Source organism: Topomyia yanbarensis, chromosome 3 (assembly GCF_030247195.1).
Source record: "Topomyia yanbarensis strain Yona2022 chromosome 3, ASM3024719v1, whole genome shotgun sequence".
NCBI classification, from domain to species: domain Eukaryota; kingdom Metazoa; phylum Arthropoda; class Insecta; order Diptera; family Culicidae; genus Topomyia; species Topomyia yanbarensis.
The window spans coordinates 64266455-64338543 of NC_080672.1; the positions used below are offsets into that span (position 1 = coordinate 64266455).

General features: G+C 39.3%; 3 protein-coding genes across 4 annotated transcripts; 1 reads left to right on the forward strand and 2 right to left on the reverse strand.

Moving 5' to 3' along the window:
• The first annotated feature begins 2875 nt into the window (after window positions 1-2875).
• LOC131690791 (Bardet-Biedl syndrome 7 protein-like) lies at window positions 2876-9676 on the forward strand. Its single transcript, XM_058976813.1, has 4 exons — window positions 2876-3370; window positions 3435-4289; window positions 8685-9171; window positions 9228-9676. The coding sequence occupies exons 1-4, from the start codon at window positions 2876-2878 to the stop codon at window positions 9611-9613; spliced, it is 2223 nt and encodes a 740-aa protein (XP_058832796.1). The 3' UTR covers window positions 9614-9676.
• A 360-nt stretch (window positions 9677-10036) lies between these two features.
• On the reverse strand, window positions 10037-12067 carry LOC131690792 (alkylated DNA repair protein alkB homolog 8). The gene is made up of 2 exons (XM_058976815.1): window positions 11835-12067; window positions 10037-11773 (listed from the first exon to the last, which is right to left on the reverse strand). Exons 1-2 carry the CDS (start codon window positions 11940-11942, stop codon window positions 10058-10060), a joined length of 1824 nt encoding a protein of 607 aa, XP_058832798.1. The 5' UTR covers window positions 11943-12067; the 3' UTR covers window positions 10037-10057.
• Window positions 12068-18460: 6393 nt separating this feature from the next.
• LOC131690372 (putative helicase MOV-10) lies at window positions 18461-54431 on the reverse strand. Of its 2 annotated transcripts, none has more exons than XM_058976087.1 (11): window positions 54209-54431; window positions 54031-54089; window positions 53931-53967; window positions 32898-33005; window positions 32088-32264; window positions 31959-32027; window positions 31832-31897; window positions 30913-31777; window positions 20461-20746; window positions 20101-20402; window positions 18461-20039 (listed from the first exon to the last, which is right to left on the reverse strand). In XM_058976087.1, the coding sequence occupies exons 2-11, from the start codon at window positions 54058-54060 to the stop codon at window positions 18521-18523; spliced, it is 3459 nt and encodes a 1152-aa protein (XP_058832070.1). In that variant the 5' UTR covers window positions 54061-54089; window positions 54209-54431; the 3' UTR covers window positions 18461-18520. The 2 variants fall into 2 exon arrangements, with proteins under 2 accessions (XP_058832070.1, XP_058832069.1); XM_058976086.1 differs by having other exon boundaries at window positions 54031-54157.
• Between the last annotated feature and the right edge of the window lie 17658 nt (window positions 54432-72089).

The window sequence follows — 72089 nt, forward strand, 5'->3', positions numbered from 1 at the left end:
AGTACTAAAACGTTCACACAATTGCCGCAGTGTTATCAAGTTTACGCGATCGCGGGCATAGGTGTGCGTAGATGATCGCGAAGGGCTTAAGCGTTCGTATGTTGACGTGTTTGTCGCGTGTGCTCGCGTGTATGTGACTTCGCGTGTATAAATTCGATTTTGAAACCCTGCGGCGATTCATATATTCGCGGACCGTCATTCTGATCTTTAGTTTTCGGTGTACGGATCACATTCTGACAGGGAGAGAGTTACCCCATATCACTAGAGTTTCCGGTCATGTCGCCATGGAACGTTTTGTCTAGTGGATATGGTAGTTATTTTTCAATTTTATTATTTTTTTTAATAATTAACAAGGATCTAGATTGTTTGTACCGAGGATAGATACTTCCGGACGATCCCGATTCATGATGGCGCGAGCGCGGGAGTTTGTAGGTTGACACTTGAGATCGTGTTGGTAAGTTTATGAGTGCTGAGATTTTCACCTTATCACCGGGGTGTAATCATGTTTGCGAGTTCGTATGTTGCTTGGAAAATCGCGAGGGGCTCTAACGTTTGTGCGCTGACGTGATTTTGTAACGTGTGTTCTTGAATGGTTGCGCGAACCGTGAGTCTGATATTAAATTTTCAGTGCGCGGTTTGAATTCTGGCAGAGATTGGGATCGTTTATATCGATAGGGTTCCCGGTCATGTCGCCATGAGACGTGTTGTCTAATAGGTATGGGCGTATTTTCTTAATTGGTCCAGCTGAAGGCATGGACCTAGGCTTCTAGGATCAAGGATAGACTTTCGGACGTGACCGATTCGTAATCGCGTGCACGATGGCATTTTTGTAGGTTCCCGCTGAGACCGCGTTTGAGAATGTGTGAGTGTTAAGACGTTCACTATCACCATCTTTGTTGACCCAGCTGAAGGCGGGTGTAGAATGGCAGTATAGGACTCGATAAGAAGAAATAAAAGACAATATATGAGAGACGTAATAGATTAGATAGGTACAAGATACAGCTGAAGTTATGATCATCACATGAGACATACATTAGTACTTCAAACGCTACTAATACTTGAATAGCCAATCACCACACATAGCACATCCTTTCTCAATTATCTATTTGTTACTGGTTGATTGTTGGTTATGAGCTGGTGAATAGAGGAAAGGTATAGAACAGACAAAAGGCTCATATCAGCCCTCCCGGCCTCCTCGACACACCACTATCGAGGCGTATTGTAATCAACATCTTGAAGCGGGCTTCTTATATAAATCAAATCCTCAGTAGTCATAATGATTGGTGGATTATTAACATGAGAACTAATTAACCTCTAGTAGTAGAATTTGGTGCAAATAAAAACTAAAAAGAGCGAAGGTCCTTATATTTAGATAACTCTATTGAATATATTGTGGCTTGATGATGTTTACAATACCGTCAATCCCATCAACCTGCGAGAGGGATATAATGGAGAAAAAATAGTTTTGTACCTAAATTGTACTCCACTAAGGAGAAATATACTACCGTTCTACGCATAATTGTCTCATGTTACTTTTTGATCATTTTCACTTTTTTTCATCAAACAGTCCTTTTTGAAATATATTTTCAGAAAACACATCCAAATCACACAGTTTGTTCGAAGACTTCGTGAAAAAATACCAAGTCTGTTTGTTCCATTGTTGGAATTCTACGCATAATTGTCCCACTAACGAAAATCCCAAAAAAAAGTGTACAATAAAAAATAATTACGCAACGTTTAGTGTATAACGCTAGATGTCGGGCACTGAAAAATTGATTTAAAATTACAGGTTCATTAAAAAGAGATGGCCGCGGTAATACTAATTACAACAGTGACTGAGAACAATCCTGTAAAGCTCTTCATCACTATCGTCGCTTGCATAACATAGTGAATGCATCTAGGATAGTGAGCCTATTTTCGCAATGTTTCTATTATCACCAAGAGGGTGACATGACGTCATATTATGGTAGTCAACATAAGAATTTTATTTGTAACAAAATTACCAAAATTTGTACTAAATAGGGACGGGGAGCACTTTAGTTGGCATCAAATCAGCGAAAGTATTCATTGTTTTCTTTTGTTAACTGCTACTGCTGCTTGCTGATGACATTTCAAGCGATTTTGACGTTGTCAAACTGACCCCCATCGATCGGTGGAAAAACGATGTTGCCTATTGTCAAACTCTGTATGTAGAGATAGGGAAGTCAGATACACTGAAGTTTTTTTTATGCGGGGGATACGTACCGCATAAAAAATCCGCATAACTTTGAAAATCCGCATAAATTAAAAACCGCATAACTTTGAAAATCCACATAAAAAACCGCATAACTTTGAAAATCCGCATAAAAACACATAAGGTGTGAAATATTTTTCAATATTAAGAGCCATAGTACTCAAGGAAGAGCAAGGATTTGAAGTAAGAAAGTTTAGAAAAGCGTGGAGTAAGGTCATATGAGCAAGCTTAGAGTTTTCCGGCTACTTAACTCTGTTTCTTCTGCAACACAGGAGTCAGGATCTTTCGGCATTAAATGCGAATCACCGGAGTCTGTGACATGTCCAGACAAGCGTAAGGTCGCTTAATGATTGATATGAACGTACCCAATTCTAGACAATAAAGCTTAATGTGTTGCATCGTTTCCCTCCAGATTCCCAAAACAATTTTTATCTTCAATAGCGTTTTTCTCAGTTGCCAGTTTTGCAACATGGGACAATTGGGCGTAGAACGGCAGTATAGTATGGTGAATAATTACTGGTTATGCACATGCGTTCACCTGTCGTCAATGATCACCTTAGTAACGGTTGGCGCCAACAAACATGCGTTCCGGTTAAAAATCAATTAAAATAATATTTTTATTTTGTCAACTCCATTCGTAACATGGAACTCGAACTAACCCGTGTCGATTATACGACCGTCGGATTAACGGCACCCAATTGCCTTCAGCTGCTACCACCCTCGTCGGGAACCAATGATCCGCGAGGATCTACCAGGCAGCAGCAGAAAGCGGTCATTGGTGATCAGGATGGAGTGCTTCAATTGTTTTCTATGAAAAAAGATGAACTTCAGATTCACTTTAAAACGTTACCGAGCGATAAGATCGCATCGGTCAAACTCGGCGGTCAGATGGGGTCGATTGCGGATAAAATATTTACTGCCTCGGAGAATAAGGTTCGTGGCTTTAACAAAAAGGGGAAAATGTTTCTGGCATTTGAAACTAACCTGACGGAAACTATCCGCTCGATGTTCGTGAGCGGAAGTGATTTGTTGGTGTGCGGAAATCACGTGTACAATCACTATAAAGACTGCAAGGAGGTTGGGTCGTATCTGTGCGGTGATGCGATCGTAGACGTGGCCGGTCTCTGCCCGAATAATGTGAGTGACTCTAAATGTTTAAGTTGGTAAAGTAACACGCATACTAATTCCATGCAAATTTCAGACAAGTCGCCTTATTACGGTACTGGCATGCTCGGGGCGAGTCTTACGAATTCTGGAACACTCACGGGTGCGCCAAACACTGGAAGTAGACAGTGTACCGACTGTGTTACATGTACCCAAAGGTCTCGGCGATCGCATTCTGTGCGGATTCGGTGACGGAAAAGTGATTCTGTTTCACATTAATCTTCTGGTGAGTGAGGTAAAGCGGGAGATGTTGGTTGAAGATACGGAAAATCTTAGTGCGGTTACCTGCATCACGACGTACGATTTATCAGGAGATGGAAAGGATGAATTGATCGTTGGACGACGAGATGGAACGCTTCAAGTGTTTACAATGAATTCAGATGAATATCAGTTCGAAATGGAATGTACTCAGATATACCGCGAAAACTTCAACGAAAGTATCTCGTGTGTCCAAGGCGGCAGCGTAGGTGCTAACAATTACTCGGAAATTGTCGTGTGTACGTACTCAGGTCGAGTGTTTGGTCTGACAACCCAATGTATCAGCAAAAGCTTGAGCGATAGCAGTAAACGCAGTTCAGCCAATATGGCTCCAGGCAGCTCTACAAAACTACACAAACTACGGGCTGAAATCTACGAGCTTGAACAAGCGATCACTAGGGAACGCGAACGTTATCAGCAATCGACACAAGCTCTGTCTACAGGACTATCAGCGATCCCAATGCTGTCGGTTAACGACTCAATGCTCTTGTGCCAGGAGGATGCGACCTATGCGTTAACTATCGAAATCCCCACTCCGATCGAGCACGTGCTGTTGCAGTGCGACGCACCGATCAATCTGATCGATGTGGAGAAGAATTCTGCCGTTGTGAGCTTCAGCGAGTGCGATAAAATGGTAAGATTTAAAATGTAAAAAATATTCCTATGTTTGTGGTGTCAGATTTTGGCCGGAAAACATAAGACCGAAAAAAAATGATTAGAAAAGGTAGTTCAGTTAATACTGGGTCATTAGATCGAATGATCATTAGGCCGAATCGTCACTAGGCCACAACGCCGAATGGCCATTAGTCCCAAGGTCACACGCATTAACTCTCGATTCTTCTCTTGCTTCTAGTCTGCAAATATTACATCGCCATTTAGTTTTCATCCCAGAGCTGTTTAGTTTTTGATTCTATGAGCCAATGATCTCCTGTTTCCGTGAGTCATTTAGCTCTCAGCCTTATCACGATCTACTCGGATAGTTCACGGTTCCTACTCCAACTGAGAGCCAATAAGCTCTCATTTTGGTCGCGATATAGTCGAATAGTCCACGGCGGTGAATCTACCCTACTGTGAATTCCCTGGCGGTAGATTTGATTCCAATATCGATGTTGGTTTCCGTGAGCCATTTAGCTCCCCGCTTCGTCCCGATCTACTCGATCTAGTCACCAGTGGTGGACCTATCCTACTTAACGGGCCAGCCAGTAGGTGCTGATGTCTATCCAGCGATTCAGGGTGGAGCGTAGCTTCCGGTTCACTTGCGCCCAAACGACCACCCGCTAGCTAGTCGACGCGATCTACTCGCTCTAATCCCCCACCGGTGAAACCTGACGTCCAGTGCACTGGTGACTTGATAACCCGAACCCGGTATTACGTCGCATATTACTCAACGGGTCCCCGGCGGTGGACCTAGTCTCCACCGACGGAGAGTTCCCCGGTGGTGAAATTTCTCCCGAAACCCGGTTTATAGTTTCACAGTGGCTTTCTAGTCGATGGCGCTACTTTATTGATCCCTTCACAACTTTCTCTGCGGCTCGGAGAGTATACTATAGTAACCATTCTGCTGACAGTATCCCAGATATGCATACCTTCGAACTTCTTCAATCTTAGGGCATTCGGAAACCACGTATTCCGGAGCGGCGATGCAGGTATTTCCGCAACCATCCGTACCCGGACAAAAGTTGCGTCAAATGGAAGTTCATCTCGTCATGCTTTCCATGCACCCACATCAAGACATTTAGATCAGTCGGTGGGTTCACCTTACTTTCTCCGCGTTGTCCCACCCTTGTTGCCACTTAGCCAATGAGTCCGCTCTGACCATTCTCCTTACATTTCGTGTATTCTGTACGCGCTCGCGACACGAACAGCCATTAGGCGAAACGTGCTTGTCAACTTCTTCCGGCTCCGCTTTGAGTTCAGTGTAGCGGCCTAGGCCGGTACGCCATAGCTCAGTATTGAGGATGAGATACCCGCCAGGAGACGTCTCGTGCTGCATCTTGTTTCTCCGATGTTCGGCATGACTCTCGCCAATACGTTAGTTGCCTCGCTGCCTTCTCGCATGAGTAGTCGACATGGCTGTTGTAATTTAACCATCACACCTAGGCGCTTCAGCGCACTCATCGATGGTATTGAGTGTCCGCCGATGCTGATCACGACACGCTGAATTTTTTCGGTTACTGGCCAACACTATCTCCGTCTTGTGGTGAGCCAGCTGCAACTTGACGTCAGCCATCCAGGTTTCCACGATGCCTATTGTCTCTGCTGTTAACATCTCCACTTCCTCGAGAATCTCGTCGGTTATCGTCAGGACAACGTCATTTGAACAGCCGACGATCTCTACTCCCCTGGGCAGTTGCAGTGTGAACACTTCGTTGTACATTATATTCCAGACAGGGATGCCACATGGGAATCTGTGTTTCGGTCAAAAAAAAGAAAGAAAGAATTTCTGTTAAAAATCACAATATTTCCAAAAATCTGTGGAAATCTGTGAAATTTTCTTCAAAATGCCAAAAATCTGTCATCTATGAAAAAGAATCTGTGATTAAAAATTGTGCAAAAAATCTGTGACATTACAGTAAAATCTGTGAATTTGGTAACCCTGATTCCAGAGCGTTGGGCCGAGTATAGAGCCCTGAGGTACTCCCGCCGTGACACTAATTGACCGCTGCCCCATGTTCGTCTCGTAGACCAGTACTCGGTTCTGAAAGTAACTTCTCAAAACCTTGCACAAATAGTCCGGGACTCGCATTCTGTGCAGCGCTACTGCGGTAGTCATCCACCAACTGGCGCTGTTGAACGCGTTTTTCACGTAGATCGCGTAACTACTGCGCAATAGTGATTACCTCTTCTCTCTTGCTTCGATGCTTTCTCCGCTTTCGCGATAACTGTGCGTATGGCGTCTACCGTCGATATCCCTTTCCGGAATCCGAATTGCCTCTGCGACGGTCCGTTCTCACCTTCAGCGTAGTTCGTCAATCTGTAGGCTGATAGGATACGGTGGCTTCCCTGGTTTTTGGCAGCAACATCAGCTTGTGGATCCTCCATCTACCCGGGAAGTAGCCTTCGTCCAGGAATTTCTGTATGTCAGTGCCACGTTGGGGGTACTGTCCGTTCCGGGAGCTTTCTTCACTTTCAGCCCTTTCGCTACCATGAGGAGCTCGTCGTTGGAGACCCAATTGCACCAACGCACGGTGTAGGCAGCCATGCGGTTAGGTCGTGCTTCGGTAAAAGACCTTCCACGATACTTTCTAATTTGTCAGTGCAGTCTTCAGCTGGCGTCGTTGGACGCCACAGTAAGCATTGCTCCAGGGTTAGCGTCTACTTCTCTGCACAGCTCATTGTAGTAGGTGTATTTACTAAGCATTACCTCGCGGTAAAAAACGACCCTAGCCGCCCGGAATGTCAACGTACATTCTTCTCTGACTGCCTCAGAACTAGCTCTCTGAACGCATCTACTTGCAGGCAGCACGAAGGAGGCTCAGCCTTTCGTTCCACCAATACACCGGACGCCGGTAGTTCCTCGGCTCCATTTTCCTCGGCATTGGTACGTCATATACTCTCGCTAATGTTTCCGACAGCTCATCGGCATTCGAAATTGGAGCGAAGTTGCCAGCACGAAGCGCTTCCACAAAAAGATCCTTATCGAAAAATTTTTACTTTCCACTTTTCGCGTTACAATGCAATTTCGTCGTCCAATGGTGTAGTGGATCGCCTGGTATTTGCTGTGTGGACTGCCAACTCGCCAATTGATGTTAGCCATCAGCAACGCACTGCAGCATGCTACGTCGATAATGGATTCCCGGTCGTCTTCACAGAATGTGCAAGCGGAACCTTTGTTGCACAGCCTTACTGGACGCCAGGGTTTCCAGAATATAACCTCTTGCGGTGGTTAGTCTGCTGCTCCACTCCACGGCCAGAGCATTAAAATTTCCTCCTATAACAAGCGGCGTTCGTCCGACTAACGAGTCGGATAGTGCATCTAGTATCCGATTGAGCTGCTCTGGTGTCCACCGTTGGGGAGCGAAACAACAAATACGCCGTTGAACCTGGCGATCACGAAGCCTTCGTGGGTACTATCCACCACCTTTTGGACAGAAAACCGTTCACCACTTGGATTGCCGTCATCCCTGCATTATCTACCGCCCAGGTACCGTTGTCGGGAAGCACACGCACTTCGTTTCTGTTGTTGACTGCCACAACAGTTGCTGTGCAATGTCGCAATGATTGAGATTAAGCTGCGTAATCTCCATTATCATTGACCTAATTTCGCCTTTTTGTACTCTGGACATAAGAGCCTTTCCGTCATGTGGTCCTTTCCGCCCTCTTTTGTACAGAGCAAGCACTTCGGTTGCTTTTGCGGTCTCTAGCAATGTGTCCCTTCTCCCCACATTTTCTACACAGATCAGATTTGTCCGGATCTCTACAGTTTCTTGTCTGATGGCCGAAACCCAGGCACCTGAAATACCTCTCCGTTTATTTAGTGGTTCTAGAAATCAATCGTAAAGAGCAATCGTAATACTATACGCCTTCCTCCACCTGATTAACATCTGCTCTTTCTCAAGGTTACATTGCTCTATTGACGTGCTCCTCACTTTGTCTTGCGTTGTGATCGCGTCCAGATTCCTGCACTCGACCACCGATTCTTGAAATAAAGCTCTTAATCAATAGACCTTTCTTCAGCTCGAAGCATCTCACCTTTCTTTATTGCGCTTGGTTCATACTACGTTCTTCTCTCGTTCTTTAAAAAATCGCAGCGTACGTCACGTTTGCTTTGATGACTAGAGTGTCTCCCCTATATCTCTCTTCTGGTGCGACGGTCTTGGTCCTTCTTCACGTTGATATCGTTGGCAGACGCGTACAGGAAATGCATGTCTATGGAGAGGGTTTCGGTACAAGCAGTATACTGCCTATTTCGCAAGTCAGTCCCACGTAGGAAGGGAATCCCATTGAACATGAGACAGATTTATGATTATGGGCAGTATATGAGTAGTAAAATTTGAAAAGATGCTACATCTATTATTACTTATTCCAGAGCGGCAATAGTCTACTGGCTAGTTATCGTTGTCAGTCCAATACCAACCGGGTTGATCTGAAGTTCCGCACAGTCGAAGGACAGTGTGGTACTCTGCAGGTATACGTTACACCGAACCTACAACCGAAGTGTTGTCAGCTCAAACGGTACCCCATCAAACCACTTTCGCTGCACATGATTGTTCACAGCTTATCGGATGATGTGAAAGCTCGACCGATGGCGGTTCTTACACTGAAGGGAGCCTTTAGTCAAGCTGAGATGCACAACTGGCTGATGAACACCATTCCGGAGATACCAGAAAAGACCTACGAGAACGACAAGATACGATTGATATTTCGACACGTGTTTGTCGGCACAGTGCTCATCTGTGAGTACGGTAAGGCGGAGGCCGACTTTAGAAGTGACAACATTTCAACAATCTCGATTCTCAAAGATTTTATTACCAAGGAAGCGACTAAAAAACGGATCAAACTTGAAATCATTACCAGTGGGTGAACATATGTTTCTACATTGTCCGATAATAATTATGGTTTTTTTTTGCAGATGTAAACGAACAAACCATACCAGGATTAATAAAACTTATCGAACCCAAGATTCTGCACTACAACAAACTGACCAAAGACTACCAAATATTGCAAGCTCTCATCGACTTAGACATACGCAATGACGAAGAATTAAGCACACTTTCGGAAGAGTACCAAAATTTGTTGAAGAACCAACGACAAATAGAGATAGAGTTCAAAAAACAACCAACCATATTGAATCGAATCTACGGAATTCTGACCGATCTCTACATCGACAAGTTCAAATTCAAAGGGGTCAACGTGAAAACAAAACTTCCGCAACTGATAGATTTACTCGGGAACTATAACTTTGATGAACTGGTGCAATTTTTCAGTGTTATTAAAGCTGTTGATGATGAATATTAGAATCTGTAGTATTCTGAACCTTCGGGATCAATCCCAGAAGATGAGCGAATGGTAATAAAGAAAATGTTGGATCGAAAAGCAAACAAGGATTCGAAGGAATCAACCTGCGTGTTTATTTCAGGACTCGTGGAAACCATTATGTACCAGAGCTGGGGCGCATGTTGCAATAGTTCTAGACTTGTTTTATGTTGTTTATTCAAATGGCATACTTACTCGTGTAAGTAACCTTAAATCATTCAACAAATTCTATAAACCATTACCTATAACTTTAAAATTATGATCATCGATCCTTAAAATAATTAACGGAACGAAAATTTTTTTAGATCACTACACGTGATCAACCAGACAATTACAAATCAATACAGTTAACAAACTTAGCTTACCTTCGAGGGAAAGTTCGGATACAAAACGGAAACAGAATCCTTTGAACGGATGGGTAGTCGTTCACTCTTTCGTTCTAAACACAACACACCAATTGCCTTGATCGTAATAGCTCTCCTCGATACTTATTCCTTCCACTGCCCGGCACAGGTCGTCTAGCTCATGTTTCTCGAATACGTGATAATATCGCAGGAAAGTCGCCTTCTTTTCTTGCTCCTCGTTTCGCAGCTTCCATGGAACCAGCAGATCCTGATGTTGAAACTGTGTTCTGTTAGTGTGAATTGGAAGCATCGAATCGAGTAAATAATTCACAGCCGGTATCGTTTCTTGCGGCGAATCACCCTCCGATCCGGACGGTTTATTGTTATGCTTATTCTGTCGTAGATAGCTAGACTTTTTTGCGTTCGCTTCCTGATTTTTGGCCCACACATAAACCAAAGCACGTCCACCGGGTCGAAGCACTCGAGCCATTTCGGAGATGGCTTGCCTGCGGCGTTCCTCTGTGGCTAGATGGTGAATAACGGCAATACAGATGCAAGCATCCGCAGAAGCAGAACGAAATGGAAGTGCGAGACAATCACACTGCAATACATTAAGACCTCGGCCGGTGCATACTTTAAGCAGTTCATCGCTGCGGTCGCAACCGAGGGCGGCACTTTGTGGATTCAAAGCGAGATACTTTCCGTTGCCACAACCAATATCAATTAGAACAGAACCTGTAGGTAGGGAACGAAGAAATGTCTCAACCCTTGGCCATGGTGAGTGTCTAGTTTCGCTGAAATGTTTAGCGATTTCGTTGTACACTTTGTGAACATTTTCCAGCTCTAACTTGGCAGCATTCTCCCGCAAGTGCTTAGATCGAATCTCACATCGTTTTTTGTAAGAGTCGCATAAAGAGTGAAACTGACACTGGCACGGTTCATCTCGCAATTTCCGGAAGGTAAAAGACGTACGCAACCCCCGTTTCCTGACTGTTAAACTATTGTTCATTTGAACGACATCCATCTTCCTAGGGGTTATACCGTGAGTCCAACCATACCGGCTTTCACCGGACATAATCAGTAGTGATCTGGGAGGTAAATCAACGGTCAAATGGTTTCCTTTTGTATCACGAAAGTCCATAGAGATGTCAGCCCCTAGCGAAAGAGATATAATCGGATCCTGGAAAGCACTGTGGGTATCAACGTGAGGCGGGATTCCTTGACCTGGTTCATATCGGTTAACTGTCAGCTGATCTGGAACATGCCATCCAAGCTCTGGATGGCTTTTTTGCAATTTGTCCCAAAGTTGATTACAAACCAAAGGAATTGATTGCTCCAAAGGTTTGCTTTTGTCCACATTGTTACTCCCATACAAAAACTCATACCCAAAGTGTTTAACACGTCGATGCTTCAGATTGCCCTCCAGTTCCTTCTCATCATTCGAATCAATTATCTGAATCAACTCCAGTTCCAGTTTTTCATCAATAAAATCCGGCAAAAGTATTAGTCCAGGTGGTAACCCTCTTGTGCACAGTTGCGCATCACGAGATTTTGTGGTCGGCGGTTTCAAGCAATATGCCATTAAAAGAACACAATCATCTTGTCCCAGTGGAGCTTTTCCATTCATAGCTGTTAATGCCGCTTGAGCCATTTGTGATGAGTAGAACCTTAAATAACAGTAGGATTTTCCAGCTGGAAGCTCGACATCCTTCAGTGAAACTCCGTAGCGTAGTACTGCATCAACGAGGACTTCCTGTCGTAAACCTGTAGCAATGCCTGCATTACAGACAATAACGTTCTGGAAAGGTACCATACTATAAATCATGGCAAATAATATTATTTCAAATCCAATGACCAACCTCAGTCGGTGGACCGCTGAACTCAAGGCCCGTTTCACGAAAAATTATCTGTTGACACCGTTTGATTTTTTTAATTATCTTCTTTTCAGCATTTTTCGAGAGCGTCATTCTTGCAATCAGTTTTCAGTAATATTCAAATAGTTATTGTTTCACATATTTAAAATATTTCATCGTGTTCAATAAAATTACAAATTTATAAACAACTCTGACATATTCAGGGTGGCCACTGACGTATTTACATTTACGAATTCTACACCGAGGAAAAAATACTTTTAAAACACACTATAATCCAACCAAAAGTTGTTCAGCAATTTCTTTCAACGACTTGCACAGTAATGTGATATTTTTACGACGGTGTCAGCAAATTGTTTAAAAAATTGCGGTAAAGCTTCCACTTTAGCGATTTTCAGTAATTTTTCGAATAATTGCTGAAACCCGTAATATTTTTCACTGAATTTATCAGCAATTCGACACAGATTTTTCATTAGGGCCTAAATCGCAATGTACTCAAATGGAGAAAAATAAGTTTCAATATTCGGCGATGCTTTTCTAAATGTAGCTTTTATTGTAGGTATGAATTACTTTATGACCATGTTTTTCCTGAAGCATCTTTGGTACCTTATGACAATATAACAAATAATTTAATTCCTATGTGCTTTTAGTGGTTAGAAACTATAAGAATGCTTACGCCCAATTTGCATTCCAGTCATGATTTCGCCCTTCAGCACCCACTATTTGCGAAAGGGTGAACATAATTTTCAGAAGGGCGGTAAATGGGCTAAACTGACTCTGTCTTGCTAGGTAGGGCTGGCTAAATGGGCGAGCTTGACAGTATATTTTTTAATAGGGCTCAGCAAATGGGCGCATAGAAACCCCATGTAAATGCAAGGGCGCGTGCAATTTTTCTTAAAATTTCATGAAAATATCGAAATATTCGAATGTTTATGTGCAACATTATCATAGTAGATACTGTTTATCATTTATATAATAGAACCGGCGTTTACAGAATAATTTTGTGAATAATAACCATTCGCCCCGGTCCTGTCTAAAAATGTAAGTTTAGCCTTTATATTCCATATGAGAAGAAGGGCCTAGTCGAAATCTCGAAGAAAATGCATGTTTCGCCGTTTTGTTTTCTTTAATTATAAATGGAACTAAAAACCATTTTAACTCATTTTTACCTCAATCTTGTAGTATTTTTGTCGCATAATGTCATAATAGCGAAAACGCAGTTTGTTTACCTTTGCGATTTAAGCCCTAATGAAAGATCTATGTCAAATTCTGTTTTTTCCCTACATAAAATTTCACTGTACCCAGCAATTAAAATTAAGTCCCGATAGTTTCAGGAGTACTATGAATCGGCTATGGCTAAGCTTCTATTGGCGATTCTACGTTGAAACCGCTCGCAGATAGCGCTGGAAGGAAAGTGTTACTGATTTGATTCTGTTCTGTCATAGTGCATATATTTTCTGTAAACATTGGTAAAAAATGACTTTTAAACACCAAATTACCGATCAATTTGTTGATAATTGTTTATGAAAATGAAGGAAAACCATCATTTTATAAGATGACGAGTAAACATCTTGCGAAAAGAGTGTAAAACATAGTGGTTTCTAATATTATTCGCAGAGCTATATGCGCGCTGTTTCGAAATGTAATTTGTTGAGGACCGTAGCCGCCGCAACAGCATTTCCCGTTCGTCCTAAGTTAAGCTAAACCTTCATGAGATGGTGTAAATTCATGAAACTTTCCAGATCAGGCGAGGAAAGAATATATCCGGCTAATAGGAAAGTGTCAGCTTTGTATCATGCACAGCCGATCCTTCTCTCCGATAGTCTTCACTGAATCTCCTACGTAGTTCAAAATATGAAGGAGTTTAACATTGGTACTGGTTGGGTCTCGATTTCGAGTTGGAACTTTATTTATGAAACGATTTTTTATAACCACAATAATACCCCGATTACATTTCGAAGAAATGTATGAGTGAAATAGTTGCAAATGGCTGTAATTTCAGAATAATTGCAAATAAAACTAAATTTCTTACTCGTTTCATTCATATTTTGGCAGTGGTAAGCTTTTTCCGAGAAGATAATGAAGATTTTGTTGTAAGCTACGACTCACTTACGGGTGAAAAAACCAAACTGTATCACTTTGCCAGTTCATGAGCTGAATCATAGGTGTCGCATGACTAATTTTGGCTTTGCCGCAAATCGCCAATCACGTTACAAGATTGCCGAGGTGCTGCAAAATATACCCAAAAAAAAACTGTGTTTAATAAGCAAAAAACAAACGCTTACCTTTATTCTCCACTATTAAAATTTTACAACCACAGATGCAAAGTCAAACCAAAGAAGTTTGGTTTGTTTGCCTCACGAAATACCTAACCTCAACCGGTTTTTGCAGCGCAATTTTTTTTGTTTCCTCACGAAACAATTCGGCGCCGTTTCGTTTTCAACGGGAGTAAAAAGGTCAATAAAGCTGTATTGAATTATGGCATTTTCACGATATTATTTCTTATAATAATCTCAACACATTCCTATGAATTTCATAAGGTGAACTACTGTTTATGAAATGCATAAGCGTTTTACGGAATCAAAATTGTGCAGGTTCATAAGTAGCAATTTATGAAAATCTTAAGAATTTTATCTTCAGTGTAATTTTCACGCGGCGAAACAAATCTAGCAAAGCATTTGAAAAGGGTCCAAATGCCAATTGTAAACATTGAAAAAATTGCAAAGGAAGCTTTAGCAAAGAAAGAGAAGACACGTGGCCAATTTGATCCAGCCCTAACCTCAATATTGAACCAGCTTCTGATTGGTCGTTTTGCCAGTCAAGAGCGTGACAATATAACTACGTGTATTATTAAGAGAGACACGAATAAACATAAAATTCAATTGTTAAATGCAGCTAGTATTGTGAATTCTAGACAGAGGGTCGATATTTGAGGTACAATTATTTTCATCAATTGTGAAAAATATGCAAATGGAATCTGGCAACGATGGATACTTGTCTTTGGAATTACGACAGGGCCTGGTAGAGAAAATTAAGAAAAGCAAGAAGCTAGGGGAAGATCATTCTAGGAATGTTTAAAAAAATTGCATCAAATTAGAAAAAATGCATTTATTTCCATTTTTGCAACAACTTTGCACTCCCTCGCAGAAAGGTTTGTTCAAAAAACGTCCTGCGCTGATCCATTTTGTTCGACGTTTTGTGGAATGTAGGGCTAGTTTTTTCGTAGGGTTTTGACGTCTTACACGCAACTCAAAAGACATTGCACGCAACGCAAAATGCATTATGAATTTCTATTTTGATGGAAATAAATGCATTTAATTTCGCTGATTTTTAAAAATGCATCACAAGTGTTCTGCCCCTAGGCAAGAAGCCTGTTGTCCTCTCTTCTCTTAGGCAAAGATAAACTATTTAATAGGGATCTTTAGAGGTGTGCGGGTTAAGACATTTTCTGATGCAGATTAGTACTGAGTTAATATCTCAATCCTTTTTCTGTTTTTAAGCCCGAAACTATTGAAAAAAAACATTTTTTAGTTTGTTTCCTTTTAGGACACATCCAAACCCATGCTTTCACGATTCTATAGGTTGTCTCATCAGATCTACCATAATTTGGAGATGAAACTTGGGATTGCAAAGTACCAGATCATGCTGTGTGGGGTGCTGTCCCAGTTACCCAGTCAAAAATGGCAAGTTGCTGGCAATTAGGGGGCTATTTAAAAATGCAATATTTGGACGATTTGCCGCCCTACCCGCTCTTAAATCGTCCAGAAAACGCGCCCTCAATCGGCCTTAATTGCCTAATTGCAACAAGAGAATAAGAAAAGCAAAAAAAATCCATTTTATTCGAAAACATAATTGATGAAAAAGAGCATAAGTAAAACGCTTTTTATGCAGTTAGGTAGAACACAATAAATATCTTTCTAAATAACATTGTAAAATACTAATATGGACATGAAAGGTGAAGCCAACTGTGAATAACAAAATATTTTTTAAATAAAATCGCAATACTTGTTCTGCTTGTTTGCATTGTATGACGTTATGCTCGTTTGGCTTCGGTTTATGACTGTTTGGCTTGATAAAAGTATCTGCGCTGGTTTATTACTATGAGTGCCTATACATTGTACCTATGGCGTTGCAAGAAATATATCTGCCTGATTTGGCGTACAACGTTCGACCAGTTAGTGCCCGCTCTACTTGCTTCCGAAAAACTAGTTAGTAAAGATCAGATACAACACACAACTTATGATTATTGCTATTTATCAGTGTGAGATCGGGCTGTCTCAATAACCTATTTCTGCAACCTATGTGCATTAACTGTACACCTACCGACTCACCGTTGCACTTGACAGTGTGTGCAGTGCTTTATGGTCACACCTACACGTTCAATATTTTTGTCAATACCAGTATTGACGATATTGTTGCAATATTTCACTCCCGTTTGAAATCCACATCGTCAATACAACTTTTTTCCATTACACGTACAATACTTTCGACAATACTCTCTAGTATTGGCAAAAATATTGAACGTGTAAGGGCCGCTTATGACCGCGCACCCGGCTTTCCTTGAGCGTTTTGGTGGCTCAGAGGCTGTCTTTCAATAACGACCCTTACACGTTCAATATTTTTGTCAATACTAGAGAGTATTGACAAAAGTATTGTACGTGTGATGGAAAAACGTTGTATTGACGATGTGAATTTCAAATGGGATTGAAATATTGTAACAATATCGTTAATACTTGTATTGTCAAAAATATTGAACGTGTAAAGCGGCCCAATGTTGCTCAGGTATACATTGCTCCTACATACATACATACAGGCATACATACGGGCTTACATTCATACATACATACATACTATTTGGCACAAGTTTAGAGCGTGTAACGTCGACATATTGGCAAATTTCGCATTGAATCCGCTTGTCTCATCCTATAATCTCCTTTTAGTCTCCTAGGTCCGAAGCGGATCAATCAACCATTAATTGACACAGTAACAATACTAACAGTATTAGTCCTTACTTTGCGAATACTTTTTCCAACAACTGTGCTGTTTCATCTCTAACTTATTACGGAATTCGATTATTCCTGTTCTAGTCAATATTGAATACGTATATACAGTATGGATCAGGCAAATGCTCATTTTTTCTATTATCATTATGCTGAATAGTTAGACGAGTGAAGGCATTTTAGGGTTTCACAAAAAGAATCTGCCCATAAAGGACATAAGAAAATATTTTGTTTGCTCGAACCGAATGTCCGCTTGGTTCGATTTGATCAGACCACACCGACCCGAAAGGGCTGCTTATCATTTCCGAGAGCCGGTGTGCTTGGTCGAGTTGAATAATCATAAGAACAAGTCCTGAATAATGAGAATGCGTCATGCTAGTCGAAGGCCACATGCCCAGCGACATCTCATACAGTTCCTGAAATTAGATGTGTATTAGTGCTACTTACAGATTTCATTTCATAGGTAGTAAGTGTCTCATTCCCTCTTGTAAAACTCGCTTACCGCTTTCGTCCGGCATTTCGACGCCGTCGGTCGACCGTCTCATAGAAGACATCTCTTTCATCATCTTTACTCAATTTCCGCCGGAACTCGAATATAAGACGCTCAAGGAGTTCTACTGGCTCGAATATCAACTATCTGAAGCGAAAAAGATATAAAATATCATTTTGTACATATTCCCTAATCCTATAATTAACTAAGGCTGTCTGTCGATTCTAATCCAGAAAGGATAATTATGTGACCATCAAGAATAGGTCAGACAACCTTAATTGACCTCCTTCGACACCAGATTGGCCTTACCAAGCCGTAACGTGGGTGGCGGTGTGAAAACTGCCGAGTAGAGGTTGAAGCAACATCTGATCTGCCCATAATCGCATGTCAGTCCCATGTTCTATGGCATTCCATATCCACATGGGACTGACTTCCGATTATAGGCAGTGATGTTGCTCCAAATGTATGTGATATGCAAGACTGACTTGAATAGTTCACACAACTAGACTCACTGTTCTTTATTTACCCACCATGATAGTTTTTCTCTATAGTTTTTGAAATAATTTTGAAACGCTGTGCCGGAAATAGGTACACGACAATATGTTTCCGTATCATTTAGATAAATGTGTCATTTGAATCTCATTATAGATTTTTGTCGTTAAAACTTTCGCAATTATTGTTAATTATCGTTAATCGGACATGCCGGTAAACGAAAAAATAAGCGATGCTTCATTCCTGTGAAGCGGCAACAGAATGTACACGGCAGTGATCAAAATGCAAAATGGAAGGAAATTTTGTCCAATTTGTACCTCCCACATCCAGGGATTTTTACAAAACCATTTTCAGCCTGCTATACTGCCCATGGTCGCAAATCAGTCATACAAAGATAGGAAATCCCCCGAAAATGCGAAATATACGATCATAGGTAGTATAGCGATTTAAATTACGATTTGTTTCGATTTGCTTCCTTGACCTGAGTTGAAGTGTATGCTGATAGTTTGTCGTCCAAATTCTAGATTGACGAATGAATAACAATTTAAAGCTACTCACAAATAAATTGAACAAACAAACCACGCCAAAAAAAGAGTGCATTGCCCCTTCTACTCTACAAGTAACACATCACGTATCTTTGGCACATTTTATTTTTACTTTCCGTCATCGAGCGTAAAGCTTGCCCACCTCATTTACAGACCAGTTTGCTGTAATTGCAATCTAAGTGATTCGAACGTCCGAGAATTCCCATCCCAATCCAAGCTTTGATCCTTATCCAGATTTTGCTTATTATCGTTTGGTTTAGTTTCGTTGGCAGAAACTTTCGTCGTTGTACCTTTTTTGTGAAAATTTTTCGGCACTTTCTTGCCAGCAGCCTTCGGGAAATCTTCTGTCGGAACCATTGCACCATTCTTCCGGCAATAATCTACCAGCTGTCTCCACTGTCTGTTCCGCTCGAGCGTAATCGGATCACCAACGATAATTGTAAGGGCGCGGGCTCGGGTAACGGTAACATTCAACCGTTTTACATTATCCAGAAATCCTACGGTCTTGCAGTTGGATCGAACCGTTGATATTATAATAATAAGCTTTTCACGGCCTTGAAACTGTTCAGTGGAACCAACCTCTATTTCACGCCAATCGTATTTCTTGAAGCGTTCTTTTAGAAAAATAACCTGACGAGCATACGGTGATATGACACCAATTTCTTTTTGTTCCACTTGCTTCTCGTTTATTCCGCAAGCTAGGATTTCTTTAATATAGGATACTACTTGTTCTGCTTCTTGCTTATTGTAGAAACTGGAAGAATTTTGGTCTTGAGTTAGTTCGCCACTAATTGGGTGGAAAATCATTGGAAATGTACGATTTGTGAGCCGATGCCAATGAAGAAAACAGTGTGTAATTTCTGGCCCTGCTTTAGCTCTTAATTGACCGTCGTAGAACATCCTGTTGGAAAAGTCGAGCAATGCTTTGTGTGAACGAAAATTATCGCAGAGCTGAGTAACAAAGTTTGGATCATATTTTCTGGTAACGAGATTCCTTTTGTACATTTCGTGATCCATCATTCGTTCCATCATGGATACACTATGAGTGGTTTGGTTAAGGAACTCATATTGGATTACGGGTCCCAACTGTTTTGGATCCCCAGCCAGAATTACACTAGCGTTGATCATACTTCCACTAGTTGCGATGCCAACAATTGGGACTAGAGTCGATATCTCCTTGGCGCTACCGGCTTCGTCGATGAAAATGTAATTAAAATGATTCGTTGATATGTTCGCCTGCACTAGCCGACCTGCTGTTGCTAATGTACATACGACTACTCGACTCTGATAGATATCTTCGTAGAACGGTTTTTCGTAAGTTCCCCTGATCATATTCGAAACCTGCAGTACGTTGCCCTTTATCTCGCTCAGTTTCCGTTCAACTGAACGGGAAAAAAATCGGTATATGCTTTCATCTGGAACAGCAGCCAACAATCTTTCCGTTAATTCATTTGCTGCAAAGTTACTAGATGCCGACACAAGGATATTGGACGTAGGAAGAAGTGTATAAATTTGAGCGATGGCTTCCACTAATGTAGTGGTCTTGCCGGTGCCCGGTGGTCCGAATAGTAGATATGGGCTTGGAAATGATGTCCGGTTCACAATGCTCCGTACGGCCGTCATTTGTTCTTCATTGGATGCTATGCTCGAGCGGAACCATTGAAAGCTACGAAGAAATGCTATATATTGTATCGTTCTCATAATTATAATTTATGTATACATCATACCTCGAATGCACAATTTCCACATTCGGCCTTTCTTTTTGCGGGAACAGCATGTTGTCTACAACACCATCGTCTAATAATTCCAAAGCTCGATATTCCAATTTGAAGTTGGTTCCATCTTGTAGGAAACGAATCTTGATAACTTTTACGAGAGGCAATTTTCTTTCCATTAAAATAACAATCAGCGTTGGGTCCACACGATCCACTATACCGGTTAGCGTAGTATCCCGGTGACCTCTGTCGACACTTACAGCGACTACGATGTCTTCCTTAATCAGCGAAGGCCGTTTCTCGAATTGGTCGATCTAAGAAAATCGGAATATGGTAAAGAGACTAAAAACACAAAACACTATTATTTATTACCGAAAGCGTATAGAATCTGTCCATTTTATGTAGCAGTTTTGGATTGATGATTGTGTAGCTGTTAAACTCATCCCGCAGATGTTGATCTTCGATCTGATTGAGTAGTTTCAACTGACTTTTATAGTTGACCCGGGTCAACGAATTATTCTTAGACTTTTCCACTCGGTCGAGGACTTTGATTTCATGCGGTGCTAAGGCGCATTTATTCTTGAATTTGCATTCGTACAAAGTTCTAACTGCACTAGGAATGTCACTGGTTGGCAAACTTCCGAATTTAAGAGGAGTTCTGCAATGGAAAGATATACAATAACATGATTTGTATTTTAATAATTGAGAAATATCCGATTAATACTTGTAAAGATATTTCTTATAACACGAATAATTGCGCACTCTTCACTTTGTAGAATACATTGAACTCACTATATAAATGGTCAATCTAGATTTTATGATATTCAAATAAGATAACAAACATATCACACCAAATTAATGTTTTAATGACTAGTAGACGTACTTGTTTTCGATTTCATAGAAAAAATGTTTTCTTTCTCTTTTGTTAAGGGAAACTATGCCACTGCGACCACTATTCAGGTTCTGTTGTGGCTGCCCCTGTTTGCTCTACATGTTACAAATTGCCCAAATCCAATGTATTTGGAAGCGAGTTGTTTGTTTGTCTACATGTGTCGTCCCAATCGTGTAGTGCATTATTAATGTAGCTGAGGATCCGTTTGGGACTATGGTATACCATACCTCGCGATGCGTCATGAGATACCTTCCGAAGTATCGCTTCCTTCGAAGAAATAATACTGCACAAGGGCAGAGAATATTTTCCGAGCTCTCGGGCCCGGGTGTCAGCGGAATAAACACCGATTTGTTTTCCTTATTTTCCTGTGTTTTTGCACTGGGAGTTATTGGCTTCTATGGCGAACATTATGCGTCTGTGATCCGACAGACTCACACTCAATTCGGTTCGACAATTTCCGGACAGCCATGTAGTCAGCAAATTTGGAAACTGATATCTCAGTGAAATGAAATTTGCTGGTTGGTGAAATATTTTCCGAGTCTCAGCTATCAAATGTCACCTTTACTGGGATCCCAGCAGAAAAAATTGATTGCTGATCTCAGTTGTTGAGATTTTGTCCAAAGATGCGAAAAAAGCTGAGATTCGGCTGAAAAAATTAAGTGGTGCGGCAGAAAGGTGCCAACTCTTTATCTTTTCCGTTATTTGAGCGTTGCATAACGTGAGATCCAGTACTTCGCTTCTAACTGCCTTTGAATAAATGTAGATACAACTCCCGTGTTGCATACATTGATATCATTTGACGACAGGTATTCTAGTAGGTATTACCTCTAGTATTTATACATGTGCATTGGCATCACATCCAATGATAAAAGGGTTGTTTATACTTCTGCAGTATTTAATGAGGGCATCGATTTCAGAAGGTGGTGCTGTATCTGCATCGCCAGGGAAGTAGGCAGATGCGATCATAATCTCTTGCTTTCTTCTAGCCGTCGGTGCCTCCACTGTTATTGCAACGACGTCTCGTTGAATGAATCCTGTAACTGGAGAGAATTTCATTGCTGTTTATCAAAACTGCAGCTCTTGGAGTTGGCTGGTCGTTACAATATACTAACTTGTGAGCTGGGAAATTTAAACAAAAGATTTTTCGGCGTTTCTTTGCCGTCGATTTTTGGGGTCAATGCTTCGTCCCCATTATTATGCCGACGATTCGTCGCAGGCTGTGTGCTGTTCGACGTTCCAGTGGCCTTTTTTGGCCCAGTATCTGCTTCGGTTCTTGCCGTTTGCGCACTTTCACCTACGGGGGGTTTTTCGATCCTCTCCTTGCGTATCAGTTCGTGAGCCGCATACTCGTGAGACGGGCCGCCACCGATGCACTCGTTACTGTTGCTGCAGGCTTGCTATGATCAGAAGTCCGTCGAGGAGCTTTTTCAGTCCATGCTTGCCTAGATCTTCCACGTTCGGCAAAGATCGGGGCACCCTTCAACTGGCGCATTCTAGCCTTTCCGAACACGTAGTTCAGCTGAATGTGTTGGGAGGATATCAGTTTCACTGAAGCCTCATCTACCGCTAACAGGAGCTCTGACGTTTTGAGAACCGTGCTTCTCTTCACGACCATCCAGCGTTCTGTGCAGAAATTATCGTTCTAATTCTGCACCAGGTGGAGCATGTTTACATCGGACCTGTTGATGCTGTCGGGGAAATACCCGATGTACCCAAGTAACCAGCATTGAGCTATTGAACTATATTGGCTATATATTTGCACTAATGTTGCATTGAAACTCTATTACAGCGAACAAAATGCAATAAAGTTCTATATTAGCATCAATAATGCATAACTGCACAGCCGACATATAACATTATCGCTTGCTCTATATGCGTATCCAGCTTTTTACGTGCCATAATGGCGGTCTAAATTGTTCAGTTTGTAATACGTTTAATGCTCCTTTTTTGACAATAATCGTTTACGTCAATCGCCCAGTGAGATTAAGTCATCCTACGTTAGTCCAATGAGTTGGATGTTTATTCAATGAACGCCCGACATCTTCAACTTAGCGCTGCTGTCAAGCTGGCGTGAACGATTATTGTCAAAAAAATCCAATCAAACATATTACGAACTGAACAATTTAGACCGCCATTATGGCACGTAAAAAGCTGGATATAAGGCTGATATAACGCGTACATGCTTCAAGGACCTTTAAAGCATGTAAGCTTTAAAACTGCATTTAGTGCCATTATAGAGCAAATAAAAAGCCAATATAATGCTATTGTAATGCTGTAGGTTTATTTGTTATGTAAACCCTTCTTGAAGATTACATTCGGCATATTTCATTTCAATCCGACAAATGCAGGGAGTCCAGGGAGCAAACGCAGCGCACTTACCGTGAAGGACAAGGCAAGGTACCTCAGTTAGAGACTTACTAAAGGTAATTTTCATAAAACATTCATATCATGTGAGAACGAAAACCCATTAAGCATATTCATTACAATGCATTAGAAGAGAGTCAATTACGGTTTTAAACAGAACATTTTATCTTAAAATTATTCCTTTTGCTCATCATACCGAAAGGAAACATAAGAAATGTTTTTTAAACCATGGCGGACAATGACAGCCAACTGAAGCCTTTTAATAGCATTAGGAGTGCCAATATCAGGCTTTCAAATTTGACATTTGCGCGCTGGTGCTATATAATAGCATTAGTACTGCAGAAACGAGATGTCAATCTTTGCACAGTAATAGCACTATATTTCGCCTTTTCTGGCATAATATCAGCATTATATAAGTATTTAGGGCTTCACGGCTCTTTAACACAGCTTTATATGTGGATCTAAAGCAGATATTATAATGCTTATTGATTACTTGGATAAAGCGTTTGTTTGGAATCTGCGACGCTTTAACGGCTTCCAATGAAGCGCCTTCCCAGTGCTTTATGGCAGCTGTGGCATCCTGCAGCCACTTAGCTGTGTCTTTGTCTACAGATGCGATTTCGAGATACCATTGTTTATAGGTGAACTTCCTAAACTTGGGTCTCGTATTATTTGAGCTCTGCTCCATGACGCTATCGATCAGCGCGCATTGAGCTGTTCATGGCTGAGGATATTTGCAGGGTACGCAACCGGAATGATGGCCATCGAGTGTGACTTGATCATTTCGTTGAAGGTTGGGCGCTGCTCAGTTTGTAGTGTCTGTCCACGATCCTGCCCCTTGATGTTTTTCGGTTGCGGTTCCTTCCTGTACCCACTATTGTTCGGCGACTCCGTGTCCGTCGAACGCTGTCGCTTGGATGGTGCCTTCCGTATTGGGATCTTAAATTCAGACAGAAATACTGGTTTGTATATAACAACAAAACTTTGGGAATCCTCTAAGGGCCGATTTCTTCACCCTCGTTTAAACCAGGTTCACCAGTACGTTTAAACCCGGCTTAAGCGAAAAGCGAGGGTGAAGAAATCGGCCCTAAGAGAAGCAACACGCTAGATTCCACTGAGAACCCTACAATTTTTTTTTCAAAACCGTCGAAAAGAGGTCCAATAATGGACGCCTACTGAACAGTCTGCTGGGTGTCGCTTAACGTTGGTCCAACGAAAGACCAGCATTGGACGGTTGGGTTTCTAAGTTTTGCACACGTTACAAGTAAAAAAAAACATTTTTACGGGCGACACCAAGGATCGTGCGTTGTTCAATCAGCATCATCATCGTCGTCATGCGCTCTAGAGCTTTGGAGAGCCACTCAGAAACTAGCTGATTCTTGGTTCTTGGAAATTTTTCAGTTTGTTATGCACAGTAAACTTTTTTCTCTTGTTTGCTTGATGGATACATCATCTAGAATCTTCATTTGGCCATTGTTCGGCGTTCTACGTAGCCGAGTCATTTAAAGGATGTTCAGTGCATCTACTTCGTAACGAATTATTAGCGCTGTTCTGCAGTGAAGATCCTATTTTATTAGTTCCCGTGTTTGTCCGCCTCCGAATTTGTCAGCTTTTTGACCTGATTTTGTCAGCCACATTTAAGACAAAGCCTTGTGGTTTGATTCTCCTGTGTTACATGTTGGGATTAAAGCAAAAGCCTTTTACTTAAGTGTGCTAAGAATTCAAAATGTCGATGTTCTTAAAGTGATTAAAAAGTTTCGATTTTTTTGACTGATTCGATAATAGACTGATTCCGAAGCGTTACGTGGGGTTTTATATCATACTTTAAATAGTCCCAATCAATATGAAACATATATGTTCAATAGATCGGCAACAATTTTGACTTTTTTTTCGGAACATTGTTAAATCAAACGGTAATTGACTTCACACACCATTTGTCCAATACGAGCGTCTTCTGAAAACTCTAGTTCACCCACAAGAGTTTTGAAGTTTGTATGTGAAAATATATGAAAAATAGTCAAAAGAAACAATAAATTCAGTAAAAAATGCCAGTATCATCTTGTGGATCCCACAATCTGCAGATATATAGCTTGAGATGTAAGGATCAACATTGCGGAAGACTGAAAATTGATCCGATTTTGCAGTAAAAAGATATTCTCATATATATATATATATATATATATATATATATATATATATATATATATATATATATATATATATATATATATATAATATATATATATATATATATATATATATATATATATATATATATATATATATATATATATATATATATTATATATATATATATATATATATATATATATATATATATATATATATATATATATATATATATATATATATATATATATATATATATATATATATATATATATATATATATATATATATATATATATATATATATATATATATATATATATATATATATATATATATATATATATATATATATATATATATATATATATATATATATATATATATATATATATATATATATATATATATATATATATATATATATATTATATATATATATATATATATATATATATATATATATATATATATATATATATATATATATATATATAATATATATATATATATATATATATATATATATATATATATATATATATATATATATATATATATATATATATATATATATATTATATATATATATATATATATATATATATATATATATATATATATATATATATATATATATATATATATATATATATATATATATATATATATATATATATATATATATATATATATATATATATATATATATATATATATATATATATATATATATATATATATATATATATATATATATATATATATATATATATATATATATATATATATATATATATATATATATATATATATATATATATATATATATATATATATATATATATATATATATATATATATATATATATATATATATATATATACATTTTGTCTATGTTATCGACAGTCAGAGTAACAGACTGCACAGTTATCGCGAGTTGTGAGCTCCAATATGAGACATGCGTCAATAGCCTGATTTGCAAGAATGGAAGCACAAGGCATTTCACTTGGTGTTTCATGCTTGTTCTTGTTCTAAGTAATGAAGGCGGTGTTAAATAACTTTCCAATATAGAAGTATCCTTTGAGGAAGTACGGTTCTTGAATCAATGCTATGGAAGCTTTACCTTCCTGCATAAATCCAGATAGATTCATAGTTGCTATGCGTTTATGCTGGAGATTGATTTGTGTTACTCTACCATTATTGATTAGAGAACAGTACATTTCATTTCCAACATATATTGCACAACAACTAAAGGACACCGAGCAAGTTGGAATGTAAACGCATGTAGCGAGCCAGATCAGTTTTCAATGGGACACGATCATAAATAGATTCTTACGATTTGCGGAAAATTAACGATCCATTGTGTCACAGATTCGCATAACACAGTAAGGGCAAAACCCAGAATGCTCCGTGCGCGACTGGCATATTTTGACCCTCCAGCCATGAAGTCTTAGGCACGGAACTACAACTTAACTTAGGGACTCCTTAAAATCCATAAAACCCTTTGTCAAAATGTGCATTCCTTTTTATTTTAATACAGATTCAAGGAAAGTTAGAAAAAATTATAAGTCCCTATCTTTGCGTCAACCTGGTAGACGAAACGATCACATGCAAGAGTTATTTGGCATACATAATCACAGAACTGCTCATGTTTGAAAGAAGGAATCAATCCCCATTTTAGAATAAATCAGGTATACGAGTGGATAACAGGCTTATTTGTGAGGGGTCCCCGCTTCCAACGTCTCATCACATTTAAAAATTTACCAACAACCGCCACGCTTAACATTCTTTAGCTCTATTTGATCCCAGGACGATGGGGGGGGGGGTGGTCGACATTTTCGACAGTTCTTACAAATATAAGCTGATTTTTAATCCAAAGGAAGCACTACATGCAAATGCAAATCAAACAAAGCCTCTATCACAAAATAGTAACTGGACCAATGGCTAATACTACGTCTATAAGTATTTTTTCACTCATCTGCTACAAAATTTGTGATTTCGCATTTTTTCTCTCGTAAATCAGTTACCCTCTCAATTTTTCCTTCTAATATATACTCAACTATGGCAAACAAATAGCAAATGAATGGCACACTATTTGACATTTTAACTACTATTTAATAATCGATTTCATGATTTATAAGCAACTGAAGTCTTCATTAGGGGCTCTCAAAAACACACCTGTACGAAATTCTGCAATTTGTTCCACATGTAGACCAAGGTGAAGTAAAAGTACGCATTGTACTTTATGAAACATACAAGCCTTAGAAACCTACGATTCTGCATGAATTCTTTTTTCGAGAGTTGTCCTGCTGGAACTGTAGAGCTGGAAGGGCATCCCGTCAGAATCACTTACTACAATTGCAGACGAGATGGGAAATGTCACCCACTAAAACACTGCGGGACGTGATTCTGAAGGTGATATTTATTCTATGGTTAATGTATGTGCGGGCGTAGGGGCGCGTATATCATCGCGAAGGGCTCGAGCATTTGTACGTTAACGTGTTCGATCGCGTGTGATAACGTGTATATAACTTCGCGTGTATAAATTCGATTTTATAACCGTGTGTCTATTCACATATTCGCGCGTGTTCCGTGAATCTGATAGTTATTTTCGGTGTATGGTTCAGATGCTAGACGAGAGTGATTTCTTCCATATCACTAGAGTCCCCGGTCATGTCGCCATAGAACATGTTGCCTAGTGGATATGGGCGTCATTTTTTATTGGTACAACCGAAGGTATTGACCCTAGTAGGGACTTCCAGACATGACCGATTCATGATCACCCGTGAATTTATAGGTGCTAAAACGTTCATTAATTCACCGGGGTGTTATCATGTTTGCAAGTTTGCACGCACAGGTGTGCGTGGACGATCGCAAATGGACTCGAGCGTTTGTATGTTAATGTGTTCGTCACATGTGCTAGCGTGTATGTAATTTCGCGTGCATAAATTCAATTTTATAACCGTGTAACCACTCGCATATTAGCGTGTATTCCTGAATGATCGCGCGTGGACCGTGAGTCTGATACTTAATTTTTAGTGTATGGTTCGGATGCTAGAAAAGAGTAAGAGAGTAACTAGAGTTCCCCGACATGTCGCTATGGAACGTGTTGTCTAGTGAATATGAGTGAAATTTTTATAGGTCCAACTGAAAGTAAGACCGAAGAAATAGATTTCCGTACATGACCGATGCATTATCGCGCGAACATTGGCGTTTGTAGGTTCTCGCTCGGGAACGCGTTTATAAGTTTATTAGTGCTAAAACATTCACCTAATCATCGGGGTATTTTAATGTGGGCGTTATTGTGGTTATTGTGAAGGCCACGAGCGTTTGTACATTAAGAATGGGAGAGATTGTAAGTGTATATGGGAGAATATGCAATTGATTGTGTTAGTGAGTGTTAATATGAATCAAATTTAGGATATAGTAATAAAAGAAAACATTACACATGCCGAATGAAAAAGATGCAGAGAAGAGATTAGTGAAAAATTAAACTAATAGAGGTAGGGGAAAGTGAGGCAATATCGCCATGCGGGGCAAGTTGAGCACCCCCGTTTTCCAAGAATCTATGAACATTTTTCGAATTTTTTGTTTGCACGAATGCTCCGTCAGTCACCATTAGATGATGTAATACTTCAATTGCGACCTAAAACAAATCTTAAATCACAAAAAATATAAAAAAAATGACGGAATGTCAGAGAACTGAAAATGTTATAAGATTCAAGATATATGAAATAAGCATTCGCATGACGTATGTGTGCGGTAATTGAAAAATGCATACATCTCCGTAATATTTAACGTCTTTCTAACTATTTCGAACATACAAATAATTTAACAAGACTTAATAGTTCCCACAAAAAAATTGCAAAAATAGCTCTACAGAATGGGGCCAAATTAGCACCACGCAAATCTCATATATGTTTATGCAAGTTATCCCTATGTAAACGTTTTATACCTGAATTTACTACGAACGATGAATAATAATATTTGCTCGAGAAAATTACTCGCAAAGATATTATTAAAACAAAATGGAAATTTGTATCTAATAGTTCCGAAAATGCTGTTAAAAACTATAAAATGAATTTCATTGGCAACTTAATGTCACTAACTCAAAGGAAAATATGATTCTTATTAATTGTAAGTGAAATAATTTTTAAATTTTGTGATAAAATATAATCTTTTGCGACATGATCATATTGCCCCTTAAGATTGCTCATATTGTCCCACAAGGTTTTTACCAAGCCAAAAATCGATCATTATAAACAACGATTATTTTCAAAGATTTTGAGTTTTCTTCAGCACGTTTAATAACTGCATGCAAAGAATACGTTGTATTCTACCAATAGAGGATAATTTTTGGATTATTTGTATGTTTTGCTGCAGATATATTTTCCTTCAACCTTAGGGTGCTCATATTGCCTCACTTTCCCCTACAACAAAATCAGACTAATGAAGTAGAAGAAAAGAACCCATCATATTTTACCATTAACGTTAATCGCGTTTTGTTAATGGTACCTTAATTTATTTAATCCGATCTTCCCGAACTGAATGTACGAATCGAACGCCGGGTAAGGTGATCAACGATTCCTAGGAAGGATTACCCACTATTCTATTATATATGCCAGTTCTGCATCCATTCCCTGACCCATCTGTCACAAATACTCAGACGAAGACATACAGAGATAAACATACAACTAGCACATAACAATTGTACACTAGTACTAAAAACTACAATAAATTATTACTATACTAACCGTAATAGGCTTCTACTTTTACATTTCTTTATTTAGCCTGTGCACGATGATAAATCGACACACAATGACCCCCACTGCGAGCCGTGTCCACCAACACTGTCATGAAACTGTGGAACAATGTTTGCAAGCGCCGCCCCGCAGCAAAAGTCAATCCACGTTGACCCGCCAGTCGGCCATGCCGACGTGCACAGGCTAATGACAGGGGCAGGTTGTGGTTGTCACACGACAACTACTTTGTGCGTACCCAACATCTCGCCTCGGTGAAACACTTTGGACCCAGTTTTTTTATTACTTCACCCCGAAAAGAGAATATAGGGTAAGCGGTTTCGCATGTCTCGTGTACTAGTCGTTGATATATTTGTAAAAGGTATTGTTTATTGCTGTTTAACCGTGATAATCAGGTCCGGTCCAGCTGATGTTGGGTACGATATACTTGCCAGATAGCGTCCCTCTGGCTAATGGTTAATCGTTAGTTATGTTAGCTAAATTAAATACTGAGGTTTTATAGAATACATGTGTGTTTCTAATAGATCAATCAGATATTCCACTGACAAACCGGAAACCGATTAATCGTATAATTAAATTGTAATAATTGCCGTGATACGAACGTCCCATTTGCTATAAATTTTCTGTACACGTTATACGTACCACGGCAATGCATAGCGGAAACAGATATTTACCTTCGTTTTTTGATTCCATTAGCTCCGGGCAGTTTCTTCAACCGGTGGATCTCGACAATGTCGTAATTTTCAACAACCAACGAGGAGGTTGCTATAACCAAGGAACACTGTAAATTTGGGTTCAGCTCAGCACTCGATATCATTGAGCTCAGTGAAACCTCTTCCTCGAAACTATAATCTGGCACCATCCGTAGTACTGCCACACCGCAGAACACTGGTATCTGGCTTCCATTGCTATCGGTAATCACTACAGAGCGCAAGATAAGTACTGCTGCTGATTGGTTTGATATTGTCAACAAAACTTTTGAAGTAAATCCCGGAACAAAGTCCATCTTCACCTGAAACATCTGCCTGCCTGAAGGTTTAAGCGAATGCATAATGGCACACGCGTACATGTGCTGCTGACAAACCTCTTGAAGCAAGAACGTTGACTGACATATTACACATGTTAAGGTCGCATCTTTGAGGAATTTTCGCTGTGCGACTCGCACAACCGTACAACACCACGTGACATTCGCATCAGCTTTGTCAATTTCTGACTTGTTTCCAGTATTCAATTTACCAGCGTTAAACTTGTTTGTGGGTTGATTTTTCTTTGCACTATCGAACTTGCTCTTGGTTTGGTTTTTATTTGTATTGTTAACCTTGTTCTTGGGTTGATCTTTCGTTACATTCTCGGCCTTGATCTTGGGTTCATTTTTCTTAACATTCTCGATTTTGTTCTTGGTCTGATCTTTTTGCACCGCGGTGTTCTGTTGTTGCTGTGGATTGCTTTGTAATTTTTTGTAATTTGTGACTATCGGTGCTGTTATCGTCTGCAACTGAATCGGAGCTTTCGGAGCAATCGCAGTTTTTTGTTCTACGACTAAAGAAAAAAAAAATGTGACGAATACTGTAAATTTAGCCAATTTGTACTGACCTGTGTTATCTGTTTTATTTCTAACACGCAATTTAGGATTAACTTCCTCCATCAGTGGTAAGTTTCCTGGAAACAAACGGTCAATACAATAAGCATATAAATTTTTAGTTTAATGCATTGCACAAACTCAAAGTATGGGTATTCCGAATAGTAAAATGAGTATCTCGGTTCACGTCGGATGATTTTGCAGCGCTCTCTTTAAAATAAGTTATATGTAGTTATTTTTCTTTTTTTTCATTATATATACCCATATTACCCTTGGACCGTGTGATTGAACAATGTGAAGTGTTTTGAACTGGAAGAAGATCTGGCATTCGGGTGTAATGGATCATGTTGTTATCAATTGACTGACCGAAAATATTTCCGGTAACAACATTTTGGTTCTGTGCCAGAACTTGCTTGCCCGATGATATTGAATCATGTGATCTCGAAGCTGCAAGAGGTAATTTCGTTAGATTTAAAAATAATGATAAAAATAAATAAAAGGAACATAAATAACAATGAGATACATTTTATTTACTTTATAGCTCAGTCGCTTTTGTATTTGCCACTAAACTCTACATATATTTTACCCAAATTTCAATCACTACAGAAAATTTGATGGGGCTTTATAATACACATAATTGTTCCATGTTCCATGGAGCTGGTTATGTACATAATTTTCCCATGAACTGCGTAAAACAGTCTATAATCGCAAGTCAGTCCCATGTAAACAGATATTCCCGTAAAGCATGACTTGGAGTTTACATTTCGACTTCGTCTCATCAGAATCCGACACTAACTTAGTGACAGGACTAAGCTAGTAATTTGTAATTTTATTGAGCACGATAACCTGTTAGTACAGACTTTGAATCAGGTCAAGGAAGTTACTTGGATAGCGGTAAATACATAAGATACAATACATGCTACTGTCGGATTCTGATGAGACAAAGTCGAAACGCGAATTCCACAACTAATGCAAGTAGCGCCGCGAATAAACAAAATGAAGTTAAACGTTACGTATGTCCTAAATAAAGCTTTCTCCACATATGGAGCAATAAGCCAAAGTTTTGATTATTTAACTGACCTGCAGGGTATCCGTTAATACTTGGTGGTACATTGGGAACTCGCCAACAATCGGCTTCGATTGGATATTGAATTCCATTAAACACCGGTGTATTCCGCGATCCTGTAGCTGAAATTAAACAAATTCGAACAGTCAAGATATTAGATAGGTATGCATTTCTATGCCTATGGAAGAGATTGTTGTGTACTGTACATTAAATGACGGCCTCGTCTATGCGATTGTGTACTATTCTCGAAAATGTACCATCCCCCAGATAGCCAGTTGCCCGAATGTATCATTCTCCAGTATGTCATATTCCCCGTCGAATAAATCAAGAATATGATTTGTGTAATCACTGTTCTACGAACCACTGGTATGTCCCCTTGTAAATAGATATCGGTGGTTTATGTTATAAAACGGAAACTAGGATGTCTATCCGTCATTCGTGAACTAATCAATTTTTGTTAAGCGGTTACACTGCCGTTCTACGCATAATTGTCCCATGTAATCGTTAAGGTACAAGGAATACTATACTAATGGAATTTTTGAGTTTGGGGATTTTAGTTTATCAATTGGTCTTTAATCGTGATCACCGCAAGCCTCTAAAATAAGAAAGGGTTTCGGGGAAAAAAGCCATAACTCCGCTAATTATCGATATATTTTCATAATCTGAAGCTTGTTATTTTACTGAAAAATATACTACCAAACTACTATAACTTTGATTTTTTGTTATTTGTTATTTATCATCGTGCAATCGGGCTGTCTCAATGGTTCTATCACATTCGCCCGAAAGTCATTTACCCGAATGACGTTCGCTCGAAAACCATTTACCAGAATGGACCATTTACCCGAATGCCATAAACCCGAACGGACCACTCGCCCGAATGTCATTAACCCGAATACCACATTCACTCAAGCATAATATAAAATGGGTAATTGTCTAGTTTAGTGACTTTAGTGATAGAAGTCCGACTTTAATGCGTTTTTTGCCAAAAGGATTTATTTTAACCTAAATAAACCAAATCCCAGCGGGAAATGTGAAATCTTTAACCAAAATTTGATAAACTGAACAATAACAAGTGAGCTTATACAGCGGAGCTAGTGTGATGCGGTTTGGCCGCATATCCGAGGCCAAGGATCCGAAGCGGCGCAAAGCCGCTGAGGTTCCGTTGGACGAGGCGTTGATCCACCCGTCGCTGGAGTTATAAGCAAACCTGTGATCCTCTTGTTTGCCCGGTTTACTCAAACATAGGGGCTATAGCTAGTTTAAAGCCGACTGAGCGGTAGCGAAGTCGGACAGTGCACCAGAAAGCGATGTGGCGTAGCCACATTAGTCAACCGTACACTGACCAATGCGGCTATGCGACATCGTTTTTAGGTGTACTATCCGACGTCGCTGAGGTTCCGTTGCCAACGCCACAAATGCTCTTCAGGTGCAAACTGATGCATATTAGGGTAGCACAAATTTTAGAATTCAGTAGAACCGATCTAAAACTATTTCCTATACCACCTCATTCAACCCTGCAAAATGTTGATTTGATAGGTTGCACTATATTTTAGCACAAATGTTTTAAACTTTGTATGTGATTTAACATGGATAAACGATCCACATTATTTAATATTTCGTAGACACGTTCCTATGTATTCTAAAAATATATGCTATGCTAATTTCGGTAGATACGAGTACCGTGTACAATTTCTCCGAGGAGTGTAATAGGCTGCGACTTCTGGTTCAAAAGTTATTCTTTATACAATGCTTAAGTGTCTATATCGTTGGTGAAAATTGAGTTTATCTCGATACTCTGGCTGATACTTCAATCAAGTTAACCGTGATATGCTAGACATAAACCGAAACAGGCAGCTATCTACATAGGCGGTTTTATAGTTCAGATGCGAGCAACATAAATAGACAATCTGAAGGACATGAGTTCGGTTCTTAATTTTTTTAATATATAATTTTTTTTGCTGCCTGTAAAGCGGGAACGTTATTATGTATAATTGCTAGTTTCAAATAAAGTAATAAGGGAGATCATAACCGTTATTTATGACGCGTTATTTTATTTTAGCAAAGTTATGTTCTAACGTTATATTCACGATGTTACTCCAATTTTAATCCCTGGATGATTCGTTCAAAAGTTTTGGTTAAAATCAAGTCGTGCTTCATGGTCGGAGACACTCTTCCTGGCGTATAGTGATAGATACTGCGCGGCTTACTCAATTAACCTACCTTCAGTTTACGGGGCACTCTATAGCAGTTCCAGCTCCACAGGGATGTGGTGAACATCAGTTGAGCTTCAAAATAACGGAAATCTTTCCCGCTTCAATCTCGTTTCAATTTTAATTTGCTCAACGTATATTATTGTGCACAAAAAAGATGGGTGGGTAATGTCAGAGACATAACCGGAGTGAAGTAGAATACACTTTAGACCGGTAAATTCTGCTCTGGAATTAGCAATTTCTATGCGATTTTGTCGTCTTTTGCACATTCATAGTTTATTTGGAGTATTTTTGGAATTATCAAGTTGACAATTTGCAACATTCTTTGAAAATATTGTTGAACTTTTATGAATGAAGGCACGCAAACGAGCGTTTAACCGTCGTCCTACTACCAGCATCAGAGAAGTAGCAGATCAGCATTTTTCGCTACATGGCCTGTACCAAACAGACCGCTCGTAAGTCCACCGGCGGAAAGGCTCCCCGCAAGCAGTTGGCAACAGCCCTCTGGCAACCCTACACTATCATATGGAGTTTGACAGCGACCGACATATATGGGGCGTTATAGCTATAAAGCCCCAAACAAAGAATTATGTTCGGCACTATGCTCGATATTCAAGCATTCCGCACGACGTTTTGCATCTTGTGGGATGATTTAATATCATATCATGCAAAAAATCGACATTTTGTAACTAAATACAGCTTCTAATCATTCGGTTCAAAATCAATGTTTTGCTTTCATGGCAGTGATGCTGGCTGTACAGAGACGTCGTCCTTGACAGGGAGCTGGTTGGCAACGAAGGCCGTGTAAAAGTGCCCCAGTCACGGTTGGCGTTAAGAAGCCTCATCGCTACCGAACAGAAACTGTCGCCCTGCGAAAAATTCACAGCTATCAGAAATCGAGCGGGCCTAAATTGTGACCCAAAATAAACCACAAACCAACAAGTTCTTTTCAGGACCAGCCAATTATAAAGTATTATTATTATAAATGAAATTTTCCATTGCCTTACAACCTCCCTCCCCCTTTACTACCGGCTTGAATTACTATCAATCTTGATGATGCTGTGCGGTAGGGGCACTAATTTTGATTATAATGGAAAATTTAGGTTTGCGCGTTTTTTCCAAAAGTTTTTTAGCTGTGCTGTTTTCAAGGAAGTTGTAGTTGAATTCAAAATAAAATAGTTTATTTCTATTGTCAGAGATGGACCTTCCAACGAAAACTAGTCTGGCTCGCTTGGAATCGAATTGTATGGACCAACCACTGCTTTCACAAAATCTGTTATTTTCAGTAATTGAACATTCTACACAACTAGTCACAACTATTTCCAATCAGCGCAAAAATCGAAGGTTTTTATTCAGTACAATAGCAGATTTTCACTTTTAGAAAAACAGGCAACATTCTGGCCGAAAATTTTGAAACGGAGCACCTATATCGAAACGTTAGAAAACGTTCGATATTTGTAAATTGAATCATTAAACTAACCTATCTACAAATCACAAATAACTTTTGATTTTGTGCCATTCCACGTGAAAGCGACGGTATTGTTCACAAGTGGCTCACTTACCATCCAACGCTCTTGGCAAGCCACTTTCGGATGCTTGTAATAACAAAACTTCAATTCAATTCTTTGTCGATAAATTGATGGTCCTGAAAAGGGCCTTTTGTTTGGACATTTACTTGGAGCTGGTGTATATGGTAACAGTTTTGGTGCCATGGAAGACGGCGTGCTTGGCCAACTCTTCTGACAGCAGCAAATGGACGGCGGTTTGAATTTTGCGAGAGATGCTGCAAACGAACTGCTGCATGCTGATGCTGGAAACGAACTGAGCGTGAGCAACAGCATGCTGAGTTTTTATACCTGACTACAGCACAATGTAAGTTCGTCCTTTTTTGTGTTGTCCTCAATATGTGTTCGTCGTAGCTCCACCCCTTGGTTGGTCGACCACATATTTTTGATAAAGAACAAAATTGAAATTGTGTTTCCAATACGGAGATTATCGAACACTCAGGGTAAAGAGAGTAATGTAATACGGCACCTCGGTAAAATGTTTGAGAATTGAAACCTTTTTTGAATGCGTCTAGTAAAAATGTTTTCCACTTCACTCCAGTTTGTTTCTGACCATATTTGCAATTTGCGTAGTCCACCGGAGGAAAGCCTCCCTGCAAGCAGTAAGCGACGAAGGCCGTGTAAAAGTGCCCCAGTCACGGTTGGCGTTAGGAAGCCTCATCGCTACTGAACAGAAACTGTCAGCCTGCGAGAAATTCACAGCTATCAGCAACCGTGCGGGCCTAAATTGTGACCCAAAATAAACCACAAACCAACAAGTTCTTTTCAGGACCAGCCAATTATATTCCAGTAAGATATAAATGAAATTTTCATTTTCCATTGCATTACAACCTCTTTCCTCCCTGCGGGGGCGCAGGCAGTTTCCATTATAGTGGAAAATTTAGGTTTGCGCGTTTTTCCCAAAAGTTTTATAGCTGTGCTGTTTTCAAGGAAGTTGTAGTTGAATTCAAAATAAAATAGTTTACTTCTATTGTCAGAGGTGGACGAACGAAAATTGTCTGGCTCGCTTGGAATCGAATTGTACGGACCAACCACTACTTTCAAAATCCATTATTTTCAGTAATTGTACATTCTACAGAATTAGTCACAACTAACGGAGCACCTATATCGAAACGTTAGATTTTTGTAAATTGAATCATTACACTAAACTGTCTATAAATCACAAATAACTTTTGATTTTGTGCCATTCTACGTGAAAGCTTGTGAACAATACCGCCGTTCATAAGCGGCTCACTTACCATCCAACACTCTTGACAAGCTGATGCTTGTAATAACAAAACTTCAATTTCATTCTTTGTCGATAAATTGATGGCCCTGAAAAGGGCCTTTTGTTTGGGCAGTGTTCGAAATTTACTTGGAGCTGGTGTATATGGTAACAGTTTTGGTGCCATCGAAGACGTCGTGCTTGGCCAACTCTTCTGTGACAGCAGCAAATGGACGGCGGTTTGAATTTCGCGGAACATGCTGCAAACGAACCGCTGCATGCTGATGCTGGAAACGAACTGAGCGTAAGCAACAGCATGCTGAGTTTTTATACCTGACTACAGCACAATGTAAGCTCGTCCTTTTTTGTGTTGTCCTCAATATGTGTTCGTCGTAGCTCCACCCCTGCGTTGGTCGACCACATATTTTTGATAAAGAACAAAATTGAAATTGTGTTTCCAATACGGAGGTTATCGAACACACAGGGTAAAGAGAGTAATGTAATACGGTACCTTGGTAAAATGTTTGAGAATTGAAACCTTTTTTGAATGCGCCTAGTAAACACGAAACTGTAAACAAACACACAAATAATAACTTTTTATTTTGTGTCATTCTACGTGAAATCTACGATATTGTTCACAAGTAGCTCACTTGCCATCGAACGCTCTTGGCAAGCTACTTTCGGATGCTTGTAATAACAAAATTTCAATTCAAGGAAAGCCTCCCCGCAAGCAGTAAGCAACGAAGGCCGTGTAAAGTGCCCCAGTCACGGTTGGTGTTAGGAAGCCTCATCACTACTGAACAGAAACTGTCGCCCTGCGAGAAATTCACAGCTATCAGCAATCGAGCAGGCCTAAATTGTGAGCCAAAATAAACCACAAACCAACAAGTTCTTTTCAGGACCAGCCAATTATATTCCAGTAAGATATAAATGAAATTTTCGTTTTCCATTGCCTTACAACCTCTTTCCTCCCGGCTTGAATTACTATCAATCTTGATGATGCAGTGCGGCTGGGCACAGGCAGTTTCCATTATAGTGGAAAATTTAGGTTTGCGCGTTTTTCCCAAAAGTTTTTTAGCTGTGCTGTTTTCAAGGAAGTTGTAGTTGAATTCAAAATAAAATAGTTTACTTCTATTGTCAGAGGTGGACCTTCCAACGAAAACTAGTCTGGCTCGCTTGGAATCGAATTGTACGGACCAACCACTGCTTTCACAAAATCCGTTATTTTCAGTAATTGTACATTCTACAGAATTAGTCACAACTATTTCCAATCAGCGCAAAAATCGAAGGTTTTCATTCAATACAACAGCAGATTTTCACGTTTGAAAAAACAGGCAGCATTCTGGCCGAAAAATTTGAAACGGAGCACCTATATCGAAACGTTAGAAAACGTTCGATATTTGTAAATTGAATCATTACACTAAACTGTCTATAAATCACAAATAACTTGATTTTGTGCCATTCTACGTGAAAGCTTGTGAACAATACCGTCGTTCACAAGTGGCTCACTTACCATCCAACGCTCTTGACAAGCTGATGCTTGTAATAACAAAACTTCAATTTCATTCTTTGTCGATAAATTGGTGGCCCTGAAAAGGGCCTTTTCTTTGGGCAGTGTTCGAAATTTACTTGGTGCTGGTGTATATGGTAACAGTTTTGGTGCCATCGAAGACCAACTTTTCTGACAGCAGCAAACGGACGGCGGTTTGAATTTTGCGGGAGATGCTGCAAACGAACTGCTGCATGCTGATGCTGGAAACGAACTGAGCGTGAGCAACAGCATGCTGAGTTTTTATACCTGACTACAGCACAATGTAAGTTCGTCCTTTTTTGTGTTGTCCTCAATATGTGTTCTTCGAAGCTCCACCCCTTCGTTGGTCGACCACATATTTTTGATAAAGAACAAAATTGAAATTGTGTTTCCAATACGGAGATTATCGAACACTCAGGGTAAAGAGAGTAATGTAATACGGCACCTTGGTAAAATGTTTGAGAATTGAAACCTTTTTTGAATGCGCCTAGTAAAAATGTTTTCCACTTCACTCCAGTTTGTTTCAGGTTTTATTTGCAATTTGCGTACTGAAATAAATCATACTTTAGGGTTTAACCCAAATTGCTCTCCAGGGAGAAACAGTCCATGAAACAGAAAATGCAAACTTATTCTTTGAAATGAGTGGTGGCCCTGAAAAGGGCCTTTTTTATAGTGATACAAGTGAGTTCTACCATACAATGTGCGTCCCTGCCGCTACAAAGTATAGACGACATTCATTGAGATTTTGCACTTGGCGCGTTCAGTATAGGTCACGGCATCTCGGATGACATTTTCCTGCACACCATCAGCATTCGTAGATTAAATCGGAGATGCATTTTACACCACCACGACGAACCAGACGCCGAATGGCAGATTTGGTGATTCCCTGGATTTTATCACGAAGAACCTTGCGATGACGCTTGGTACGGGAACGCAAACATGATACCGCTCATTGTACCGTCCGGACGAGCATGTTACTCGTGTGGTAAGCGAGCACCCACTGATACAAAACAAGCTCGCGTGACCTGTATATATAACATTCCCGTATGTAATGAAACGCTTACATGCTCCTTTTTGACGGCTCTGCGTGGGATATGCTGGCAAATTGCGCGTTTTCCTCGCTGTTTCCGAAGGATTTTCTGAAAATCCTTGTTTTGGTTTATTTATAGTAGTCGCTGTAATTCCGAAATTTAATACGAAATACGTGCACAAATTTCCGATCAGATAGTGCAAAAATATTGCGATTTCGTCCAGTAGAACGGAAGATACTCGCATTTCAAACCTGGGAAAATTTCTCAACTGAAATTTTTGAAACGGGACCCCATATTGAAACGTTAGAAGTATTCTACTTCAAAAAATACATAAAAATAATTCTGTTTACCAATTCGATCCCAAGTCCTTAAGATCACATGTTTCGGATGATACCATCTGGACTATATTTCCGCTTTACACCAACGGTATAACTGGTGACCACAACAAATACGTCAAGGTTCATTTGATTGAAGGTTCAGTTCGCCGGGTAGCCAGAGACAGCACTATTTTCATAACTTTCAGGGCAACGAAAGTTTAATTTTGCAATAACTCATGAACCAGTTGTCATAGCTGTGAACTATCTTTAGAAGAAGTTGTTCTACTTGACTGAATCTATAGAATGCAGTATAAAATATATTTTTCAGGGGCACCAGGCGACATATTTATGAATTTAATGAAAATGTATTATATTATCATAGTAAACTCCATACAAACTTAGAATCATTTGTGCTAAAACATGCTCCAACAGATTCGATTCAAATTTAGCGTAGGAGTTCGTTGAGGAATTACGAATGTTTCTAACTTGGTTCTGTGGTATTCAATTTTTTCATACATCCTCGTGCCACCCTAATGCATATAGTGCGCGGTTGTCAGCTCGAGTGGTGAAATCTTGTGATAAACCGGACAAAATAATAAGAAATCTTTCGAAAACACCATCGATCGAGGTAAATATATATTGAGATGTTCCGTTAACGAATTGAAGCAATTAAATTAGTAATTATATCATGCATGGTGGAAGTCCATTTGGCACAACACCGTTAGTAAATAGTAGCTCATAAATGTTATGTGGCGAAGCTAGTGTGATGCGGCTTTGCCACAATTATCGAGGTCGAGGAACCGAAGCGGAAGTCCCTACTCGGCAAACCTGTGATCCATTGGTATGCTTGGTTTACTGAAACATAGGGGTTGATTCCTTCTTTAAATATGAGCAGTTGTTTGAGTTTGTATACCAAATAGCTCTTGCAATCAAACCGGTGATTCACTCGTTTGCCCGGTTTACTCACACTTGGATTGATTCCTTCTTTTAAACATGAGCGGCTCTTTTCCCACAATTAGGGGTTGATTGCTTCTTTCAAACATGAACAAATCGTTGGATTTGCATGCCAAATAAGTTTGCAAAGAAACTGTTGATCAACTCGTCTGCCCGGTATACTCAAACATAAGGGTTGATTCCTTCTTTCAAAACAAGAGCAATTTCTTGAATCTATATACCAAATAGCTCTCTACGTAATATTGGATTTCGAGACAGCTGTGATAAACGTTGCTAGAAGAGTTTTTCCCGGTTCTGCCCTTCACAAATAAAATAAAACAACTTGGTCATCAGACAAAATATTCGGAAGATCACCGAATACAACTAATTTACAAACAAGTCGTTGCCTTGGCTTTCTTGCCGTATCAAGGTATTCCAATGGCACTCGAAGAATTGAGGAAAAGTTGTCCAAAGGCTCTCGACGATTTTTTGGATTACGTTAGTAAAAATTGTATTTTCGGTAGGAAGGAAACTAATCAAAAAGTTTCTCGATAACCGTTCTTTGGCCCTCGCTTCGTGGTCAGTTTTCAAAAATGTATCGAAAAAGATTCCTAGAACCACCAATAATGTGGAAGACTAGCACAATAAATGGAACGGTTTGTTAAGCCGTGGAAATTCTATGGTGTGTTGAAGCAGTTGCAGCTTGAAGAGAAAAACCCTAGTACGTATGTTTTACGTACAGTACAAGCGGTACCAGCAGCTAAAAAGTCTAAAATGAACTCACGAAAGGACCTAAAACTGGAAAACCTAGTTAAATCATACAAACCAGGTGATTGGATTAACTATTTGACTGGTATAGCTTTAGTGTTAATTTCTTCATAGCATCAAATGTAATAAAATTTGTATTTCATCTTAATAAATCAAATTTTTTCGATTGACATTTCGATGTTTTTCGGGTATATGGAATTCGGGCGAATGACATTCCGGTTTATGTGGCATTCGGGCAAATGTCCTTCGAATGGCTTTCGGGCAAATGTCATTCGGGCGAACGTAACAGAATCGTCTCAATAACCTATTTCTGCAACGCATGTGCATTAACTGTACATCGATTGTACCCCATTTCGCTTTAAGTCATTTGGCATAAGGTCATTAGGCATAAAAGTCATTTGGCATAACGGTCGTTTGGCATAATGGCCATTTGGCATAATAACTGCACTGAAATGAATACTTTAGACGGAATATGTTTTACAAAATCAAAAAAAAAAATCATGTTGCGATTATTTATATTAAACAATAATGTATAACAAAAAATACAAAAAATTTACAACGGCGTATACAATATTTATAACTACTAACAAAAACAAGTATACTAGTTGGCATTTGAACCCACTAATGCGGTGATCGCTTGCAAATAATCTTCGGTAGTGTAGCTCTGCATATTCTGCGCTATTTTTAAAATATTGGCGTCGTTTTCGTGGCATGCAGTCCTCCGCTTCTTGCTTGTAGTACACGACTGATACGCCAACACTTGCCCTTTCGTGTAGTTGTCCTCGGTTCGCATTTCTTCAATTATTTTGAATAGTCCGACGTGTCGTCCTACTATACCGTTCCATCTACTGTGCCAACCCTCGATTTGGTTGGTTGTTCGAGGGATAGCTTTCAGTATATTCTCGAAAATCGACCAGGTTTCTGGAGCATAAAGCGGCTCAGTACGCGACACTCGCCCGTCTTTAACCATTCGCCGTGCTCGACCCATGACGTATGTGTTTTCAACACACTCCATAAATCGGAGCAGCGGCTCAGGAATTGTCGTTTGCAGTTGTTGGAATGCGGCTCTTAGTTTTTCCGCTGGTAGAAATGCAAGAGCTTGCGTTTTTTTAAAAATCGTACAACTTCGAATTGTTATTAAACGATCGTCTTAGATCGTGTTGTTGCACATATTTCCACAAGTTTTTACTGAAGTGAAAAAAGCAAGCAGATTGGTTTGCGTCCGGAAATTCAGATTTGCAGGCGTTAATGATAGCCTTCTCGAAATCAGTCAATATCACAGTTGGTGCTAAATCAATATTCATTATTTCAGCTTCCTCAATGAGCCTGGCTAAAACAGTTTAGTACAAATTCTCACTTTTTGATGACATCAATATGTAAACAAATGGGAAAATATGTTCGTGAGACGGGGCAGATGAACCATGGATGGAAAACATTTGACGACAGAGACCAGGGACGCTATCAAAGGTCCCGTCCATTACCCAATATTTGGAGGTCGACAGTCTTTGCAAACCATTATGTATTCTAAACATTAACGCCCTTTCGCTGTCCAAGGCAACATCTGCCAAAAGAAATCTGTCTCCAGACACAGTACGCATCAATTGGTCAGGAATAACGATTGTTTCTAACGAATCATGCTCATTCGTGAAATTCTGAACCGTAGAACGAGCGCGTTCTACATTGGGCATTTGTTGAGATACGCTGTTGCAGACTGTACGGAAATTGTAACGAAGCAGACCGTAAAACCTTTGCTGATTTACTCTGGTCTTCTGTCGCATTCCGCTTTAAAACATTGCGCAGCTTCGTTTCCGCGACATGAATGGGATCACTCTCGTGGTTATGTTCATTACACGAAATAACCGTGTGCTGGTCACCAACTTTATTAGTCACCATTCGAGCTGGGCACTTTTTCCCGGAATTTTTCTTGCAATGGCTTCTGTCGTTACACTCCCAGTAATAGGTAGCTTCAACCCGAAAAACAAATAATATATTAGGCAACCACCGCGAAGTTTACTGCTATCGTTTGCATGTTATCTAATATAGCAAACTCCATTTTGGATGATGTTCTGCATATAAAAAACATACCGGTTTTCTATTCATAGAAAACAAATATCCTTTATAACACAACAGGCCCTTGTTCCGCGATGTTTTTAGAACTTCTAGATGAACTACAATTTCGTTAAAACCAAGAAAATCTTCTTCTGAATTCGACATTACGAAAAATAATTAATAAAATACTTGCCGCCGCCTAATGTAGCTACGCCACACCGCTTTCAATCCGTGCCGTCCGACTTCGCTGCCACTATAAATAAATTAAAAAAAGACTTGCCGTCGCCTAATGTGGCTACGCCACATCGCTTTCTACCCATTCTTATGCCAAATGACCCTTAGGCCAAATGACTACTATGTCAAACGCCCGTTATGCCAAATGGACATTATGCCAGTTGACTTTATGCCAAATGACTGTATGCCAAACGGGCTTATGCCAAATGGCCTGACACCATGTACATCTACCGTCTCCCCGTTGCACTTGACAATGTGTGTAGTGCTTTATGGTCATATCTATGACCGCGCAACCGGCTTCCCATGAGCATTTTGGCGGCTCAGAGGCTGTCCTTCCATGTTGCTCAGGGATACATTGCTCCTATACACATTCATGCATACAGGCACACATACGGGCTTATATTCATACATACACACTATTTGGCACAAGTTCAGAGCGTGTACCGTCGTGTCATCTAGTCTGTCCTCCTATGGAAAATCATCCTACCATCGCCTTGGGGTCAACGTCATATTGGCAAAATTCGCATTGAATACGCTTCTGTCTCTTCCTAATCTCCTTTTTGTCTCCTAGGTCCGAAGCGGATCAATCGACTATTAATTGAAACGGTAAACATACTAGCAGTATTATTCCTTACTCGCGAATACTTTTCCTACAACTGTGCTGTTTTATCTCTATCTTATAACAGAATTCGATTATCCCTCTTCTAGTCAATATACGTATTCGTTACATTATGGACCTGGCAAACCCTCAATTTTTTTCTATTATTATTATCCTGAGTAGCTAGACGAGTGAAGGCATTTTAGGGTTTCAAAAAAAGAATCTCTGCCCATAAAGGACATAAAAAATATTTAACCACTATTCCCCATAAAGTTTGCTCGAACCGAATGTACGCCTGGTTCGACTCGAATAGACCACATCGACCCAAAAGGGTTACTTTTCATTTCTGAGAGCCAGTGTGCTTGGTTGAGTTAAATAATCATAAGAACAAATCCTGGCTAATTAACTATCTCTTAGGTGCCGTTACCTGAACTCCTTTCCTGAACTAGCCTCATACCCACGGTCAAAAGAGTCGACAACTAGTAGGATCGACATGTCCCCCACCCAAGCGAATTGATCAACTTGCAGGTAGGAGCACATATCTACCAACCAGCCAAGAAGACCTCCGAACCAATGAGAAAAGGCCATGCCAGTCGAAGGCCACAGGCCCAGCACCATCTCGTACAGTTTCTGAAATCAATAATTTTGTTAGTCTTACTTACAGATTTCATTTCAATAATAGTAAGTGTCTCATCCCATCTATTTAAACACGCTTGTCGCTTTTCATCTCTTCCGGCATTTCGACGCCATCGGTCGACCGTCTCATATAAGAGATCTCTTTTATCGAATCCTCAATTTCCGTCGGAACTCGGTATGTCAGACGCTCAAGGAGTTGAACTGGCTCGAATATCAACTATCTGAGCATGAGCATGATTAACGTACAATTCGCAGCTGCTACTCCGTAATTGACCAGAACAAGCGAAATTGCACAGCGAATCAATAAATGGGGCCTGGGACTAGCCATCCATTCTCAATGTGCACGTTTCGAGTGTTCCATACTTTGAAATGCCAATAACGGGGCCGGCCACGTCCTTACAGTCACCGGGGAAGGAAAGGAATGTTAGTGTAACAAACATTGTTATGGAGACCGCGTATACCTCTGCATCTTCACGTTTGCCACAGGAAGGAGTTTTTGTTAGTAGGATGGGGTAAAGCGTTTCATAAATCTGGATTCACCTTGATAAGTGATACGATCAATGCAAGGCTCAGCTATATTATCATGTGTTTATTGCTCTGGGCAGCCGGCTGCCGGGAATTTATGCCAGATTTATCGCTTGTTTATTTACTTTGGCAATTCTCGGATAAAAAAATACAACTTCAGCTTTGAATAACCGACAGCCGGAAGTGTTGTTTCTGTATTGCGTATTTTAAGAACAATTTAATGTAATGAAAAACGATTTATTGTATCGAGATTGGATTCTTTCTCCACAAAAGATTGAATAAGATGCCCTATAATGTCATTATTCGCGCGCCTTGTTATGCTAACTGAAATGCCTTTTGCGCAGTTTAAAATAAGCACTACTCGAGTACCCGAAACGGCCGACTTTTTATGTCGAACATACAACCGATGACAGGCGCGCGTGTTTTCATGTTAATCACTAGTACAAAATCGGTGAAAACAAGAACGAAAAGAGGTTTGAATCCACTAATTTAAAACAACAATGCATTATTAACAAAAGTCGCTTGAAAAAGAAAGGACTCTTGATTCTGTTATCAATTTTACGACAATAATCAAGCTGATGACATATGGTTAACATGACAATGGAAATAGAGTGTAAAGTATATGAAGTTACTCTATAGTATGAAAACAACTGATCCAATGAACATGATGTAATGAACTAAATCAAACCAATAGGACAATAAAACGTTTGTTTTTCGTGCAGGTATGACTGCCGCAAATTGGCAACTAGCTTTCGATCCTTCTCTCAACTCTCAATCCTCATACATGATTCAGCCGTTCTCACTCCAATCAGACTATGCGTATTTGCCACACCAAATGCCCCGTGGATTAGCTTCCCAGTTGGTCAAACAAACAAGGAAACCAGTTTTCTCAGCCGAAGAAATGTGAGCCCGATTGGCACCAGCCGGTGGACACGTGCTCTCCCACAACGCCATCAAATCAACGAACATTCTGAATTGCATATGACAAAACATGTACGATTTTGAAAATAATAAAATGAAGGTCTACTTTCAACATAAAGGAAAAGAAAATATTTGCATATCCAAAGACAGCACTGTTGATGAAGCACCCTTTAAAGGGAAGCTGGTAGAAATAACTAATCACCGCCCAGTTTATGTAATGGAAATTAAAAGATTAACATCAGCCATGTTCGTTGGGTAGCTATCGAAAAAAAATTAACAGACTTTTGCGAATATGATGTTTCCGCAGTCGAAAAAAAAAGAAAAAAAAAGTAACCCGCTGGATGTTTTCTTATAAACAAAGTCCAAGAATAAAACAAAAATATCACAATTCAATGTAAAAATGGAAATTCCTTTGGCAAATGGTGAAGTTCATGATTGGTTTGATTAATAATTTGAAAGAATTAAACCACATTCTTCCTTAGAGTGAATCGTGAAATTTAACTAGAACTAGTCAGTAAACGCAAATTTTCATGCATGAAAGGTAGAGAAAACTTGTTAGATCGTTGTAATTCTCTGCGAATTTATTTTTTTTTTTTTATTTTTATCCCTTTATGGGCAGCTAGGGCCGAGGGTGGTGGCTAGCGGGTTTCATACATCCTTGACCTGACGGACAAAGCTATGGTGCCTTGAACACAGGCAACGCAGATCCAAGGCCATCATTGAAATGATAAGTTCTGCGTTTGAGATGTACTTCCCCCGGTTGCCAGACGAATACCTGTAATTATTACTTGCTGCTTTGTATGTATGAATCTAATGTTCAGTCCTGGGTGGTGTATGCGTGGAAGGTGTGGTTTTTAGCGTTCGAGTCCAGGAGTGCATATCTGTCTGGGTTAGCGTGGGCGTTTACTAATTGTGTAATAGTGTGATCGCTAAAGGCTCGAGCATATGAATGCCAGCGTGTCTCCAACTTTGCGTGCACGGATCCGGTTTAGATCCGTGTTGCCATTCGCACATTCACGTATATTCTCGAACGATCGCGCGCGGACCGTGAATCTAATAATTAATTTTCAGTGTATGGTAGAGAAACGTGTTGTCTAGTGAATATGAGCATCATTCCCGATCGGTCCAACTGAAGGCATGAGTCTAGGCTGATCGAGAGTAGAGAATTCCGAACGTAGCCGGTCTATGATCGCGCGAGTGGTGGGTTAATGCTTGAGACCGCGGTTGTAAAGTTATAGGTGCTGAAAAGTTCACTTAAGTAAAGGGGTGTTGGCGAAATTGCGAGCGTAGGTGTGTGTGGATGATTGAAATTGTAATGTAAGTTCGCGTTTTTGACCAGGTTTGTGTTATCGCGAAAGTTAGGGGCGTTTGTACGTTTTGGATGTGAATGTATATGGGAGAATATGCTATTGACTGTGCTAGTGAATATCAGTATGAACCCAACTCAAGATACAGTAATAAAAGGAAAAATAACATGCCGAATGTTTCTTTTTTTAGGTCAATAACCGTGCATTGAACAATGCTCAAAAACTCTGAACTAGGCCCCGTCGAGTCCAGTCTGTCCGTCTCGTCCTGTCGTGTCTGGGGTTTCCAGGTTACATGCATTCACCAGATGAGACTAGCTTATGTCAGTTTACTTGTGCACTGGTTTCGTAGAATCGAGGCGATCATCGAAATGATAGATCCTACGAGTGAATGCACTTGGCCCAGTCACCTGTCAAGCATTTGTGTATTTGTGTGTGTTGAGATGTGTGGAGCCTGTAAATAATATTTTAATACGAATATTTTATACTTCAAAACAAGAAATGTGTAATATACTACTTGCAGTTTGTTGATCGTTCCTACTTATCTGATACCATCGAGTATGAGAATACATATCCATTGTTCTAAAACCTGGCGACGTCCGATGGCAGAGAAGAATAATTGTTGGCAGCAATGTTGCTCTTCTTGGATGTATGAGCTCAAAAAGGTCATCACAAGAAAATAACGCATGAGACCGAAAATAAAAAAAAAAATAAAGAGATGAGTTAGTGTTGTTATTGAGTATTAATAATATGCCGATTTTTTTCGAGAGTTGTCCTACTGGAACTGTAGAGCTAATTGATTTAATTAAGGCATGGACCTAGACTTCTGGAATCGGGGATAGAGACTTCCGGACGCGAACGATTCATGAATGCGCGAGTGCGGGGGACTGTAGGTTCACGCTTGAGACTGCGTTTGAGCGATTACAATTGCCGAGACGTTCATATTATCACCGGGATGTTATAATGTCTGGAAGAGCGCGAGTATAGGTTGCGTGGATGGTCGCGAAGGGCTCAAGCATTTTGATATTTTTTTTGTCGCGTGTATGTGACTTTGCATTCGATTTTTATGTAATTTCGCGCGAACACGGGCATTTGGAGGTTCACTCTCGAGACCGGGATTGTTAATTTACAAGTGCTAAACCATTCACTCAGTCACCAGGGTGTTTTACGAGATCGTGGGTGTAGTCGTGCGGGGATGATCGAGAAGGACCCGAGCGCCTGTATGTGGACGTTCCTGTCGCGTGTGCCAGTATGTAACTTCGCGTGGACACATCATTTCTATAAGCGTGTGGCCATTCGCATGTTCGCGTATTCTTCAACGATCGCACATGGACGTCTTGTCTAGTTTTTATTTCTATTGGTCCAACTAAAGGCATGAATCCGGGCTGCTATGATCAAGGGCGGAGACCTCCGGACGTGACCGACTCATGACTGCGCGAGCTTAGGTTCTTAGGTTCCAACGTTCACCTAATCAATCGGGGTGTTTGAATATTGGCGAGATCGCGGGCGTTCGTATTTGTGACCAGGTCCGTGTTATCGCGTAGGCCACGCTTGTACGTTTGGAATGAGGTGCCTGCAGAGAGAATTGGGCCCTAAACCCACATTGTATATTATTTGACCATGGCAGTGGATAATAAAGGTCGCCAAGTTAAGTACTAAAATTGATCACAATGTAGCTTAACTAAAAAGAAAATAATCGTATCCCAAGTTTATGTGATATAATCACTGTAATACTGCTTTGGTGGAAAAGCCCCCGGACCACACCAAGGTACAGTATCATGCCGAGGGTTTTAATTCTCTGCGAAGTAATTACAACAAAACTAAACATAAGTTTCTAAGTTCACCTTATCCAAAATGTCTGAGGTGAAATAAATTTTTACGCTCATATTCAACAGCAAAATTTGATTTAACCACACCTCTTTATTTGATAACTACAAACATCGCAATTTCAATTGTACTGACAATTTTATCAGTAATTTCAAAATTTCGCAACAATCAGATGAGAAGTGAAGAAAAGTTTCTTGTCCACCCTCACGCTTTCCGCCACCTTCCTATGCTAGGTTTGCTTCCTTCTTCTACCCCAATAAGCGATCAGTAACACATTAAAGTACTACTTAAACCCATCCGATCTGGCGGTCAGCACCGCACATGGTCTTCTACTGGCTCGAATATCAACTATCTGAATCGCAAAAGACATTATTTACCACATTAAATATAGTCCCTAAGCCTATAATCAATTAAGGCTGTCTGTCGATTATAGCGCAGAAACGCTAATGATGGGACCACCAAGAATACGTCAGACACCCTTAATTGACCCCCTTCGACACCAGTTTGGCCTTACCAAGCCGTAACGCGGGTGGCGGCGTGAGAACTCCAATTGTATGTAATATCCAAGACTGACTTGGATAATTCCACCAAGCCTAGTTTCATACCTTACATAACTAGACTCACTGTTCTCTATCCACCCACTACAACATACGAGGTTTATATGTTGGCAAAACATGCTTCTTCTATGTTATATTTGAGTATATCCTTAATGTGTCCATCATTCTCATCTACATACGGGGAACGCGCTATTGAAGCCAATATATTCTGATTTCTGATATCATGCGATTTTGCTTTTATTGATGACGTTCTTTACTTAGCTCAAAACATTAGTACACGCTGAGTGGTTTTCCCCATATCGATAAAACAGTCATACCTAGTACAGCAGTATAAAAGATAGCAAAAATAAAAAGCGGGAAAGGCAAAAACTCCACCATACGTACCTATATACATTACTACTTCGAACCCCACACTATTGCTACAAAAATTAACTACATATCGCCAACAGAAAACATTTTTTTTTTCCACCTGAACATTTAGGCTTTGGCTAATGAGAGTGTTACATACAACATAAAAATGCTCAACAAGTTTCTCTTTATAGCTGATACCAATCAGACTAAAGTGGGGGATAAATTGAGATAAGTGTACTATTAAGAAGGAATGATACTGTTGCGTCGCTGAGGCTACAATATATTATCACTTTTTTCCCTAAATTTGAACAATTCTCCTTCTAATAAAAGTTATCTGCGGCAGAATAATAATTTCTGTTTGCTACGTCATTTATGATTGCTACCAGAGGGCGGAGTTTTATTTTTGGGTTATTTTATGTTGAAATTACGTTTCCCTGTTTGTGCGCATGAACCCGTTTTTAAGGCGGAGACACGAGATACAACAAGAAATAGATTGTGATTGTATTGAGTATGGGAGATGAAGAACAGTACGAGAATGATTTACCGACACATTTATATAGCCTGATACCACCATTATTTGTTGTGGCCTATGCAGGCCTAATATTTACTGATGGTGCTCAGATGCAAGAATTGTTAGGTTTGTTCTAGTACATTGGGAAAATGAAATTAACTATTAGCTATTGAGAGTCAAATCATGCAAGCAGTGATGTCACGCTGAGAAAAATTCCGTATTTCTGGGATTTTTCCTCAAATAACTTTTGTCCGGCCAAAACATGGGTTTATTGTTTTTTATTTTATCGAAATTGGTTACTTAGAAACTGAGTGACAATGTAAAAAATGCGACATTTCATTCGTTAATCCACTTTTGTAATTTGTAACAAAAATTATCATGGCTAATTTTGTGAAAAGTGGAACAACTTGTAAAACGAATAACATGCAGAAAGTAAAACTCACATAAATTGCAACCCAAATTCTTTCAGCCACAACTGCTCCAGCAAAAAGCGATTTTCAGGTACGTTCTGATTCAAAATAAAAGACACAATTGGGTGATTACGCAAATTGCTGGAAAACTGATGTTTCTCATTTAACTAAAAAAATTGTGAAGAAATGTGTGATCAAACAAATTATTTAGACGAGGACGATACAACAGACTATTCAGTTTCAAGCGAAAGTTTATGACAAAAATGCTCATGCATTAATAAACAAAATTTTGAAATATAATTATTTAAATATCACAAACTTGTAAAGAACCCAATTTCCACCCATGGAGTTTTTTTCCACAAATTTTTTCCCATAAAACCCGATTTAACTGCCGACAACTCATAAGATTACGGACATTATGATATTACCGGTTTCGGAAGTTTGTGACCAAAGGTTCGGATCTTCTGACGCATTCTGATTTTGAATTTGAAGGAGTTACGATATCATCGTTCCCCTCCCCTCGCCCACATATAGACAATATTATTTTGCGGGTAATTGTTCCGAATCGCGGCTTTTTCGAAAAGAGGGTTCTTTTTCTTTTGGGAATGGTTCTAAATAGCCTATTTTATAACAAGCAATGAAAAAAATTCGGGGGGAAAGCTTTAAAGTAGTTTAAACTGGAAAAATAAGTTGTTCCCACTTACCTTACTAACAATGGCATTGCTCATGAGAAAGTGACATTAAGGGTGAAGGTAATGTGATGCGGCTTTGCCGCATAGTCGAGTCCAAGGATTCGAAGCGGCGCAAAGACGCTGAGAAACCGACGGACGAGGTGGTTTTGATCTTGTTATCGAAGGGTGCAATCAAACCTGTAATAGGGGCTATCCCTAGTTTAAGTTCGACTGAGCGGCAGCGAAGTCGGACAGCACTTGATTGAAGCGATGTGGCGTAGCCACATTCGGCCCTAACAACATTTTATTTTTGTAAATAAATACTATCCTATTGTTACTAAATAAAACATTGTTAATGCCTAATGTGGCTACGCCACATCGCTTTTTGTCATGCTGTCCGACTTCGCTACCGCTCAGTCGGACTTAAACTACGGATAGCCCCTATGTTTGAGTATACCGGGCAAACGAGTGGATTACAGGTTTGATTGCACCCTTCGATAGCAAGATCAAAACCACCTCGTCCGTTGGCTTCTCAGTGGCTTTGCGCCGCTTCGAATCCTTGGACTCGACTATGCGGCAAAGCCGCATCACACTACCTTCACCCTTAACGTTACTTTCTCATGAGTAATGCCATTGTTAGAAAGGTAAGTGGGAACAACTTATTTTTCCAGTTTAAACTACTTTAAAGCTTTCCCCCCGAATTTTGCTTGTTATAAAATAGGCCATAAGTCACCCATAAAATGATTTATTCAGCTAGCGATTCAGAAAAAATAAACATCGAGTAATGATTACATCCCAACAATAGCGGTAGTGTATACACCCATTTTAATATCTACCAGGACACTAAGCTTATTCAAAAAAAATGTTACTGCCATGGAATAAACAAGAACTTACCGGAAACATTGCCGCCAAATTTTGAAGGTGCTGGTTCCTATCCAAAGAAAATCATTATTTTATTGCGCCAATTTTACTGGAAAACTACATTGACGAATACCTTTTTGGGTTTATTGAACAAATTGCCCATAGTAATGTGATGCAATCAACAAGTTTTTTCTGCATAAACAAACACCTAACGTAAATTCAACTAGCTTTTAACAATGAACGAAACCAGGTCACTGCGACTGAAAAAAGGGCCTGTACACGACGTTAACAAAATAACCAAAATAAACTACCGATTGGACTGGAACATAACGAATCCACAGCGTTGAAATAAACAAAAAAAATCTCGATAGCTGCATATACGATGCCATGCACTAATCTCAAACCGTATCATCAATTCTACTCATTCTATTTTACTCCACCAGGCACCAAATCAAACAAACCGTATCTGTATTTATACAAACTTGAGGAAAATGCTTCGTTCAGCTGATTTCTGACGAAAGAGAGCAAGAGAGAGCTTTTCGTATCGCGTCACGCGTGGCTTTAGTAGCAGTGTGGCCACTTTTGCATACGGCCCAATCCGTTTGAAAATGTAACTTTTGAGTCTTTACGTTTAGATGGTTTGTTCAGTGATTTCGCTTAAAACTCTGCTTTCTTACATTAAAAAGTCATTATTATTTTGTTTTACATTTCTTATAAAATAAATGTATAGAACTCATTCAAACTTTCAAGATTTCTCCGAGGCTGTGGAGTAGCAAGAAATTTTGTTGGTAGGGGGAGGGGGGGGGGAGACGAAAATTGTAGATTTTTTGAAAATGCTTAAACTTCATGTAAGTTTGATAAATTTTTGAAAGTTCAGAAATACAATTGGCTTAACAGACGCATTTTCTAATTTCTTTTATAATATGCCAATTAAGTCAAAGTATGAAAATGCAAAGTGCACTTTCAAAGTGGAATAAAATTTCGAAAATTTTTCGAAAGCATCATTTAAACAATTTGTTTAAATTTTAAAAAAATTTGTTGCAAATATGAAGGCTACATGAATGCACTATATTGAGATATAAAACGATATTTAAGAAATTTTCTAAAAGTCAGTCTTTTCCAACATTTTTTATTGTAAGATTCAGAGACTGTCTTGCATAGAATGTTGTGAATTATATTGTTTATACATAGCAGATGAGATTTATCAATTGCAGTAATATCGGATTAAATTGTATTGAAGGTTTTTATTTACATATAGTCCAACCACAGACCTACCAGACATGACAAGTGATCATCACTTCGAAATTAAATTCGCTTTGCACACTATCACCGTCTGATGGGGATCTTTTGAACTCTACCATCTGTTTGACACTTTCATGTATTTGACATGGCGGTGCATTGGAATATGTAAGTGGTTATTATAGACCACAGAAACTAACAACAACCAATACTTAAACGGAAGAGACGCCTAAACAGCGATTTATTTGCACAGAGAACAGACATATAAGCTAGAGCAAACTTTCCCGAAAAACCTGTGTAAACATTTGAATACGTTGAAAATCACCATCGCATATAGGTTTGCATGCGTGAATCACCATTGTATTCAAGTTTGCACACAGGTCCCGTATAGCAATTGCTGGGCGATCGAAGCGCCGACCAGTGGCAAGTTACTACTTGCTGCTGTCATTTCAAAGCGACAGTTTTATTTCTTACACAAGTTGGAAACTTTACTTGTATGTCATTCTCAGTGTTATTTGTGCTACCGACCGAATTCCGGAAAATGTATAGATTTCTCACTATGTGAGCACACTGAGAAAAAATCTATAGTATATATGACCAGACTTTTATGGTTGTTTTGACTATTTGCCAAAAAAGTAGGAATGACCATGAGATCGGCAATACTAAACTTCTGTATCGTAAACAATACTAGAAAAATCGATTACCGCTCAACAATACTAGTGGTATTTATGACAATTTGAACATGGTCACTCCAATAATATTTATCATCTTAAAACTGATAATGGAATAGTCTGAATCACTATTAAAATAAAGTTAAAATGAAAATATGAACATCTTAAATATAACCAGTGTCATTGTTATACCTACTTTTTGCTTTATTGTTCTCCACACAATGTATCAATTAGTCCCGAAGACTTAATTTATAGTTGTTATGAGAACACGAAGGTTGAATTAACTAAATACACAGTTTATGTGGACGAGACCCATTTCGTAACCACCATTTGCGTATAGTGCTTTTCAGCTGACTATACATTGTATTATTATTAACTATAAAAGTGGTCAATTTTTGCGTTCCCAAATGTATTCCTACATGTCGCGGCCATTACAGTGAAAACCCGTATACATAATATACGGGCGTGCTTTGAAGACTTTTCGATTTTTTTACGATTACAATAATTTTACGGTAAGGCGATGGCCTTATAAACCATCGCATAATCGAGTCCTAGCCAGGAAGGGTTCTTAGTGACCAAATAGGAGTTAGCACTAGCCTTAAAGGTCTCTACATTCTAAGTCTGACAAAACAGAAAGTCGAAACGGAATGCAGTACCAGAAGTTTGCTTTACTTATTAGTATTGCATCAGGTAAAGAAATACTGAAATTTTATATGATAGAATGATAGATGAACTGTAACTTTCTCAAACCATAAATTTTTCGATTTATTTTTTTAGCGTGACTGCAGAAAAATGAGACTAAAAAGGGGAGATCATCATCGAGGATTATTAGATTGGATCGTCGTAAGTTTATCGAAGCTGTCCAATGCTACAACGAACTGTCCTACCGATCTATTGTGGAAGAGGGTGAAAGCAAGCACTAATATGTACCGTTCTTGCTTCGGCTGGTCAACAAAAATCGCGCATGCTGGCTACTCTTTTCAAAGATGAGTGCTGTCAATATCTTCCTGCGTATTCTATTTTGTAGAAAATGTATTTGGACGGTATCATTCGTCGATCAGAGCTGCAGGATTTTGAAGCCTTGCTTCAGGCTCACCAGAAGGCAAGCACCAGTGATGGTTCTACCATCCTCGAACGAGCGGTATTTGGGCACAATCTATTGTCTGCTAGTGTATTGCCGCTGTGATTATTATCTAAATCATTATTTCAATAAAAAATATACGGAACGCTTTAATTCACTTTTTCCATCCATCTAGTTATATTAACAGGCGTCATTTTCAAAATAACGATATCCTTTCTCAAAATAACTAGTTAACAAATGTCAAAGTCTCAATGTTTTAGTTATTACAAACAGGCCTAGGTCAGGATTACTATGCTTATTGTTATACCAAGCAGCCCACTTATAATGGTCATTTTGACAATAGAGTGTTCAATTTCACTATTATAATAAAACGTTAGGTCAACATAACTACGCATATTGTTACACTGAACATTCCACTTGCAATAGAATTGCTTGCAATAGAATGTTCAATATTACTATTATGGTACAAAGCTCGAGTATAGTAAACGTGAGCATGGATATAGTTAAGGTGAGCTAATGCTATAGTCGGTTAAAAACCACTATACTCGCAAAGTCTAATTAACCTCCTCATATGGTAAGTGTTACCATATAATTTTTCTTAGTGCAAGAAGGATTATCCACAGAGAACAGACGTCCATCTTCAGCCTTCAACTAGTGTTAAATCTCTAACGGTTTCGAAGGTAGTTGGGATATTCAAACCAGGTGCGAAACTGTCGTCATGTTTATTGTGGCTGAGTTCGACAGAATTGACAGCGGTTATTCCTCTACCCAGTCAAAACAAGTCCGGAACCGGTTCGGACTTCCAGCATGAATTCCAGCTCAAATGCATCAACCGATAGAGTCGGAATCGGTTGTTTTCTTTGAGCAAGATTCCATACTGAATCCATTCAGGATTTCGAACCGGTTCCGGAATGGATTTGACGGATAGTTAGGATAGGTTGGTGTGGCGGCGCTAGTGTTTATCGTACATTAATTCAAATGTTTACACATGTTTTTTTTAAATATTTTTGTACGATCATGGATGTCTGTTCTCTGTGGATTATCTAGCATTAACACAGAATGTGATGTGGGCAGTTCGATTGTTCCGTGCGCTGTAATGTGCACTATTCCCCACGTCAGTTTTCTGAAGTTAGTGGAAAGTCCACAAACCATAGTGTTTTTGCTATTGAATTGAAATTGAAGAATAAAATATTTCCGCACAATGCCATTGAATCGCCTTGTTTGATTTTCAAATTTAATTACTCTTAACTATTATGAATATCATATTCTAATCTACTCTCATTTGACTTCAGCAGAAAAAACATGATTAAATCAGTGTGCAATTTGCCATCGTCGTTGCGGTACACTTAGATCACAGACCTACCAGACATGACACTGAGAATAGTTCATTGAATAAAACGTGATCTTCATTTCCAATTTAAATTCGCTTGGCACACTATCACCGCCTCGTGGCGATTCTTTGAATTATATCATCTGTTTGACACATCTGTCCATTTGACATGACGGTAGATTGGTGTGCGTAAGTAGTTATTATGGGTAAATGCACCTAACAACAAACATCAATTAAACGAAAGTCAAATTAGACCTTTAAATTTGTATTCCGAAATGAATGAATTATAGAAAAAGTAGAAGCTTCTTTACAGGCAACTCCACTATATGAGGAAACTGAGCAATGGGTAGGTCATGTTGCCTAGAAAGGATTATCTTAAACACAGAAAGCGATGAGGACAATTTGATCCGTGCTGTAATGTGGACACAAGTTGTGCTGAAGATTGTGGAAAGTGCTTGTTTGACTAAATTGAATTTAAAGAGAATGTTTCCACACAATGCCATTTGATTTTCATTATTTTATTTTCAACTGGATTAATATTAACTCTTAACAATGTGTCAAATAATTTCCTAATCGACTCTCATTTGATAACCAGCAGAAAAATATGCTGAATTAATTGCGAATTTTGCCAAAATCATCGTCTTTGCGGTGCATTTTGATGGCCATTGCTTCCTGCATACATTCTTCCTCTAAAGTTTACCCCCGTTTTGTTCATACAGAAAGCACTTTAAAGTTTTGATTTCAAGACGAACGGTTACTACAATCAATTGTAGAGCTCTATTTTTGTTTGTTCCTCACATAGTTCATTTAGTACAATAACGGCAATAACAAAACGCGGACGCTTAATGGTATGTGTTTGGGTATTTTTGCAATCATGTCATACGGTCGCGCGCCTCTTGCGGTGAGCACGGAAAGTTATGAGAATGGTAATCTAACGCTTGAAAAGGCCGTTAAATTTTTGCAACACTTTGGTGATCTCGAGTGTCATGTCTGGTAGGTCTGTGGTTAAAGCCTCTATAACCAAAATTAAAAAGAAAACTTTGTTGAAGACAATCCAAACGAATTTTATTGAAGACATGGATACTCCGTGCATTTAGAATATCGAAATATATTAGACCATAGTCCTACCAGAAATGACACACGAGGTCACAAATGGCCTGTGTTAAGCCAAAGAGGACCAAGCGCCATTTTGAGGTACTTTATCTAAAATCGCATTAACATCCAATGTAACACCAGGAACTCTTACATCTATTATGTTTTGGGAGCTCAAAGAGCAAACGAAAGCAAGCAAGTGTTCTTTGACTTTCTACGTAAATGGTAAGTTATCGAAAAATGAATTTTGGTACGAAAAATACACGAAAAAAATTATGGCGCTTAGCTCGGTTTGGCTTAACGCAGGCCAATGTGTTGCAAAAATTTAACGGCTTTTTCAAACGTTAATTTATCATGCTCATACGGTTAAACACAATAACCGTATTTAATAAAAATGTAATGTGTTCATTTTTAAATCTAAATTTCAAACCCACTAGGAAATTTTATTATGAGTCCGCTTCTGCTTGAAAAATATATAATATTTCATTAGTTTGATAATGTGGTGAGAACTTGATGGAGGTAGGGCGATTAGGAAAAGGTGGTATGTAATGTGGAGGGAGAGGTCGAGCCCTCACCGCATACCTCTAGCTAAGCCCGTGTTAAAGTACAGGAAACCTATTTTAGTCAAAAAAGTTGGCGATGCTAGAAATTAGTCAACATTCTTTTCTCGACGTTTCATGCATTTTAAAGACATTTGGCATCAAAATGCTTGTGGAAAAAGTTATTAAGCAAAAACCGATTGATGCCCTGAAGATTGATGAAAATTTCAATTTTCATAGCATCACTGCTGTTGACGGTCAAATTATATATACACAATTTTTAACTTTCTCTTATTATGTAGAAAAGAAGCCTCAATTTTTCCCTCAAAACTCTTGCGAAGGCCAAACAGTATAGTTAAATTACTTAATGCCGATTTCTTCACCCTCGCTTAACTTTTAAACCAGGTTCACCAGTACGTTTAAACCTGGCTTAAGCGCTAAGCGAGGGTGAAGAAATCGTCCCTTGGACACATTAATGTCGTTTTCGCTTGAAGCAGAAACTAACTCAGTTTCGGACCTAACTGCTGTCAAACCGTTTGTTTGAAGCCAGTTTCCAACCTAGGTTATGCGCCACTGAACTGAAAACCGGGTTGGGTTCCAACCTGAAATATATTTCGGGTTCGCTCACACCACCGCTGTTTGGCGAGAACCCAACTCAGTTTCATTAAAAACGTTCGTTTGAAGCAACTAACCTGGGTTAGTTTCTAGGTTCTCAATCGAAAACGACATAAGAGTAGAGCAGTCTAGTTAGAGTGTGGCCAAGAGGTCATGACGTATCCAAACGAACATGAAATTTGACGTATTTCTATTGTGTATACGTCAAATTCCATGTTCGTTTGGATACGTCATGCCCTCTTGGCCACACTCTAACTAGAGTGCTCTAATTAAGAGAAGCTCAAAACCTACACGGTTAAATAAAACAACTTGCAGAATAAGTTCTTTTAACTTACTTTTGAGTTGCGCGTCGCTTTCGCACTTATTATTGTTGTCAAAAACAAAACGAGAGATTCGACTCAGTCAAGGTCTTCCGTGGAGGAAGGTACTTTTGAGTTGTTTGGGGTATACTCAAAATTAGGTAAATTCAACTTAAATTTGAGTATAAAAAACCTATCAATGAGTAGTAATTTTTGCCGTGGTTAAATGGAAACTACCTTCAACACGGTTTACCTAATTTTAACTTCTCCCACGATACCACGAGATTGAGCCAAAAGAACTCAATTTTAGGTAGTTTTTCGTTTCCGTGTAGACGTGACGTGACGTGACAATAGGCGGGGGGGGGCGTTTTTGTTCCAATTTTACGTCAGAATGGTCCAACTCCTGATTGGTTGATTTTGACTTTTGGCACCGTACGCAGGGATATCGAAATGATGTTTGGCAGTGTTGCTATAATTATAGGTAAAGATTGTCATTACTTTTGACAAATAAAATTATTATCGTTGAAAAAGTAAAAATGACTAAATTGAACTGAAATTGTGCGGCAAAGCGAAACAAATGATTATCATGCATTTACCGTATACGTGGTTAATTAACTTAAACAAAAATACGACAGAAACCACACTAGAATCTAAAATTATTCAGAAAATGGCTTCATCAAACCTTACTAAACACCCATGACATGGAAAATCGGTTCCCTTCATCAATATAGTGGATTCAAGATTTAAAATATTGTCGGCATAAAATAAATTAACAAGACTCCACCTTCATTAATAAGAATAGCAACACTGTTCAGAAGATTTCGGCAGGGTGAAAATGTGCGAAAAGAAGAATGTCGAAGTAAAAACAAGAAGCCGATTGTCACGTCTTGTCTTAGATCAAAACAAAATTGCTTATAATTAGGCAACCAACAGCAGTGCTGCTAGAAAAAATGATTTTTTTATCAATCGTCAGATCATCAATCGGTTTCTGCTTAATAACTTTTTTCTCAAGCGTCAGATCGTTTCGTGGCTTTCGAGACATTGTTTCTTTGTTAAATTTCCTATAAAAGCCACATAACGGTTTATTTTTAGGAAGCGATGGGCGACTCCTGGAGGAATTATTTTGGAAAATCCCATGTAAACTTTAAACAACGGGCGCAAAAATATAGTTTCAGGGATCGAGCTAAGAATTTGTACAGTGGTTATAGGACCCAAATGGTACCTAAAAAGTTGCTCGGAGCTGAAATGTAATTTTTGTCACACCCTAGTGGTCAGAGCGACTTTGGTTAGTCATTGACAAATCCAAGTAATTTTGCACCCATTTTAAAAGGTTCCACATAATTTTGTTTAATATCCCTTTTGCGATCGTGAGGACATGGCCAGGTGTGCAGTGAACTGTACTGTCGTATAAAAAGATTTCACTGTATCAGCCACTCATGATGAGTGCGGTCGTTTTTGCTATGCTATGCTATGCTATTTCGTCGCTGTTGTGCTATCTTATGACAAACGCCATTTTGGGGTAAACTGAGTTAGATATGCCACATTACTTGTTTGAAAAATCTCTACAAAGTGGCGTTTTCAGAATTTTGAAATTCTACTTGGTTACTTAGATATAGCTAGAAACATGATGAGATATTGTGAGTTTTTGCTTCAAATCACTATATCTAGGGATTGGCTCAAGTTATATTGAAGTTTTAGACGGTTTTATGTGTGAAAATTTCTGAGGAACACAATGGCATAAACATTTTCGAAAGAAAATTATACGAGTTGTGAGAAAAACACAGTTTTAGTTTTGAACTGGAAATAAAATATATTTGGCAACACTGTAATCAAGAATAACCATTTTTTCTAGATTCCCTGACTCATTTTCTTTAAAATGCATTTCAGCGAATGTTTATAGACCATATGAATCCAACGATATGAATAAAAGTTAAAAAGTGATGATTTTTTTCTATGGAAAATTTTCCATGCACGATTATGACACGTTATACAAATTTTGTCATCAATACACGCCTATGACACGTGTGAGTGCGACGTTTGTTTACATTCATAGTAAAAACTCGCAACATAGTCAACCGATCTTCGTAATATTTGAGAGATTAATGCAGAACAGATAGAAGCATCAATTGTCTTCTTTGGATTGTTTATACCATTTATAAGTTTCAAGATATTCAATCTCAAACTTTAAAAATCGTTTTTCTCGAAATGTGCTAAATGGCGCTTGTCATAAGATAGCACAACAGCGACGATTTGGCATCAAAAATGTAAATTCGATCTTGAAATTTTCCTAACCTCCTTCTTTGAGCATTTTTCAGTTCTTACTCATATGAAATCAAGAACCGTCGAAGGTGACCAATGCGGCCAGAGCGACTTTGGTTAGTCATTGGCAAATCCAAGTTATTTTGCACCCATTTTAATAAGTTTTACATCATCTTGCTTGATATTTTTCGATCTCTACGAACTGAGTCGAATGGTATATGACACTCGGCCATCCGGGCCGGGATTAAGTTGCCGAAGTTCAAAGTGATTGCATAACCTTTCTATATAAAAAATTGCTTACGCGGTTGTCTGTCTATTAAAAAAAATCTGGTAGGTTTCAGATATGTCTGGAATCTTGGCAACGCTGTTATTTAATGATCTCATTTGCCGCGGGTTTTGAGTTTGGTTTGTTTGCCTCACGAAATAATTAACCTTAACCGGTTTTTGCGGTGAATTTTTTCGTTTTTCTCGTGAAATAATTCGGCACAGCTCAATATACCGTGCGGCGTACAAGGACATAAATATTCTTCTATGTATTTTATTTGCGCGCATTCACCATCCGGCACTGGCATAGTGTGATTGCGCGCATATGACACATATGAGTACAAATTAGCGCCCGTGCTGTGTACTGAGCCGGATCGGAAAGGTGTTGCTTAAATCCAAAAAATGCAAGGCTGATAATATTTTATGCGCAATGAGTCATTCGCTACTGAGAATCTAAACTGAGAATTAACAGCTATCAGTGTCGTGCTATATCAATAGCACAAATCATTGATAGCTGTTAATTCTGAGAATTGGCTGCTATCAAGGCGCCAAATAAGGGGTGAACGTGTGCGTCGTTTTAATATAAGAAAGGATTTTTTTTATTATCTTCTTTGATAAACACAATCAAAAAATCTCATCACCTATTGCTAAAAAGAGCCATCAACCATTGTGATCTTATCCACTGTGGAATATTCTCAATCACGGCCTTAATCGGTTCATCTCGCCTTTTTCTCATTATAAACTAGTTGGTTTGTATTTCTAAGTTTAAATTGTTCTTTAGAAGTAAGAATAATGATTTCGGAGAACTATATGATTCCACGCACAGAAACAATGATTTTTAAATGCAAATTATGCATATGAGAGCTGTTCTAAGCTCATTAATTTTTTTTATGCAATTGAATTGTTTTCAACATTGCAAATGATTTTTTTTGAAATGTGATTGCATGTTCACTCTAATCTATTGAATATTTTACACTGACGTTACAAATGAACTCGACGTTCATTTTTGACAGTTCGCTGGTACTGTTTACATGGACTTAGAACAGTTATTTGCGATTTGCTTCGAGCGAATCTAGTCATCCACCAAATTTTTCTAAGTCCAAGAAAAGTGAGGTTAACTGCGTCAGTAAAAAACCTAATTGAACACTTTACGCTGAAGTCACAAATGAACTCGAGTATTCATTTTTTACAGTTCGCTTGTACTGTTTACATGGACTTATAAAAAATTCTTTGCGATTTACTTCAAGCTAATCTAGTCGCCCATCGAAAATTTTCTAAGTCCATGTAAACAGTACTAGTTAACCGTCAAGAAAGTGAGGCTAACTGTGTCAGTAAAAACCCAATAGACCTTTCTCGTCAGACCTAACACCTGTTTTTCTTATTTTTAATCGAAAGATTACACAATTATAAGAACATTTCCGTAAAAATGAGAATTTTAGGAGCTATCATGATTTTTTAATGATTTTTTAAAATTTGAAATATGCAAGAATGTTGAATATTTTTTTCACCTCAGCAAGAATGGTGGGACTTAAAATGTGCGTTTGGGCAGCACTGTTTTGAATATTTTCACTTAAGTTCTTGGCAACGCGGTAAATGAAGTGGTGAATCGCAGTACAAAATTCATTAGCAATGTAAACAAACTAAAATGAACCTCTCGCTGTAGAACATTGGATGCATTGGATGAAAATGTTTAACCTCACTTTTTTGACATTTCGCAGAGCTTGTTTACATAGGCTTTGATTTGGTTTACGAATATCTGTATTAACAAGCTCGCTAGGCTTTCATTTTTATTTGACGTCATTAGGCAATGTTCCATTAAATTTGGCATTTAGATTTTTCTTGTCCACGATTCGTTGAAGAAAGCGATTTTATTTGTTGCGATCAATTTAACTTGTTTTGTTTTTTTGCTGAATTACAACATTTTGATGATCTCTGGTAATTGGTAATCTCTAGTAATCCTTGAAATTATATACATCGCAATATAGGTCCGCACCAGTTGCAGCCGCTCCACCTCGCCGGAATCGAGTTAGCCGATGGTCCAGTCTGCGTCACACTCGGCTGTCGCTGCACCAATGGTAGCTCCCAACCAGGCCTTTGGATTAATTGCTCAAATCGCAGCTATTGCTGGTAGTGTAGCGATCGGCTTCGTCGGTAACACCGTTGGACATGCCCTCATCGGAATGTTCAGCGGTTCCGATTCACAAGAGGCAGCCTCGCTAGGACAGGCTGCCCCGGTATCGGGCGAGGCAAACACTCCGGCAGAACCATGCTCGTGAGAGATCAAGCAAATATCTTGTACCCAAGGCCAGGTCGAGTGTGATTCGGAACAATTACCAAATATAGAAGTCCATATATATAGCGTTCACGTGATACATTTTCCTTAAAGTTGATTGAATAAAAATAGTATAAATGTTGGCCAAATCCTGCAGCACTATAGGATCACAGATAGAGCATTAACACCAACTCACTGTGCTTCGGTGTTTTTTTGCAAACGAACTATCAGGTCTATGTTTTTATTTAGTAAATATTTTAATAAATATTAGTTCATTAGGAGTATGACTTATTTTTATTTTGATGGCGCGGTGAAGGGGTGCTTAAAGTGCGAGTTGTATCTTTAAAATCGATCACTTGAAAGTAGTATAAATAATTATAAATGCGACAACAATAAACTCATAACCTTTTTAATGGTTATTTAGCCATACTGCCGTGATATGCATAACTGTCCCATCTGCATAGGAAACCCAAATGGGACTGTTATGCGGATCACGGCAGCATAGGTAACGAGGCAATCGGTATGTTTTATTCATGTACAACAAAAATTACTCAGCAACAATTTAATTTATTATTAATTGTTACGCGTGATTTTGTCTCCAGTGATTGGCCAAAATTGGTCGCTTTTAGAATCTGGTGCTCTAAGCATAACTGTCCCATGTTAATAGCGAATCCCATAACACATGGAACAGTATAGCGACCATACAGCTGCAACAGCGAATTTAGCATTGACATCAATATAACCAGGTTGGTTGCAAGCAGAAAGAACAATACTAGCTGGGCTGCTAGCTGTTTGTGCTACTAATAACACTTGCAGTCTGTCAAATTAACATGATTCTATGATCTAGCTTCAATGACGATGGAATATAGCCGAATCCAAAGCCTAACCCATCAGCGCATTTGATCATGTAATGGATATTATAAACTCTGAAAGAAATACATTTTATTGTTGTCTGTTTTTGAGGTTAGAACTTTTATACTATTGTGAGAATGGTCCTCAGCAACTATCCTTCCAAATCAAAAACTCGTGCTAGCAATGGCTTCGTTCAGAAGCGTCAGCATCACAAGCGATGAATATGCATGACTGACGGTCATGGTGTTGAGCGGCTAACCCTGAAATCTATCCCAAAACCGTATTCGTTCGTTCAGTCCGAGCGATATTGCGTAACTCGGGGAACAGGCAAGTGCGACGTCATGTCGTCATGGGCTTCAATCTTGTACATACAGGCACCTATAAATAACCAATCAATTTAATTATGTAGATTTAGGCCATACCGTAAATTTGGCTGACATACCCCGTATCAAGTCCCACACACATAGCTCACCATCCTGGCAACCAGATGCGCCCATCTCGGCCTGCCACTGGTCTATGAAAATACATGTGATAGGACCGCAATGGCCGTTTAGGGTGAACTGCAATAGGTGGCTATCAAGCCGGAACACGTTAACAGTGTGGCCCTGGCTACCAGTAATGACTGTACCGCCCGCCACTTCCAAACATGTCACCGGTGACCCTGCTGGTGAAACTCCAGGATACATCGAAGCTCCTCCTCGGATGCGTGATGTTGAGCTGGCAACGCTGTGGACGGATTTGAGCCGGCCAGTTGCTGAAATAAACTAATGCTTCCTGCCGAACCGCTGCGTACGTGGGCTAAAAAGAAAAAGAATTAAGGCACTTGATGACATACTCATTACAGACTGAAAATTAAATGACTTAGAATATACAGTATTTTAAAAGAACAAGTAAAATCTGTCTGCGCCCTAGGTGAGCTTAAAAAATTGCTTGAAAGATAGAACTTACTTCGCCCATATGCAGACGTAAATCCCCAATCGATCTGAAAACCTTACGTGTACGTTTCCAGTCTCAGAAAATCGATTCGTTCACTCAACCGTGCGACTATCACTTTGTCACCGGCGAGGTTTATGTTAGTTACCCCATTGTTGTGGTTGTTTTCAGCTTCATATATATCCTGCAATGAAACGTCCGTCAATAGTTGTAATAAAAAACAAATGACTCCAAACAATTTACCTAAAAGTTACCAGTCGTTTCCTCCCAGAACTTTAAACGCCCATCTGCACACCCAATCTCTATGAGATCATCAAAAAAGTCCAGATACCAGATCGGCGAAGTCTGGTAACATTTCTTCCGCGCTGAACTTCCTCCTCCAGGTGGCTGAAAACATTCCCCAGCGCTCATCTGCTCTCGGGGTGGGCAGTTCCGGCATCAAGTGCAAAGCGTCGATAGTTTTAACCGAGTATAGCGTCGAAAAAGGATCGTTTCGCAGCACCTCCAGTTTTAATTCTACTAGATCTTTGCGAATAATTTCAATTAGCAAACTTGCATCCGCCGCGCTAAAAGATTAATCGGGTAATTTTAAAGCTGACACTAAATATTTCGACTTACTTGCATGCCTTTGCATTTTCCGTGGAGGAAGCTGTTTCTCCATATTCGCTTCAGCTCGTTTTTCTTCAGGAACAATGATGGTTCCAAAAATAGTTTAGGTGGTTATGACAAAAAGAACACTTACGAGTGCAGAAATTCCCAGAACCTCCGCCTTTTTGACCCAGTTATCTGCATCGCTTGCCATCGCTTCGACCGGGTACAATGTATGGGAAAACGTCCTGAATCCGAACGGGTACTGTCTCATCGGTGGTTTATGCCTGGCAAATCGCTGAATTTTGCTCAGAACGATCATGTGGAAAAAAACGATGCCTTTTTTGTCTGCTCACTTCGCTGCCATGAAACCGACGATGAGTCCTTTTTCCAAATGAGTCACACGGTTGGCCCGAGTGAATATGTGCGTGTAGAATACGCTTCCATTATGTTTGTTCTGTAAATCAACAAGGACATCTAGACATGAAAAAGAATGTTGCAGGGGGAAGCTTATGGTAAAAACTTACCGAACGAGAAAGTCCTTTCCAAGTATCTTGCTGTTGTGTTTAATGTTGACGGTAACGAAGTCGGAAGCGACTCTGACCTATGAGATTTTTCTGTCCCCGAGCGCTATCAGCGGACACACTACGAATTTAACCGTCAAGTGGCTTTCACTTTTGCTGAGCTGGAAGCGGTCGCTCTGAATCTGTACAGCGACATCCTTTTGAACCACTTCGGATTCATGAACTATACACTATAATTATATTATACAATGGATTTTTTCATAACGTTTACTATTCCCTAAAATCACGAACCGATCCAATGGCTAATGATTGTGTAGAACTAGGGGAAAGTAATAAAAACATGAACGACAGCGAGCAGGATAAATTCGAGGATTTGAACAATCAGTTAAGTCAGCTGTTGCGGGGTAACACATAACGGGCGCGTTCATCCGAGGTGAGATATAATTTCAAACTGTAACTGTAACTGGTGCCCGACGACGACAAAAATCAGTCGTTAGTTTTCTGAGATTTTTTCTGCAGAAAACTAAAATATTTAGAAGTGTCAAACAATCAAAAATAAATCTATCAGTGCAGCCAGTTTTAGCACAATTTCATCAAAGTATGCTGTCACTCTGACAGTGTACCTTTATGGGTGTACCTGGGTCATAAAATGTGTCCTCAAAAAATCGTCAGAGCATTCCGTATTAACATATTTGTATTTGGTAACCTGGCAGATTGCTGAATCAATTTCCGGATGATTTGATGTGGAAAGGTGAAGACATTTTCTAAAAAGGCCCATACGTAACAATATTGATCTTATTATATCTTATTATATGAAAATCGTGATTTTTGGTAAGAAAAAAGAAATCGGTATTTTTAGTAACATTATTGGTATTGAAATTAAAAATCGGTTTAAATATCGATAAATCGGTATATTCTGCAACACTGTTTTGGGGTTCATCTACGTCAAAACAATGTTTTTGACAAATTGGAATGAACTCTTGGAGTTCATACCCAGTAAACGAAACGGCGAATAGCCAGATTAAAACAGATGCCGGCTAGCGGTAGGCTACTGGAACTATGTTATAGGCTACCCGCCGTAACTTTATTTCATATTCCCCACTCGAAGTTCATCCAAATGGCGAAAAAGTATGGAGAATCGAGGTAAAATAGGACGGGGGAATACAGAGTAAAATGGGCAGCTCGAAGAATTTTTGATTTTTTCAATAGTTAGAGACACCAAATTAACGTGACAGTATTCAGAATTGATCCAGCGATGAAAACGGAAGCTGTTCTGCATATAAAATTTTTTGACGAGAAAGGTCTATTGAGTTTTTAGCACTATTTAGACTTTACGTGAAAATGAACGTGAACATGTGTTGAATACCTTCTATTGTTCATGGTTGAGTACACATAGAGGTTTGTACCGCCCACATCGTCTGATGTACGGTGTCGCTTCGCCGCCAGCAATCTGGCAACGTCAGATGGAAATAATAGGTTTGTTCCAGTACCAGGAGAAACTGGAAGTACTCCGGAGCAAACAGGGAGAAAATCGTTCCTGTACTATCTTCTTCTCTTTTTTCTTCTTCTGGTGGCAAACCGGAGTGAAAAGGAGCAAGAATTTTTTGCTCCGGAGCAACAGGGAGTAACTTCCATGTACTGGAACAAACCTAATACTGCAAGGAATTGAGTTATACAAGATGACGACTCGAATGAACTCATGATGAATGAAGTGAACTATTTGACAATTTTCGGTGGTTTGTTTATTTTATCACTTGCGTGAGTTCGTGTGCAACGGGTGCTCATCTATTCAACTCACGTAACTCCCATGTAAACAAATCACCGAGAATTGTCAAACAAAATTCATCCGCCTCATGTTGTGGGGTTATATTGGTTTGTGTAAAACCTAATTGAATACTTTATACTGACGTCACAAATGAACTCGATGTTCACTTTTGACAGTTCGCTTGTACTGTTTACATGGACTTAGAAAAATTCTTTACGATTTGCTTCGAGCGAATCTAGTCGTTCACAAATTTTTCTAAGTCCACGTAAACAGTACTAGTGAACTGTCAAGAAAAGTGAGGTTAACTGCGTCAGTAAAAAACCTAATTGAAGGAGTCAGCGTATTTCTGGACGACATAAAAATCTGTGGTGCCGATGACGAAACTCATTTACATCGTCTGAAGGAGGTTCTTCGGCGACTAAATTTACATGGTATTCATGTGAAGAAGTAGAAATTTTTCTTGACACGATTAAATATCGCCTGATACCTGATAGATAAGGATGATGTCCATAAACTGTGTAAGAAGATTAAAGCGATCCAGAAAATGCCTCGACCGAAAAATAAAGACGAAGTTCGGTCATTTGTCGGATTGATCAATTACTACGGTCGGTTTTCCGAGAATCTGAACACTATGCTGTATTCTCTGAACAATCTTCTGAAACACGAAGAGCCCTTCAAGTGGACTAATCAATGCGAAGTTTCTTTCCGGAAAGTGAAGGAACAAATGCAGTCCCACAGTTACCTTCCTCGCCCAAACTACCATTGCTGCTTGCAACGAATGCGTCACCTTACGGAGTTGATGCCGTGTTTAGCCATTTATACCCCTAAGGTACTGAGCGTCCAATACTGTCGCGTCTCAAACTTTGAGCCGAGCACAACAAAACTACATCACAGAGAACAGACGTCCATCTTCAGCATTCAACTTGTGTAAAATCTCTAACGGTTTCGAAGGTAGTTTGGATATCTAAACCAGGTGCGCTACTGTCGTCATGTTTTTTTTGTGGCTGAGTGCGACAGAATTGACAGTGGTTATTCCTCTACCCAGTCAAACTAGTTCGGAACCGATTCGGACTTCCAGCATGAATTCCAGCTCAAATGTGTCAACCGATAGAGTCGGGATCGGTTGTTTTCTTTGAGCTAGATTCCATACTGAATCCATCCAGGATTTCGAACCGGTTCCAGAATCGATTTGACGGATAGTTGGGATAGGTTGGTGTGGCGGCGCTAGTGTTTTTAGTATATTAATTCAAATATTTACACACGTTTTTTAAATATTTTTGTTCGATCATGGATGTCTGTTCTCTGTGACTACATCAAGGTGGATACAGAAGTGTATGCGAAAACAAGTGTTGGAGGAATTGTATTCTACACACTTTGGAACAATCCGTACGAAGTCATTAGTCAGAGGTTGCTGCTGGTAGGGTAGACATGGATTGAGAAATCAAAGAAATGGTTTCAAACTGTGCTGATTGTCAATTGGTGAGACTAGAACCTACGGAAATGAGACTGTGCTCCTGGGAAACTTCTAGGGAGCCTTTTCAGAGGGTTCACGTGGATTTCATGACTTTTTCCTTTTACACGCAAAAAATTTTGTGAAGTTTATTTCAACAAAAACTATTGTAACTGAACAACCTACTAATAATGATTGCAGTAAACCAGAAAAATATTTATGCTAAACAAAACTTTTTGTTAAAAGAATCCAAATATATTGGTTAAAGTTTCCACAAATTTTCTTGTTAAATATAATGATAAGATTGTTGATGTAATCGTTTCAACTTTTTATTTCGATATCGTTTTCTACTTTGTTTTGACAACTTTAGAGTGAGCAATACCCACACAACTTTTCCAGTGAACGGCGATTAGATAACG

Excerpts from the sequence above, each read along its gene's own strand:
- LOC131690372 (XM_058976087.1), bottom strand. The coding sequence starts at position 54,060 with ATGGGCAATTTGTTCAATAAACCCAAAAAG. Across the intron at positions 53,968-54,030 it reads TGTTCAATAAACCCAAAAAG|GAACCAGCACCTTCAAAATT; the intron begins GTATTCGTCAAT and ends TTCTTTGGATAG. Across the intron at positions 20,747-30,912 it reads AATGGAATCAAAAAACGAAG|AACTCCTCTTAAATTCGGAA; the intron begins GTAAATATCTGT and ends TTTCCATTGCAG.
- LOC131690792 (XM_058976815.1), bottom strand. The coding sequence starts at position 11,942 with ATGACGCTCTCGAAAAATGCTGAAAAGAAGATAATTAAAAAAATCAAA. Across the intron at positions 11,774-11,834 it reads TCAGCGGTCCACCGACTGAG|AACGTTATTGTCTGTAATGC; the intron begins GTTGGTCATTGG and ends GTACCTTTCCAG.
- LOC131690791 (XM_058976813.1), top strand. The coding sequence starts at position 2,876 with ATGGAACTCGAACTAACCCGTGTCGATTATACGACCGTCGGATTAACG. Across the intron at positions 3,371-3,434 it reads CCGGTCTCTGCCCGAATAAT|ACAAGTCGCCTTATTACGGT; the intron begins GTGAGTGACTCT and ends TGCAAATTTCAG. Across the intron at positions 4,290-8,684 it reads TCAGCGAGTGCGATAAAATG|AGCGGCAATAGTCTACTGGC; the intron begins GTAAGATTTAAA and ends TACTTATTCCAG.